Source organism: Medicago truncatula, chromosome 6, assembly GCF_003473485.1.
Source record: "Medicago truncatula cultivar Jemalong A17 chromosome 6, MtrunA17r5.0-ANR, whole genome shotgun sequence".
In the NCBI taxonomy this organism is placed as follows: Eukaryota; Viridiplantae; Streptophyta; class Magnoliopsida; order Fabales; family Fabaceae; genus Medicago; species Medicago truncatula.
The window spans coordinates 1,139,623-1,204,515 of record NC_053047.1 but is presented as its reverse complement, the minus strand read 5'-3'; the positions used below and the strand labels follow the sequence as shown (position 1 = coordinate 1,204,515).

General features: G+C 31.4%; 6 long non-coding RNA genes and 1 other non-coding gene across 7 annotated transcripts in view; 1 reads left to right on the top strand and 6 right to left on the bottom strand.

Annotated features, from left to right (window-relative positions):
- Positions 1-71, bottom strand: part of LOC11434890 (uncharacterized) — a 5,868-nt gene extending 5,797 nt beyond the window's left edge. Inside the window, exon 1 of the long non-coding RNA XR_003012915.2 lies at positions 1-71. This exon is cut by the window's left edge and continues 3,397 nt beyond it. This is a non-coding gene — a long non-coding RNA (uncharacterized lncRNA).
- Positions 72-5,408: 5,337 nt separating this feature from the next.
- LOC25495160 (uncharacterized) lies at positions 5,409-6,113 on the bottom strand. Its single transcript, XR_003013109.2, has 3 exons — positions 5,942-6,113; positions 5,728-5,825; positions 5,409-5,607 (listed from the first exon to the last, which is right to left on the bottom strand). It is a non-coding gene; the product is annotated as an uncharacterized lncRNA (long non-coding RNA).
- An 11,974-nt stretch (positions 6,114-18,087) lies between these two features.
- LOC25497043 (uncharacterized) lies at positions 18,088-20,389 on the bottom strand. Its single transcript, XR_003013071.2, has 2 exons — positions 19,912-20,389; positions 18,088-19,593 (listed from the first exon to the last, which is right to left on the bottom strand). It is a non-coding gene; the product is annotated as an uncharacterized lncRNA (long non-coding RNA).
- A 16,748-nt stretch (positions 20,390-37,137) lies between these two features.
- Positions 37,138-37,812, bottom strand: LOC25495159 (uncharacterized). Its single transcript, XR_003012965.2, has 3 exons — positions 37,765-37,812; positions 37,568-37,663; positions 37,138-37,448 (listed from the first exon to the last, which is right to left on the bottom strand). It is a non-coding gene; the product is annotated as an uncharacterized lncRNA (long non-coding RNA).
- Positions 37,813-42,060: 4,248 nt separating this feature from the next.
- On the bottom strand, positions 42,061-42,709 carry LOC112422555 (uncharacterized). Its single transcript, XR_003012964.2, has 2 exons — positions 42,573-42,709; positions 42,061-42,322 (listed from the first exon to the last, which is right to left on the bottom strand). It is a non-coding gene; the product is annotated as an uncharacterized lncRNA (long non-coding RNA).
- A 7,372-nt stretch (positions 42,710-50,081) lies between these two features.
- Positions 50,082-50,188, top strand: LOC120576275 (small nucleolar RNA R71). Its single transcript, XR_005642353.1, has one exon. It is a non-coding gene; the product is annotated as a small nucleolar RNA R71 (small nucleolar RNA).
- A 6,580-nt stretch (positions 50,189-56,768) lies between these two features.
- Positions 56,769-57,280, bottom strand: LOC25495157 (uncharacterized). The gene is made up of 2 exons (XR_003013076.2): positions 57,140-57,280; positions 56,769-57,027 (listed from the first exon to the last, which is right to left on the bottom strand). It is a non-coding gene; the product is annotated as an uncharacterized lncRNA (long non-coding RNA).
- Between the last annotated feature and the right edge of the window lie 7,613 nt (positions 57,281-64,893).

Below are 64,893 nucleotides of genomic sequence, written 5' to 3'. Positions count from 1 at the left end.
AAGGAAAAATGGTGAAGATGGGGAAATATGTTGTTGTTGCAGAAGAAGAAGAAAAGGGTTGGAGAAGAACAGAATGCTGAATCTCTAATTTTTTTATTTAATTAAACCTTTTTTTTAAATTAAATTAAATTTTAATTAAAATGATTTTTAAATATTTTAATTAAAACAATTGCCACTTGTGTGCCATCTGTACGTTTTTGCACGGCAGCAAGGGCCACATAAGTAAAAATGTGACAAAACAGCAAAAAAGTGGACCTAAGGACTATTTTTAAAAACAAAATTTTTATAGGGACGGATTTCAAAAAAAAAAAATTACCAGAGACCAAAATCCAAATTTGTTTTATTTACAGGGACTAAAATCATATTTTAGCCTTTTTTAAAATAATATTTTTGTCGGTATATTCTGTGTCTGTATCGTATCTGGTGTATGTGTCCATGCTTCATAGCACACCGCTAGTGTTTGAGTTGTTGTTTGATGGAAATATTATGTATATGAGATTGTGTTTAGGTTGACTGAGCTAAATACTCTGCCAAACAATGTAAACAAAATGGATACAATATTGTTTAAATTCGTTGGAATGATTTTAACTTAGTTTTTCTTTGAAAAGATGTTCCAAACCTAAAATATATTTTAGGGTTTATTGGTGTAGAGAAAAATATTTGATAATTATTTAACGTCTCTCTGAAGACTTATAAAGTGTACATGTTCTTTGTTGTTAGGTTTTCACTATGTTGGGTAAAACGTCTTTGGTTTAGATACGTTGCGAGTTACCTTCAAAAAAGAGTTTTTGTTGCTTACTTAAACTCATATGTTGATTAACACAGACAGATCGAGGACATTCTCTTGAAACACCATATTTTTCTAAATGCTTTGATGATTTATGTGCTATGCTTAGAATTTTATCACTTTATCCAAACAAATGAATTTGAATAATGAGAATAAATTAAAACATTTGAATTGCCTAAAACTTTAATTAATTCATCCAAACACACTCTAAGGTATTACTTGAAAAATGAAGAAGGAAAGTAAGGGAAGAATTTGAAGGAAGGGTGAGAGAAATTGCATTTTTTTTTTTGGGATTGTTTTCGAAGGAAATAAAAGGAAGGAAAAGAAAAATCATCAGGGTTGAGTTTAGTGAAATGGACTACATATTTCCACAACTTATCGAATCAATGTTCAAATTTCAGTTACATAATGTCTCGAATAAGATTACATTTGGTGGAGGAAACTAATATAAAAAAGAAAAAAGTGAAACTTTTCGGAAACAAAATGAGGTGAAAACTTGCAACTAATTTCAAAGTGGTCTTTATAAACTATCATGGTACGTATAACAATTCAATTCAATGTTATGGATTTGAGAGGATATTCTTGTTTTTTGAGTTCAACAAAAGTTGAAAATTGATTGAACCAACACTAAGAAAAAAGTGTGCATCACTTGCTAGCTAGTTCCTAACCCAAAAGCTAGTAAGAGAGGAATAGTTCAATGTTTATTTATTTTTTCTTCTTCTAATAATAATGAATGCTTACTTACCTTGGCTTTGATTAACTCGTTTGAATATTTAGTATTATCTAATCTAATATAATTCATAATCTAGTTAAACACATATTTGTCCAATTATTAACGGTGTAAAGGGCAAAACATGTCAAAATGGTCCGTGGCATCTACATTTACCGTTGGATTCTCAACTTTTTTGTTTTTCAATTATTTATTTTTGAAACGAGATAACAGAATTTAATTTTTTGACAAAATAATCTTTTTTAAGAGGTTGAAAAATGCTTATTTAGTGATAATATAAACTCAAAAGAACGTGAAAGCATAAAGTGAGTTTTTCTGCCTCTTTCAACCGATTTCCATCCATCCTTCTAATTTTAAGACAAAACTTTCTTTATCTTGCGGCTTTTTAGAATGTTTCTCCAAAATCCTCCATGCACCTTGAGAGCCAAGTAAAGCTTTAAGAAGAATAAACCATTTTTCATAATTCTCTTTTGTAAGTAGAGAAAAATGGAAATATTTCTAATCGAGAACTCACAATTTGCTTAAGACTCTCTTGATTTTAAAAAAAAAAATGGAGAACTCTCAAATCCAATTGAAATGTTCCCAATGTGTTTCCACTTTTGAGACCTCTATAGTAAATAGAGAGTGAAGTTGGAATAATACTTACAATTTATTATGCATATATATCAAAAAAAGGTTATTAATATTTTTTTTCTTTCTGAAGGAAGGTTATTAATAGTTAATATTAATAAATTGTGGTTTCACAAAAAAATGTATATTCAATTGTATGTGGTTGATTACGTTCAACTTAAACGCTTTTTATGTAAGAAATAAATAAAATGTTTTTTTTTTTTTGACAAAAAATAAATAAAATGTTCTAATGTCACATATTAGAATATATTGGACATCATTATATATCATGCCATAAACAATTTTTCATGCATTCACTAAAAAAGAAAACAATTTTTCATGCATCTAATTGCAAGAATTTAGAATATCATATATAAAGATAAGAAGAGCGAATGAAATTACTTATCACTTGAATTCATCCTATAAAGGTTGAATCGATGCTCTTGAATGATTATAGAATATGATTTTTCTTACCTTCTCTCTCAATTCTATATGGGTAGACATACAATGACATCAAATGTCTCTTTAGAGATATTACCATAAAGAGTTCTTCAAGTCATTGCTCATATGTCCCAAGAAATAATATATTTATGGAGAAAGTGGAAATGGAACCTACGCTTTCAAGTAAAGTTAGAACACTTCTACCATTCCATCATGAATGGTTATAAGGTATCAAATCATACCCTTCCATGAAAATTTGAAATGGTACCATTATAGTAGGCCAACACTTAGAAATAAAATTTCTACATTTTAGACTCACTAAATCTACTATCATAACTAATGGTATAGGGGGTTTGTATAATAGTATGAGCATAAAAGACTCAACTTAGTTATCATATCAAGTGTCCAAAAATAAAGCCCAGCCTGAAAGGAACAATATGCCCAATAACAAGTTGATGTAGTATTTTTGCCACGATCAAAAGTAAGTATTTTATATCGTCTCCTCAGGGACTAGTGCGATATCACGGACCGTTCGACACTAAATATCATTTTAAGTTAAAGGTAGATTGATGTTTGTTTTGAAACTAAGTTAACTATTTTTCGAAAGTAAAAGTTTGAGATTAATAAGGCGTGAAACTTGTTAGGATTAGAATTCTTTGATCAAGCGTCACACATAACCTGATGATCATATACGGATTCTAGTTTTTTTTTTATTTTTTATATTATCATGTATCCCTCAACAATATCGTTCGTGTCCAAATAATATTGTGAATTCAATTGTATCGTTTTATCGTTGATGTCTCAAACTATTAAACGATCCAAGAGTCGATCTTATGATTTAATCGACGATTTCTCAATCTATTAAAATGATAAGAAAGCTTTAAGTTTGGATACAAAGAGTGATTATCAAAACATCAATTCCATATCTAGAATTTATGTTTTGATAGACTATTATTCTAAACCTAGAATCAAGAATATTTTTCAATCACAATTAAATCAAACATAAACAATAAAGTGCAAGAATAGTCTCAATATCAAACCAAATGCTAGAACCATACATTTAAAGATCAAAAGATTACATGTTTAGCTAAGATCAAATACCTCTAATCCCAGCAATGGAGATTTAGCTACTCATTGTCATGGAAGCTTTGCAAGAATGAATTGAAAGAGAAGGATTCATTACAACTTTGTGATCTCTCAACAAATGACGAAGAATCCACCTTCTATTACTCTCACTCTATGAAGAACAAGCCCTATCTCTCTCTCTCTAAAGCTATTACAAGATATTCTATGAGATTCTAAGATGTTATAAATGAATGGATCAAGTGGTCTTTTATAGACTTTTTTATCTCCATCAACTCGCCTCGCGAGTAGCTTCATTCACCTTGGCGAGTTGAGGTTTCTTCACCAGTGGGTTTGTGACACGTCACCTCTGAGGAGTTTTAGCCGCCCTAACTCGCCTCGCGAGTAAATGCACTCACCATTGCGAGTTGCTCGCCTTCCATTCGCCTTTGCGAGTTGAGGGCGTGTGAAAACTGGTGCTCTCTGGAACTTGCTTGCCTTTGAGACTCGCCTTTCACTCACCATTTCGAGTTCACTCGCCTCCTGCTCACCATTGCGTGTTGAGTGCGAGTGATTTCTTGTACTCTTTGACTCTTGCTCACCTCTGACTCGCCTTTGGTCATCTTTTACTCGCTATTGCGAGTTCACTTTTGCACTTCTTCTTTGTTTTTCTTCTTTGCTTAGTGTCTTGAGTTCAATTCCTGCATAAATGGGTAAAGTAAGATAGATAAAGCGTAAAATGACTATAATCACTTATCTCTCGGTTTTTCCCTAAATAACTTGGAAAACAAGTAATAAAAGTGCTTTAAATATTCATTTAAAATACAACTTTCTAGCATTTATCACAAGTCCCAAAAACAAAAATATTTGATGTTCTCAATTCGTCATAATGCATGGTGTACCGTGGAGCTTTATCATTAGAGATATCCACAAGATCACCTTTACTCCACATTAGGAATCTAACAACATGGACGTGTTCCACTGTCTTTAGCATCGACACATAATCAGATAGACATCAAGTTATTCATAGCATCAAGGAACACATTCAAATCAGAAATGCACCCCTGTCTATCTCAAGAGTAAAGATAGCCACCAACAAAGCGCACCACTAGAGCACATTACTATAAACAAATGATTTTCCCCCATTACTATTAGCACACTTCCCGAATTTGGTATCAATGTGCTTTTGTAGGTACATCTTTTCATTTGCTAACAAAAGTGGCTTATTACCAATCACGAAGGATTCAACAATTGACGTTAAACCTTGTGTCTTTAAACATGATTCATATATGTAATATATTGTGACATATTTTAACAATTTACACCTTGCCACAATGACATGCTATATTTTGACCCCCTTAAAAGTTAAAAGTGGCATTTTTATATTTTCTTGTGCAAGATATGAGTGAAAGTCTCAAAATGCAAACATTTTTATATTTTACTGTACAAAAATATAAAATGGATATATTTTACTATTCTAGGGTTCGAAGAAAACTGCGTTTGTCGAATAATCTGTATGAAGTTATTTAATGAAACATTTTTGTATAAAATAGAAATTACGCTCAATAGATACAATTTTATTGTACGCAATTTAGAGTTGTGTCTAATAGATACTTTCTTTTTTGAAAGGATGTCTAATAGATACTTAGTTAATTTTGTTTTATCATGAATTTGAGTGGTGTTGTACCCACACAAAAATGTATTAATTGGTTTAATATGTAATTTAAATGATTGTAATTGTATCCGATAAATGTATTTATGCTTATAATTGTATGCATATTGAGTAAAAAAAAACTTTATACATATTATAATTACATTGTCATCATTTAGTAATAATGATTTTACATAACCACATTACATTTATTTGTTGCAGTTCATTTATAATTATACAAGCAGTGACATTTCATTCTCCGTATATCTTGTACCAACAAACCACTAATAACAACACTTGCATAATATAGGCAATATGCGTAGCCGTCTGTCAAATAGATTAAAGGTTAGTGGGTGAGAATTGAATTATGCAAGAAATCATAAGAGTAACAACATGTTGAAATATAATTATGGATCTAGAAGTAATTAAATTATTTGTCAACTTAACTGTTTAATAACAAAAACAAACATTCAAAATGCACATTGCCATTTGATCGTCAGCACAAATTTCTAGACAGTCTTCATCCTTTTCACATTTGTGAAAAGCTATAATATAAACCATAAAATAAATAATGTCAATTCAAAGTGATGAAATGTTTCCTTAAAAAAAAGGGATGAACGTTGTTTATAAAATTAAAAATAATGTGATAAAAACGACTAACGGAAATCTTCGGCTATAACATGAAGTAGGAAAAGATATAGGATCATAGTATAAACAAACTTGAGAACCGCATCCATGTTTATTATTCTTTGCTTGTACCTAAAAGAAATTTGATCGATCACTTTCTAATTTTTAGCATATATATATTGGCATTTAAAACCCTTTTTAAAAATTAATCATTACTCTCATATATATCAATATTATATATAAAGGGAATACATGATTTTAGACTGACTTTTTTTTTTCTACTTATGCCCTTGAATAAATTTGTCTATAAAAATCATATTGTTTAGTCATTGAAAATGATACGATTTATATTATATTTGTTATATTGTCTTTTTTTAAGGATATTTATTATATTGTTGATATCATTTAAATATATAAATTTGATATTTATAATTTAAAAGTCACAAATATTTACACATATAATTTAATTACAACCAAAATTTAATATAAAGTACTGCTTATAATCTATATGTATTAGCGAAATAAAAAGATCCAACAAATGCTAGTAATAATAATAACAATTTTCACACTCAATTGATAACATAATAATATCGATGTGTAACTTTTATCTTTTTTCTCACTCAATTGATAACATAATAATAATAATAATAATAATAATAATAATAATAATAATAATAATAATAATTAGTAATTGTCTTAATTATATCGATGTGTAACTTTTATCTTTTTTCTCACTCAATTGATAACATATATTTAGTAAATATTTCACATTAAAATATTGTCTGTCGTCCTTGTTTTGTTTTTTTATCCACATTTGTTTTCTCCCTTTTTTGGCTTATCATGATAGAAAGGGGCTAATAATAATAATAATAATAATAATAATAATTCTCTCGAAAAAATAATAATGATGATAATAATTAAGTTTGTCTTGATTATATGATGTGTAACTTTTATCCTTTTACTCATTCAATTGATCACATATCTTTAATAAATAATATTTCACATTAAAATATTGTTTGTCATCACTATTATTTTTTTTATCCACTTTTGTTTTCTCCATTTTTGGCTTTTCATGATAGAAAAGAGCTTGATCTCAAAAGAGAATAATTACGTACGGTCCTGATTCGACAATGACGTGGCTAGTAATGAAGCTTAGAATTTTGCATTTGGCACATTATATATAAATTTAAGTGTATATTTTCAATGAGATTGTTAGTTATTTTTGAATTTGCATGAGGTTGCGCCTCTTTTAAGTGGCTGGGCATGCTTGTGAAGCAATGCAACCTGAAACAAGGATTGGATTCCAAAGAAGAAAGTGATTGTGATAGAGAAAGGTGAGCAACCAAGTAAGCAACTAGGGATATCAAATGATGATGAATGGGAATGTTCCTAAGAAAGCTTGCTCTAAAGACCAAAATATATATGCATGAGGTACATATTGCCAATTCTTATGAGTTCTTGATGTGTATGCATTTAACACCCAGGAACAAAGGAAAAGGTTGTGAAAATTCATTAATGACACTTGTAATAAAACTTATGGGGACTTGTTAATTGGAGGTGGTTTCATCACTGTATCATTGGTTGAATACTCTGTCAGAGGTAAAAACAATAGGGGATTATTACACATGGTGCAATAATCAAGCAAGAAATTATAAAATCTATTCTAAGATAGATAGATTTCTTGCCAACACTAGTTTGGTTACAAAGTTTTAGTAATGTAATGGGTGAAGTGTATCCTAAAGGAGTATTTGATCACTTTCCTAAAAGTTTGGATTTGGTTTGTCCTTCTTTTACGAGGAATACCCCGTTCAGGTTTCTTAATGTATTGACTAAGCATCAAATGTTTCCAAACTTGATACACGAAAAATGGGGGATGATTTACTTCTTTTCTCAAGAGGAGATGTAGGGTATGTTACTCAATTGTTTGAAGCTTTTAATTTGTTTTCTGCTGCATCGGGACTCGAAGACACTCTAAGTATTATTTATATATTTTTTTTTAAGAACTCCAAGGTATTATTTGAAAAATGAAGAGGGTAAGTAAAGGAAGGATTTGATAAGAGGATGAGAGAAATTGCATTTTATTTTTAGTGTTTTTTAATGGGATAAAAGGAAGAAGTCTAGTGAAATACACTAAATTCTCACAACTTGTTGAATCAATGTTTAAATTTATGTTAGATAATGTCTGGAATAAGATTACTTCTGGTGGAAGAAACTTGAAAAAAAAAAAAACAAAGTGAAACTTATTGGATAAAGAATTAGGTGAAAACTTACTATTAATTTTAAATGTCATGAATCTGAGAGGATATTCTTATGTGTGTGAGTTCAACGAACATTGAAAACTGGTTGGACACATAATTTATTACCTTGGCTTTGATTGACTAGTTTAAATAGTCCATCTATATTTACCGTTGTATTCTCAACTTTTTTGTTTTTAAAATAAGATAAGAGAATATACTTTTTGGACAATTTATTTTTTAAGAGGTTGAAGAACGCTTATTTAGCAATAAGAGTAAACTCAAAAGAACGTGGAAGGCTAAAGTGAGTTTTTCCGCCTCTCTCGACCGACATATAATCCTCTAATAGAATGTTTGGTTTGACGTTTTTATCAAATTCTCGCGTCTCAGTCACTTTACCGTGACTTTTACGAAGCTGGAAATTCCAGCTTTAGTCTGGACGTACGTTTTTTTCCGATCCATCGCTATTCCAAACACAACATAAGTTAATCTAATTTAGTGAACAAAAGATAGATCCAATAGATAGAAAATAACCACATCATTAAGTGAACTATAATCCAGTCGTTTTTACCACTTGAGGAATTTGCATTTTTTACCATCTAATGTTTGTAGAATTAAACTGGATTCAAGTATACTCACAAACTTCAATCGGATAAACACGGGACAAATGTTTGTAGATTTAAAAAGGGTCAAGATGCATTTAAATTCGAAAATCAACAAAGAAATTCACCAAAACTCAGAGTTCGCAAACATGCTAAAAAACAACCATTTTTTTTTTTTTTTTTGGTAAATAGAGATAACTTTCATTAACCAAAACAGTTATTACAAACTACATGGCAACAAGAAGCCACAAAGACAAAGAAGCAAAAGTTAATCTCACACAACAATAAACAAAAGTCAAAGGTCTCACAAGCTTAACATTAGACTCTTCATCTTTTTAGATTTCAACCCGCTAATGTAGACAATCTTCTTAATTTGATTAAGGAGCTCCTGAACCGATTGATGTATGTCCTGAAATCTTCTGGCATTCCTTTCCTTCAAAATCATATATTGCGTGATACTCAAGACCATTCTACTCATTTGATGAGTACCATTGTTCCATTGCACTGCCTTTGAATATATTGCATCACATTATGCCAGTTGCAATCAATTATGTTCATATTACTCCAATGCATTGCACCTGTCTAAACAGCCTTTGAATACTCACAAGTAAAGAAAAGGTGAGAATGTGTTTCATTCTCTTTTTTACATAAAATGCACGTTTGGTTACAATAGATTCCAACTTTATTCAATCTTTCATAAGTTGGCAATCTACCATGAATAGCTAGCCAAGTAACAAACAAACATTTTGGAGGGGCAGGGTTATTACATGTCATTTTCATCCAGCTCACTTTGACAAAATCACCTCTTAAAGCATTATACATTCGCTTAATAGCGAAGTTAGCTTGTTGAAACATATCACCATTGACATTGGAAAAAGTATTTGCTCCAGCAAAAACTTTTTTTACTACCCATGAAGCTTGTGATGGTACTTCCATTAGAAGCACATTTCTCCCTTTTATGTAATATTCATGAACCCACTTCACCCATAAGACATCTTTCTTATTGGCAAGGTTCCAAAACTGCTTACTTAGGGCAGCCTGGTTCCAACAATGCAAATCTATGACATTCCAACCACCACCTGATTTTGGCAAACAAATGTGCTCCCAGGCAATAAGAGCTCTTTTTGAAATACCAGATTTACCAGTCCAAAGGAAGACTCTACAAGCAGTTTGAATAAGTTTCAAAACTTTTTTAGGAAGGGGAAAGACTTGGCTGCAATAAGTTTGCACACCAAATAACACTGACTTAATAAGTTGTAATCTTCCGGCATAAGATAACAACTTTGATGACCAGTTTTCAATCCTGCTGATAATTTTCTTTACCAAAGGTTGACATTGCATAACAGTTAATTTTTTAGAGGATAAAGGAACCCCCAAATATTTAAACGGGAGATCACCTTTGGTAAGACTAAACTTGGTAAGGATTGCCTCTTGAGTACTAATAGCTACACCACCAAAATAGATTGAGCTTTTGGATTGGTTAGCTTTGAGACCAGATGCAGAAGAAAACAAATCAAAAGCTTCAAACAATTGAGTAACAGACCCCACATCTCCTCTTGAAAATAGAAGTAAATCATCAGCAAAACATATATGCATTAGATTTAGTCTTTTGCATCTAGGATGGTATCTAAACTCAGAGTTTTTCGTAAGCTGCATCAGACACCTATTCAAATACTCCATACAGATCACAAAGAGGTAGGGAGAGATTGGATCTCCTTGTCTAAGTCCTTTCTTAGCTTGAAAAGGACTAGTCAGATCACCATTAACATTGAAAGTATAAGATGCAGTGGTGATACATGCCATCACCCAATTCACAAACTTATAAGGAAAGCCCAATTCAAGCATAAGATATTTCACGAAAGGCCATTCAAGAGAGTCATATGCCTTTTGTAAATCAATTTTCAGCATACATCTAGGGGAGACACCTTTCCTACCATAGCTCTTGACAAGTTCATGGCTTAAAATGATATTATCAAAGATCACTCTCCCTTTGATAAAAGCAGATTGACTTTCACTAACAATGCTATCTAGAACACCTTGCATTCTGTTAGTTAACACTTTAGAAATAATCTTGTATATCACATAGCAACATGCTATGGGCCTATAATTCTTAATTGATGTGGCATTTGGTATTTTAGGTATCAAAGTCACATATGTACTGTTTATAATTCTAGGCATGAATCCAGTTCTAAAGTATTCTATAAGAGCATCAGTGACACTTGCTCCAATAATATTCCAAGTACTTTTGAAAAAATGAACATTAAAGCCATCAATACCTGGGGCTTTAGAGGGATCCATAGAGGAAAGAGCATTCTTGACTTCATCAGCTGTGACCTCTGAACATAGCATAACTCGTTTCAAAACATTCAAACAACCATTATGCATGACAATTACAAACATTCAAAACCTCAAAGTACAACATCATAAAAAGTGTGTCAAAATCCACTTCTTTATCTTGTGACTTTTTACATCGTTTCTCCATAATCCTCCATGAACCTTGAGAGCCAAGTAAAGCTTTTAGAAGAACAAACCATTTTTTCATAATTCTCTTTTGTAAGAAGAGAAAAATGGAAAGTAGTGTATTGAGAGGTTTCCCTCTCTCAACTCCGAAACAACTTTGTTAGGAGAAGGAAAACATTTCTAATTGAGAATTCAAAACTTATGCGGCTAGAATATATTTTAAAATACATTACCATGACATGACACATGCATAATATGCGTGTCTTGTTTAACCTATGCAACTTGTTTCATTATCATGACATATGAATAGCCTTTTATGGTTGGTTTAGTTTTTAAGGTTTCTTGTTTATATTCGAATCATATAGTATTTAAAAGCATGTATCTTACCTATAATTTCATTTGACTCAATAATTTATTAAAATCTTTCATTTCAAAATGAATGACATGGACCTTTTCTTTATATATGGCTTGGGTGTGTTCTTATTCTTTTTGATCGAGAAGTTTTTATACTAGCTATTTCTTAAAAAATGACAAATTTGAGATTCAAACTCCGACTTGTATATCACATGTCCCTGTTGTACTATACTCACGAAACATAAATCTTATAAATTTATATGAGACTTATATAATTTAGGCTAACTTGCATTTTTGGTACCTTAACTATTTAAGTAGTATCGCTTTGGTCCCTTAATTAAATTTGATTTATTTTGGTCCCTTAATTATCTCCGTTATACATTTTGGTCATTTTCGTTAGTTTTAATTCAAAAACGTTTCGTTTTCTTCATCTTCTTCTCCTCTTTTTCATCTTCATATCATCTCCATCAACCCGTCAACAACAAGAATCCCAGAAAAGTTCCAAAAGAAAATGAAGAAAATCTAACGTTTTTGAATTAAAACTAACACGGAAAGGACCAACATGTGTAACAAAGAGAAGTTAAGGGACCAAAATAAATCGAATTTTAATTAAAGGACCAAAGCGATACTACCTAAATAGTTAAAGGACCAAAAATGTAATTAAGCCAATAATTTAAGTATTTTATTTAAATTACAATAAATACGAGCAAATATGTCGAAAAATAACACCCATCCTAGTTACTAAGTAATATTTTTTTCCCACGCATAATTGACTTATATAATTTAGGTATTTTATTTAAATTTCAATAAATAGGAGCAAATATGTCAAAAAATACACCCTGCTCCTATTTACTAAGTAATACTCTTTCTCGTCCTATTTACAAGAAATAATTGACTTTTTAAATACATTGAATAATTGATGTATTTGGTCTAGAATATAGACCGAATACATTAATTATTCAATGAATCTAAAAAGTTAAATGTCTTTTGTAAATAGAACCAGAGAGAGTATTTTTATTTATCTTTTACCACGCATTATATTCTTACAAGCACTTGTAATTCTAGCAACTAGAGAAACACTTCTTCCCCCTAGTTTCTTTATTCATAGTATACTTGCATGATAATTATGTTGTCATCATTTAATTAATGATTTTACATAATCACAATACATTTATTCATTACAGTTCCTTTATAATTCTGCATGTAGTGACATTTTATTCTCCATATATTTTGTATGCTGTCTGTCAAATAGATTAAAGGTTAATGAGAGAATTTAATTATGCAGGAAATCATAATAATAGAAACAACAGATAGAAATATAATTATGGGTTTAGAAGTAATTAAATTATTTTTTAACTTGTCATAGCTCAGTTGGTAGTACCATGCATTATTATATGCAGTGATCGGGGCTCGAATACCGGTCATCTCATTTATTCACCTTATGAGGTGAATTTTAGCCAATAAACTACCTGACCAATTTTTTATTTTATTTTTAACTTAACTGTTAATAACAAATGCAATTAGTCAAAACGCACTGTGCCATTTGAGCGTGTGCACAATCTTCATCTTTTTCACATCTGTGAAATGCTATAATATAAACCACAAAATAAATAATGTAAATAAAAATAGATGAAAGATTTTTCTAAAATAAAATATTTTTTTGAGAGGGTGATAAAAATGACTTACGTACAACATAAAGTAGGAAAAGATATAGGATCAAAGTATAAACAAACTTTAGAATTGCATCCATGTTTATTCTCCTTAGCTAGCACCAAATAGAAAATTGATTGTTCACTTTCTAGTTTTTAGCATACACACATGCATTGACATTTGAAACGCTTTTTAAAAACTAAAATATAAAGTGGATACATGATTTTGGATGGATTTTTTCATTATCTATTTTACCTTCGAACAAATTTGCCTATAAAAATATTATATTGTTTAGTCATTGAAAAATATATAATATTTGTTTAGTCACAAATATTTACGCCTATAATTTAATCACAACCAAAATTTAATAAAAAGTAATGCTTATAATCTATATGTGTGAGAGATATAAAAAGATCCGACAAACGGACACAGAGTGTCCATCTGAACGCTAGTAATAATAATAACAATGTTCACAAAATAATAATAATGATAATAATAAATGTCTATTTCGATGTGTAACTTTTATCCTTTTACTCACTCAATTTTCACATATTTTTAGTAAATATTTCACATTAAAATATTGTTTGTCATCACTGTTTTTGTTTTATCCACTTTTTTTTTTTTTTTTTGGCTCTTCATGATAGAAATGGGTTAATAATAATAATAAAAATAAATATTGTTTGCCATCATTGTTATTTTTAGAGTTGTGTTATTTGAACATCCATATATTTGATAACTTTTGTGACAATCAAAATTTTGTAAAGGAAATGAGATAGTGGCACAAAAACCAAAGTAATAGAGAGAGAAAGTAAAAAAATAATGTGAGTATAAAAAAAAAATTATCACAAAAGTTGTAAAAAATGGTTGTTCAAATATCATTTCTCTTATTTTTATATCCTCCACTTTCCTTTTCTCCCTTTTTGGCTTTTTGTGATAGGAAAGGGGCTAAATCTCGAAAGTGAATAATGACTTTTTCGCTCCAAATAGAATAATGGGGTTGCACAATAATAAAATATGTTAGTTTTGAGTCGACAACGACATAGCTAGTTTTGAAGCTTAAAATTTTGCATTTGGCACATTATATATAAATTTAAGTGTAAATTTTCAATGAGATTGTTAGTTACTTCTAAACTTACATGAGGTTGTGCCTCTTTTAATTTATATTATTTTTTATAAAATAAAAAACTATATAAAATAATGATATTCTTGTAGCAAAGAAAAACAAATTATACAAAAGAAAAATTTGATCAATGATCCCCACACGATCATAAGATAATAATATATGGTGGTGTTACAATACAACTATGGTTATTGACGGTGATTCACATTTGTTCTTCATTAGCGTAGGATGGTGTTTTGAGTAATATCTTAGAATGAGAATTGTGTATCTAATTTTGCAGTTGGGTTCTCTATATATAGATTTTCTAGAGCTAGAAGAAAGTGTAAATTTGATGGTAAAACCCTCATGGATCAAGGCCTGGTACTCGTTCGATTGATTTGTCGGCTTAGATTGGTTCTTAACAGGGGCGCTCCTGAGGGGGTGCAAACAGCTCAAACGAGCTAGGTCTCCCTTAAGGATGGGCCTCAATTTTTTTATTTTTTTTTATATCCAGTATAATATATATCCTCCAATAATTTTTTTTTTTTTATTTCATTCCCTCATGTATACGGTAGTCATTTTCACCTCTGGATGTACCGCATATATATGACACCTTGTATTTATCTTTTAAAAAATATAAATAGAACATTGCTCTTTAAAAAAAAAAATTACTTTTTGATTTTATCACTGACCTCTTTTCATTCCTAGAACCGAGCCTCCAAATTTTTAGGGACGGCCCCTGGTTCTTAATGCCCTTATTCAATACTTTGTGTCCCTTTTGTTTGTTCATGTGATCTTTGGACGCTGGTAGCGTCTTAATTACATGTTGGATAAGATGTCAAACTCATCAAGCAAAAGTTCTCTTTTCAAAATTCTATAAATCGAGCTCTCACAGCTTTGCAAGGGGTTATCACCACGCATCACGTACCAAGAAAGGGAGAAATAGTGGTCTATATGAGAGAGTTACGGCGAAGAAGAAAGAGGAATTGACTTCGACGTCAAATCTTATTTCTTGAGTAAATAGTCAATTTCTCCTCTGAAATGAAATTGTAAGTTTCATCAATTACCTCCCTGAAATGAACAAAACTTCAATTATCCCCCTGAAATGAACAACGTTAGTCAATTTACCCCCTCCGTCAAATTTTTCTGTTAGTGAACATGACGTTTTGCAAATACCCCCCTGAAGTTTTGCACTTATATGCAAAATGCCCCCAAACTTAAAAATTTATATTATTTTTTTCTTAAAAACAAACAATTAATAGTTAAATATTAAAACTAACTATTAATTTTGGAGTTTGGAAAAACTACATACATATATACATCAAAATAGAAAATAATGTGTATTTTTAAAGTGACAATAATGGTTATTTCTAATAAACAAATTATTATTTTTAGAGGTTTATAAACAAATTAATAATCAGATTTAAATTTATATTTTCTCATTCACCATCTTAGTCTTTTAACTCCTCCAACTCCTTCAACAATTTGCTCAGACCATTTAAACTACACAACCCCCAATATTAATCCACAAATCATCTCATTATTGTCACTTTAAAAAATACATATTTTTCCCCATTTTAGAGCCTATTTTGATGTATATATGCATGTAGTTTTCCCAAATTCCAAAATTAATAGTTAGTTTTAATATTTAACTATTAATTGTTTGTTTTTAAGAAAAAAATAATATAAATTTTTAAGGTTGGGGGGCATTTTTCACATAAGTGCAAAACTTTAGGGGGAGTATTTGCAAAACGTCATGTTCACTAACAGAAAAATTTGACGGAGGGGTAAATTGACTAACGTTGTGAAATTTCAGGGGGATAATTGAAGTTTTGTTAATTTCAGAAGGTTAATTAATGAAACTTACAATTTCAAAGGGGAAATTGACTATTTACTCCTTATTTCTTCTTGTTTCTTACTATAAGGTTATCTTTAAATAATCATCCCTATTGTTGGGATTAGGCATAGTTACTACTTACATCGAAGCTTATATAGATACTTGATCACGTTGGTTATATAAGCCGTTGTGGTATATATTAAGGCCCCGTTTGGATAAGCAGCTTGTATAGATGCTTATAACATTAGGGCTTATAACATTAGAGCTTACATCATAAGCTCTTATACTTGATAAGCTATTTATGTTTGGATATATACACTAAAAAGTACTTATATAAATTGAAGTGTTTCGATGTGACATTACATAAGCAATTATCGAAATTTTAAATATTTTTAATTTAACAAAAAAAATCAGAGAATCGAACCACAATTATCAAGATTTTTTTTTCATAAAATTAATCAAGATGTACAAAACAATGTTATAATATATTAATTATATATATATATATATATATATATATATATATATATATATATATATATATATATATATATATATATAGTATAATCAATATTCGTCCTTAAAAAAAAAATCAAAGTTACCTAATTGTATGCTGTGTAAACACTCTGCATAAATAAATCTGAGAAATTATGATTGTAAACTTACCATATATATAGATATTAGTGTACAGTTTTTTACCAAAAAATGACAAGTTAAGTTTGTTTATTTTATTCAGTTTCATTTTGTTACGTAACAAAAAAATAATAAAAATCTTCCTTAAAAAAAAAAAAATCTTAGTTACATGTGTTACTTTAGTAAGATAAGTATATAACAATTTTGTTACTCATGCACCACCAAAGATAACTAACATTATAATTAAAATATATGTTTTTTTTTCTTCTAAAAACAAAAAAATAAAATAAAATATATGTTTTGAAAAAGTGGATCCAGAGAGAAACGAAGGAGGTTACATAAATACATAAGCACCTTGTTAAGCCGGAGGGTAAGCTGAAAATTTAGGCTTATTAAAATATGGCATAAGCAGCTTATGAAACTATGATAAACTATTTTTACTTATTTACCCAAACACCTTTAAAAAGGCTTATGGAAGTAGATAAGCCAACATAAGCTTAAAATAAGCCAATCTAAAAGGGCCTAAAAACACTTTTAAAAAAAATATATTAAAAACCACTAAAACTATAAAACAACAGAGCTTCCACCAAACTTGACAATCAAGATAAACCCAATTAAAAAACAAAAAAAGATAAAATTGAAGAATGAATAAATAAATCAGGACTGGATGAGGGGATTTACAAAGGGGTTGAATTAAAAACAAAATTTCTTAATTATTTTTTGTTGTTCTTTATTCTAGGTTGGTTGGTTTCTGCAAAAGATCCCGAGGATGTAGAGAAGAAACAAGACTCAAAAAGAAAATTGGAATTCCAAAATAAACAAGATCAGTGGCAGCGAGGAATTTATTTCTTTTTTCTTTTTTTCCTTCCATCTCTTATGATAAATGACTGTGATGGAGGAAAGAAAAAAAAAACGGTTATGGTTTTTCACTATCTTTTTTATTCTAATCATGTGACTTAGAGGAAGCTTCCACTAGTGTTATTGTTCATGGTTTATAGGAAAGGTTTCAAGACCTAAGAAGATTATGAAACAATGTTGAAGAAGAAAGGATGAATTTGATAATTTTTGGATTTAGGTAGTGTTTCTAATGTTTTGCTACGATTTTGTTTTAGCGCTTTTCTTTGTTAAGTCTTTAGTGTTTTTTTGTAAAGTTAATTGAGTAAATCAGAAGTGACCTATATTATAGTTGGGTAAAACACGGTTAACTTTTTTTTATATTATTTGTTTTTTTTAAATGTTTCAATAAATAAAATCCAAATTGAAAAAATAAAAATTTAAAAAAACTAAAAAAAACTAACTCAACATTTCACATCGTTAAAAATATCCAATCAACATGCCATATTAGATTCTTTGCACAATCAGATGCACCCAGGGTTGAAAACCAACGAATCTTCAAATTACAAGTGGAATCTCAAACTTTTTTTTACAATGAGTAAATCAAATTTCATCAAAATGGCAGGGGGGTAAAACCTATTAACCCTACAATTTCATACAATTTAGACTCATTAAATTTGTTAACATAACTAATGGTTTAAGGGGTTTGTGTAAGACTATTAGCTTAAGTCATCTCATCAAGAGTCCAAAAACAAAGCCACCCTTGAAAGTCCCAATAATGAGGCCCAAAAAGACAAACTATTTGAGGTTCTCACCTCAGCATAATGCATGATGTAACGGGGGAGCTTTATCTCCTGCAATATACATAAGATCATCTCGACTCCACATCAAGAATCTAACAACATAGACGTGTTCCAATGTTTTTAGCATCAACACATAATTAAATAAACATCTAGTTTTCCTAGCATCAGGAAATGAACTCAAATAAAAAATGCACCACCTATCTTGTTTCAGTTTCCATAAACAAACTGAAGAATATCTAAAGCAACCTCAAGAGCAAAATTGGCCACCAATATGAGTGCACAACTAGAGCACATTACTATAAACAAATGATCGTTCCCCCATGTATGATCACCATATCTCATGAGAGTCACTCAATCGCTACACTAGCACACTTCCTGACTTTGGTATCAGAGTGCTTTTACAGGTATATCATTTCCTATAGCTGACGGTAAACCTTGTTTTCTTCAAATATGAATCATATATGTAATAAATTGTAACATATTTTAACCTTTCCGCAATGACATGCCATATTTTTATCAACGAGCCAATTTGCGAGTTCGACCCTTAAAAGTGACATTTTTAAAACTTTTTTATATTTTCTTGTGCAAGATACGAGTTGAAAGTCTCAAAATGCAATTTTTATATTTTCTTGTACAAAATATAAAAAGGATATATTTTATGGTTCTAGGGTTCGAAGAAAACTGCAAAAAAATGTTTGCTGGGGAATTTGCTACGAACGTCTTCTAGTGAAACATTTATATATGCATAAAATTGAAATTACGCTCAGTAGATGCAAATATAATATTAATCATACATAATTTAGAGTTGTGTCTAATAGATACTTTTTTTAAAGGATGTCTAATAGATGCTTTGTTACTTTTGTTTTATCATAAATTTGAGTGGTGTTGTACCCACACAAAAATGTATTATTTGGTTTAATATGTAATTTTTATGATTAGAATTGTATTCAATAGATGTATTTATGTTTATAAGTGTATGCATATTGAGTAAAAATAAACGGTATACATAGTATAATTACATGATCAATATATTGTCATCATTTAATAATAATGGTTTTACATAATCACATCACCTTTATTTATTTATTACAATTCATTTATACTTTTGCATGCAGTGACATTTCAAACCACTAATAACAACACATGCATAATATAGGCAATATGTTTAATTGCCGTCGATCTGTCAAATAGATTAAAGGATAGTGAGAGAGAATTTAATTATGCAAGAAAATATAAAAGTAACAACACGTAGAAATATAATTACGAGTCTAGTAGTAATTAAATTATTTGTTAACTTAACTATTAGAAACAAAAGCAAATATTCAACATGCACTTAGCCACTTTATCATGAGCACAAAATTCTAGACAGTCTTCATCTTTTTCACATATGTTAAATGCTATAATATAAATTACAAAATAAATAATGTTAATAAAAATGGATGAAAAATTGTTTATAAAAGAAAGAATGAAATTTGAGAGGGTGATAAAAACGACTTACGTAAATCTTTGGCTACAACACGAAGTAGGAAAAGATATATGATTATAGTATAGACAAACTTGAGAATTGCTGCAGTCATGTTTATTCTCATTTGCTTGTATCAAATAGAAAGTTGATTGATCATTTTCTAGCTTTTAGCATATATATATTGGCTTTTGACACCTTTTTTAAAAACTAATCATTACCCTTGTATCTATACTATATATGAAGGGAATACAAGATTTCAAATTGAGTTTTTCATTTTCCATTATCCCTTTAAACAAATTTGTATATCTTTCTTTGGCCTAGAAGAATGGCACTTGACTTGCCTTTTCTTGGTCGGTTCTAATCCGGCCCATTCCTAGGTACGCACGTAACAGACGTTCGTATGAACCTGAATATTTAGTTTGATCAATAGAATTGGGATTTCGGGGAACGACAACATCGACTGCAGTAGACGGTGACAACGACTCCTTAAAATTCTATATTGTTTACTCATTGAAAAAGATAAGATTTATATATTATTTTTTAAATTGTTGGTGTCATTTAAAAAGCTAAATTTTGTTTTTACAATTTAAAAGTCACAAATATTTACATCTATAATTAAATCACAGTCAAAATTTATTAAAAAGCAACGTTAATAACCTATATTTTTAGTAAATATTTCACCTTAAAATATTGTTTGTCGTCACTATTTTTGTTATCCACTTTCGTTTTCTATATTGTTTGGCTTTTCATGATAGAAAGGGGCTTTCTTAAAAAAAAATATTATTGAAAGGGTTAATAATAATAATTAAATGTGTCTTGTTATTTTTTTTTATCCACTTTCGTTTTCTCCTTTTTTGACTTTTCGTGATGAAAGAGGCTAAATCTGAACAGAGAATAATGACTTTTTTCTCTATCTCCAAACAGAATAATGGCGTTAAACAATGATAAAACAAGTTGCAGTCCTAAATTGACAATGACATGGCTAGTAATGTAATGTAGCTTAGCATTTCGCATCTGGCATATTATATATAAATTTGGCTTAATTACACTTTTGGTCCTCGTGTTTTAGCCTACTCATGAAACTGGTCATGCCCTTTTAAAATAGAACAAAACGGTCCTTCAATTACCATTTTTGTTGCATTTTTCGTCCTACCCCCCATTTTATTCTCCAAAAAACGCAGAGAAATGACAGTTTTAGACCTACCCCCTATGTTCAACCATGAAATAAACAAAGAATAAAGCATGTGGGTACAAAGAATCCACTTTATTCAACACACTAATCAAAAAAATCTTAATTTCTAAGATATATTTCAAGTTAGGGTTTTTTTTTTTGTTATTGTGATGAATAGAATAAATTCTTTGTGCCCACATGTTTTATTCCTTGTTGATTTAATGGTTGAGCATAGGGGTAGGTCTAAAATCGCCTAAAACTGCTATTTCTCTGTGTTTCTGGAGTCTAAAATTGAAGGACCATTTTGTTCTGTTTTAAAAGGGCAGGACCAGTTTCGTGAGTAGGCCAAAACACGAGGATCAAAAGTGTAATTAAGCCTATAAATTTAGGTGTAAATTTTCAGTGGTATTATTAGTTATATCTGAACTTGCTTGAGGTTGCACCTCTTTTAATTTCAAATATTTTTTATAACATAAACATTATTAAATAAAGATATTCTTGTGGCAAATAAAATGAAATTATACAAAAGATTTTTTTTTCAATGATCTTTACACAATCATAAGATAATAATCCATGGTGCTGCTACGGTACAAATATGGTTTTTTTTTTTTTTGAAGGGTCGGTACACATTTGTTCTTCACTAGCACAGGGTGGTGAAATATCATTGAACGAGAAGGGTGTACATATTTTATTGGTCGGCTCATATGAAATTTGCTGTTTGCACATAGTATTTGACTGAAACACACCAGTAAAGCACCGAAATATCCCTTCGACAATTAACTATTGTGGAAGTTAACCGGCGATAGTTAACTACCGCGGAACTTCGGCAGTTAACCGCTGCGGAATGATGATCTTTCTCAAGAATGAATGAAAACATGTGGCAGAGTAAGGAAATGATTGACTCAATTTTAATGGGGAGAATGATATGGTGTCATTTATTTGAGGACCATGAATTTTGATATTTAATGGCACTTAAGACAAAATTGTGTGTATCAATTGTTAATGTTATTACATATGATTTTATTTAATTTCGTGTTTTCATATTTTTCATTATATTTATTTTTTAAGAAATAAAAATGGAATATATTAACATCGACGGAAACTCTCTTTAGCACAAGATATACTAAAAAGGCCGCCTCAAAATACAATATGTCAGAAAAAATATATATACATATACAATGATCAGTTGGATACCCAAATATTAAAGGGAGTCCGACCACCATCTCCGATAGCCAAAAATAAAGATGGTCTTTTTTGTTTTCAGCCACCAAAATGAATAATGTTCAATCTTTTCCACTAGTTCATCATGCAGGTCTGGTCTTTTTCACTATATTCTTGTTGATTGGTGTAGCTTTACTTGCTTGGAATCAATCTGAGAAAAAATGTGGGCAGGACAAGGATATCTCTGTTGAAAAACTAGTATTTATTAAAATTGACTTTAATTTGTATGATAATCTTAAAATGTATAGTTACAATGTAAGTATGAAAATATTTTAAGAGAAAATGATATTTCGACTAGAATGCAAAGTTATTTTAACATTTTTTAACTTGTTTATTTCAAAAATATATTTTTTAGCTTGCTTTGATTACCATGCCAAAATCTAGATTGTGTTTATCCTGTAGTTCGAGCCTAAATTTTTTTCCACACTCTGAATGTGTGATAACTAGGGGTGTAACGGTTCGGTTTTCAGTAAAATAAAAAGGAACGAAACTAATGAAATTTTCATCGGTTTGGTTTGGTTCGGTTTTCACTCTTTTTTTAAAAAGGAACGAAACCAAACAAATTGGTTTGGATCAGTTCGGTTGATCGGTTTATTTGAAAATAAAATAAAATAAACTCATATTCTCACAAATTTGTATTTCATGCATAAAACATATGTCATACTAAAATATTTCATGGAGCTTTGTAATCCATATTTTGTTTTTTCATGTTATTTGAAAAACAATTACATTTTAAAGTTTCAATGCATTGAATGCACCATTTCCAATACAACATTTTAGTTTTCTTATCAAGTGCCTTGATGACACTTGTTAACATTTCCCCTAATCTATCAAGCAATGACATTAGATGATTAGTTAACGAATCTTAATTTCAGCAATACAAGCTCTCTATTCTTTTTTCATTATTTAAAATAGATTGAAAATAGCACATAAAGCCACTCTGAACTCCCAAACAAAGTCTAATAGATTGAAAATAGCATATTAGCTCTTTTATGAGTGGAGTTGAAATCCAAAAGAGTGCTTAAAGAAATGAAAAGGGAGCAGAATTTGTTTTTATATATCTGCAGTTTGGTGTTTGTTTAGGGGAAGCTATTCCTAATTTTGCTGTTTGGCTATTAGTTTTGTTTCTGTTTGTGTAGTTTGTTGCGTTGGTGGTGTGGTGTCGCTTATATACGGCATCTTCAATCTTGTTTAAAAAAAAAAAAAAAACTTGATCTTTTCATCAAGTGAAACATATACTTATACTTCAACCTATATTTTATAAATAATTTGATCTTTTCATCAAGTCAAGAGTTCACATATTGAAGACTAATAATTACTCCATCCGTCCCTAATTATAAGACCCTTTTAAGAATTTTTTTTGTCCCTTTTTATAAGACCCTTTTGCTATTTCCAACTACATTAATTATTTCTTTACATGCATGCCCCTATTTATTATACATAATTTTCTTCAATCAGCAATAAATATCATGTTGAAAACATAAACCAATTCTCTCTTAAAGGATAAAATTGTAAAAACAATAGTAATTACAAACATATTTAATATAAATATCCACTATCTTAATTCCCGTTGTTTTTTCAAAAGGGTCCTATAATTAAGGACAGAGGGAGTATTAAACATCGAATTAGGTACACTAGCACATAATCACACAAGTTTTACATCCACCAAATAGACTGCAAACGCTAAATAAGTTAAGTGTGTATTAAACCCTTGCAAATAATAAACTTTCAACCTAAAATTGATAAAACAACAATATTCATAATTATGATAATGGGTGAGTGACAAATCATATTTTATTATACAAGTTAAAATGATCCAAATGAACACAAGGATACATCTATTGGGTGAAAACATGAAAAACAACTAATGATTTATTCCTCCAATCAAAAGATGATTTTTCTTAAAAACTATTATATTTAAATCTGCTTCTTTAAAACAAACAAGTTCCTCAGTTGTTTGGGAAGCATACCAGTTCTCGATCTTTTGTTGTAAAGAATATATCATGATTACTATTTACTAACCGTTCTAATATGTTACACAATGTAAGTCCTAATGAGCTTAAGTCAGTTGGTTGAGACAATGCATAAAATATATAAGGTTCGGTGTTCAAATCTCGGCCACTACAAAAAAAAAGAGGATACGCAATGTAATACAAATGTCCAAAAATAAAGAGTTTAGTCCATAATTCACTCACACCAAACTCACCTAAAACTAAATATGAAAGGTAGTCATTTTATAATAAAATGAGATCGAATCAATGGATCAATTTAATATCAGAAATCATGTCTCCACAGATTCAAAATAAAAATTAGGATCTATGTCTATGGGTATTGCCAAGGGCATGATTGTTGTAAAAAAAAAAAAAAAAAAAAAAACATGATTGCTCAAGTCAAATGACACAAAATGTTACTTCTTAACTATAAATTGGACATCTTCTCATGACGAATTGCGATGAAGACGAGCTTGGTGATTTATAGGAAGAAAAAAAAAATACACGCCTAATAATCTTATTGTCATATTTAGCATGGTCATAACCAAATACATGAAGATGTATCATAATGGTCCCGTAACGTGGTACATACTCTATAGAACTAGAAGGAACAACATGGAATTCATCTGTAGTTAGATTCCACAGTACAAATGTATGGTGTCGCTAAAGGCAAAAAGTTCTGGTAGTAGTTCCAGACTCCAAAATATAAAAGACAAGGTCCTCCTCTTAAAATGGATTTGGCAATTCAAATTTTACTCTACTCTCAAACCTCCAACCCTAAAGTAATGGGGATGAAATTGTTCTTCAAATTTATTCTCATCATTGCATCTATCAACCAAATACTTTACACTATGTTTGGTAAAAGAGAAAAAGGAGAGAGAAGTTGAAGAGAGAGATAGAAGAGAAAGTAAGCATTTCTCTAGTTTGGTTGTGGTGAGAAATAGGGGAGAGGGAGATAAAATATGTAGGGCCCACATGTTTTTTAATCTTTGCACAACAGCGAAGAAACAAACAGGCCAAAGTTCCATCTTTTTATGATTTCCCAATTGTGCCCTTTCATTGCATCATAAAAGACCAAAAAAAAAATACACCAGAAGTCTGGAACGTTGTGCATAGCTAACATGAGAGAATGACAATAGGTTTTTGATTTGTGAAATGGGTAGTATTTTATTTTTTGACACAATCAGTTTTGGTTTTTTATCAAATGGATGATAATCAATGTGGCTAAGTTTGATAATATTTTGACGTTTGTTAGAAGTATGAAAAGCTTTACACTGAATTTTCTCGAGTCTATCAAGTATCTGGAGGATAGAATGGAATTAAAAGGGAACTTAGAAAGTATCAGAATTGAAATGCAAACTATGGAGGATAAAATGATTTGGCTCGAAAGCTTTATGCGGATTTATCTCGAGTAAAATATCTTGCCTGGTTAATTTCATTTTCAAAGTTTGAAGCATGAAAAACTCTGTTTAATATTCTGAAAATTTTGCTCTTGATGTAACCTCTGCTTTGCTAATTTCATGTCTTGTATGGTAATTATTCAGGGAGGTGCAAAAGAATTTCCAAAATGTTGCTCCTGATGAGAAGCAGAAAGAGAAGGCTGAATTGATGGAAAAAGAATCCCAAGAACCTTTAACGTAGACCAGTTGGTGATTATAGTTGTTTTTTAATTAGTCAGAATTATTGTTGTGATTGGTTGTAAGCTATTTCCAATTGCCTGATGAAGTTTGTTTTTTGCATATTTAAAAACCAAAAGTTTGAACTTTGCCTTTAAATTTGCTTGGAACTTTGGTTTTGGCTTCATTAGTTCATTTGAACAATCAAATTCTTCTCTCACTAACCAAATGAGGAAAAATCAATGAATTGATGATTCTCATGTTTCATCATTTTAATTAGAAGGAACCATTTTAGAACTGAAGTCTTCTAGCACGTATATATAGTCTACATAGGAACTAATATGCAAGTGTATGTTGAATAGAAAACCAGAAGAAGAAAATTAAGTTTTGGTTGATGCTAAAATAATGCAAAATGTAAAGATTATATTACACTAATCTGTCAAGTGTGCAAAATTTATTACTAATAACAGATTACAAAGTACATCAATGATGCTACAATCTTAATGTGGGCATACGTAATCACAAATTTTCAAGTTCTTGATTGCTTGAAGATTTTCACAAATTTCCAAGTCTTGTATTTAGAGAACAATGCATTATTTGGTGTATTGATTGGTTCTATTTATAGGTCTTTCTATGAGCCAAACTTGTGATATGAAATTGAATGTAGGATTCCTAGTAGGGTAAATAAAACAATTTCCTTTTTGGTGTAACACACGACACGACCATCAATCAGAATCAATAATTCTTTTTCGATTCATTTCAGTACTTCAAAATTAGTCTAGTGTCATAAAAATAGCACTGAAAAGATGATATGATGTGAAACATTTCGGAGTTCTGATGGAGAGTACACCTCGCGAGATCGTGCAACTCAGCTTGAAAAAAGGATATTGGAGATGGAGGAAGTAGCGGCATCAAAAGGGTTTATAACTAATATGAAAGAAGAAATGAATGAATAAAATTCTCATTAATTGGAACCAAATGAGCATTACAGTTTATATAGAGTTTCAAGATGAGTAGGATAACAATGGTACATCAACTGTATACTATCTAGATCCTAATACAGTTAGTTATAACTAACTAGCTAGATAACTTGTGGAACAAGTTATCTCTGCAATTAATTCTTATTTTCCCTTATTTCTTCATTATGCAATGATAACATTAGTCAATATGTTAATTTAGCTTGAGATTAGCTCCTTAAGGAAGGGTGAAACAGTGCAAAGTTAAAATTGTATTCGAAATCAAGGAAACAACTCAGCCTTTCATATTTATAATCTAGGCTAAAGTAACTGGTTGGATTTGATTAATTGTTGACATGAAAATGCAATACATGATTTGTAGAAGGGTTAAAGAACCATGTACACGTTTTTGTGTAATACTGATCACTCATAAATATTTTCCCTTGGATGGGGTAGAAACTAGAAAGTGATCAATATAGTAAATTTTTGCATCATTTATGTTTGAGGCCATGGGTCCAAGCGAGAGAAACAATTCAAAGCCTTGAGTAATGCAATCTGTGTTTGAAATTTGAAACCACAGTTTGCCATACATATTTAACACTCTTTTGATCCCAATTAATGAGCTTGGATCATACTCCCAAACACACGTATATGTATGTTGTTATCTTGATTTTAGGGTGTCAAGCCATTGATTGGACTTGAACCTTTCAATCCTCGATATTTCTCTATTTTTTTTGGGGAAGGGTAAATGAAGAAAAACCCTTAAAGTTCTAGGTTCGGGGGTCGATTTCGCTACGGGAAGGTGTTAGGCACCCATCGCGACTATAGTACTCTATAGGAACCGTTTTCTTGATCTTGCCTATGTTTCACTTTTTATTTATGAAAAGAATATCGTTTATTTAAGAATGGAGGGAGAGAAAGTGTTTGAGTTTGATTTTGAGGATTATTTTTGAAAAGAAGATGGGGAAGAAGCCGTAAGGCATGGAAGAAATGTTGAGTTCAAATTTTTAATGAAAAAAGTCATGGAGTTTTGACTCCAAGTTTTCTTTAAAAATTAGCCCATTTCGAAGGAGAAAATTCACTAAGCGTCGAGTTCCTAATCATACATCTAAATCGATAATTCATGCAACGTGTGTGCGAGTGTCGGTGCTTGTGTCGGTGTACATTATTAGATAGTCCATGGTCCTTTACATTTGGTCCTAATATACATTCTAAGGTCTTGCGGAAATTAAATCTAACCTATCTAAACTATTACATCATTTATCATATGAATAAAAGTAGAAAGTGGCTAAACTAGTGGAAATAGAAGTGGGAGGGTTAGATGCTCATGAGATGAATGAAACGAAAAGGGAGATGATTTAGCAAAATAAAGCATGAGATAAAAGAAATGCACAAGACAAAATAATATTGAAAAGGGAGGAAATGAAAAGGAATTAATAAAGTGTCAAAAATACGCATGAAAGTGGTTATAGAATTCTAGTACATGCATGACCCCTAATTCCTTCATTATGACAAATTTTAGAGGTCTTGTTTGGTGTCGAAATGAGGGAAAATAGGACACATTTTATGCTAGAATTTATAGCACACTTTCACAATATTTTGGCACTTCATTAACTAGTAAAAGTGCATGTTAATTGCAAAGCAAAGAGGGAAGTAAAAACACTATACACAAGCAGCAATTTGCACCCATAACCAGTGATAAATTCATCACAAAAATTGCATCTTAAGAACTCATATCACATGCCAACGTTTTCATGAGGAATATACTACTAAAATGCACAAAATTATGCCTAAGCACTCTAATTAACCAAGAAATATCACATACTCTCTTTTATCATTTTAAAACCATTGAGAAGTATCAAAAAGGCATGAAAATTCATCAAGAAATATGTGATAATTTTTGGAGATTTTTTAGAGCAAATTTAAGCATGCAGAGGTTCAAACAGCAAAGAAACATGGTGCAAATAGCAAAAAAACAGCAAAAATCGAAAATAATGGGCCCAAACCAAAATCAGAAAGCCTGGAAGCACAGGAAGCGTTGGATTAATCTAGCGATCAAGAGAGAAAGGAAAGAACCGAAAATAAACCGGTCCGGTTTAAAGCTCTATATATAGAGTTGGATCCCGGTTTATTTCATTTGTTTCTTTCTTTTCTCTTTCTTCCTTCCTCTAGAGAGAGAAGCTCTCCCCTCTCTCTAGAAAGATGAAGCCGTGCCGCCTTCCTCCTCCTTCTTCTCCGACGAAACAACAAGTTCCGGCGCGGTGGCCGGTGGTGGCACCGCCGCGCCGGAGCGATCAACCTTCTCCTTTTTCAAAACAAAACACGTTTCTAGGCTTCCTCTTAGGCACTGAGTTCGATTATGAGCTTATTTTTTCGAAAACAGTTGTGGATTCTTCTAGATCTACATTTTAAAACTCGGATTCAAACTTTTTCAAACACTTTCAAAACAACCTTCACATCACACACAGCTAGGAGATACGGAAAACGGAAGGAGAAGGACGGAATCGTTACCTTTTCGCTTCGGATTTGGTGCTATTGTTCTGTGATTCGAATTTTGTGTTGATTTGGACCGGATTTGCTTGCTGTTTTCTTTCGGTTTCTTTCTTCTTCTCTCCCGATTCGTCTCCTGTGCGTTTGTTTTGTTGCTGTGCGCTGCCTCGTGCTTGCTTCGTGCTTCACGCTTGTGCTTGCTGCGCTCTTGCTTCGGCTTCGTCTTCGTTGTTGCTTCAGCTTCGTTGTTGTTGCTGCGTTTTCGATTCTGTTTGCTTCAGCTTCGTTGTTGTTGCTGCGTTTTCGATTCTGTTTGCTTTCCCTCTTCTTCTCCAATTCGTCTCTGTGATCGTGCCTGGATTTGCCACTTTCGGTGGTGAATCTGCACTTGGATTGCAGAGCAAAGATTTGATGATGATGATTCAATGAATCTTCTGAGAATTGATGAGAAATTTCGGTTTTGGTTCTTTTTTGTTCTTGTGGATTTTCTGATTTGATCCTAACAGAAAGGAGAGAGAAAGATGAAATCTGTTTCTGGTGATGTGTATTGCAATGAATGGATCCTCGTTATAAAAATCTGACACTTATTCCCTTTTATATGCTACCATGTGTGCCTGCAAAGCCAATAAAAAAGTGACATCTGGACTGGACTAAAATTTGTGCGAAAATTTGGACCAAAATGCCCTTTGGGGCGTTTCTGCAAAAAAAATGATAATAAAAGGACTGAAATGCAATTTTTAGAAACTTTTGGACTTAAATGTAATTTTAAAAATAAAATTGGACTAAAAAACAAATTTGATAAAACGTAAAGTGAAACAAAAATTAAAATCAATCAAAGGACTAAAACGAACCAATTACTGACATGAGGTATTTTAAAATACCTCCCTGTCGGATTTTTGGTAGGAAAAGACCAAAACGCCCCTGGGGACTAAACTGACTCGAACTGACTTAGACGCGAATTTTTTGAAATTATTCTCTTAATAAAGACTCGATAACGACTCGCAAACAATATTAAAAGCAACTCAGAGACAAACACGGGGACTAAAATGGGTTCCACTGCAGGAAATGACCAAAATACCCTTTTTGTATGATTTTTGAAATAAAATGCAAGGAAAGTGACGCGACGATTTAGGGAAACTTCTTAATGCAAGAAAGACGATTTGAAATGACTTTATGCAAGAAAATCACAGACGAAATCGCAAATCGAAAATGTTTTGAGACAGAGACAGTAAAAAAATGCGGATAAAACAAATAAAGGTTCAAAGTAATACAAAAGTAAATCGTCAATTAACAGTGATAGAAAATGAATTTGAACGAGTATTTTTAGGTCCAAAATCAGGGTATAACATATGTCAATGTGCGCGCGTGCGTGCGAGCGTTTGCGTGTGTGGAAATGAAAAAGGTTTTTTGAGAATTTTTTCAATTCTAATTGTGGAACTACTTGTATGAACTTTGTATTTGTGTGTCCGTTACACAATATATGTTTGTGGTAACTTTTTCTTTAATTCAATTTTTTTACTTTTTTGATTGAAAAATGATTTTAGAATTATCTGATTTGAGCCGATAAGCTAAACCTAAACGAGCCGAATCAAGTTGCTTATATCTTCTTTAAAGAGAGCATTTTTAAAGAACTAGCCATGTGTGGGTTTGTGATTATTCTGGGCTTGATGAACAAATGATTATACTTCTTTCATAATTTTAATCGTAGTGGCTTTTTTAAAATTTTAATTACCATAAATACAATTGCATTGTTGTTAAAGACTCTTTTTAAAAATATCAAAACTTTAACAACAAACCTATTATTCAAGTACCCCTTCTTCAATCTTGTTCGTTGAATATTTTACTAATAAATCAATGGTAAAAAACCCATTTTTGCACCATACCAAAGAATATGTACTTTGGTAGGCTAGATGCCACCGTTTCTAATGCTTTGCTACGATTTTGTTTTAGCGCTTTTCTTTTTTAAGTTTTATGTTATTTTATAAAGTTAATTGAGTAAATCAGAAATGACCTATATTATAGTTGGATAAAACACGGTTAATTTTTTTTATATTATTTGGTTTTTTTAAATGTTTCAATAAATAAAATCCAAATTGAAAAATAAAAATTCAAAATAACTAAAAAAAAAACTAACTCAACATTCCACATCGTTAAAAATATCCAATCAACATGCCATATTAGATTCTTTGCACAATCAGATGCACCCAGGGTTGAAAACCAACGAATCTTCAAATTACAAGTGGAATCTCAAACTTTTTTTTACAGTGAGTAAACCAAATTTCATCAAAATGGCAGGGGGGGGGGGTTAAAACCTATTAACCCTACAATCTCGTACAATTTAGACTCGTTAAATTTGTTAACATAACTAATGGTTTAAGGGGTTTGTGTAAGAGTATTAGCTTAAGTCATCTCATCAAGACTCCAAAAACAAAGTCACCCTTGAAAGTCCCAATAATGAGGCCCAAAAAGACAAACTATTTGAGGTTCTCACCTCAGCATAATGCATGATGTAACAGGGAGCTTTATCCCCTGTAATAGACATAAGATCATCTCGACTCCACATCAAGAATCTAACAACATAGACGTGTTCCACTGTTTTTAGCATCAACACATAATTAAATAAACATCTAGTTTTCCTAGCATCAGGAAACGAACTCAAATAAAAAATGCACCACCTATCTTGTTTCAGTTTCCCTAAACAAACTGAAGAATATCTAAAGCAACCTCAAGAGTAAAGTTGGCCACCAATATCAGTGCACAACTAGAGCACATTACTATAAACAAATGATCGTTCCCCCATGTATGATCACCATATCTCATGAGAGTCACTCAATCGCTACACTAGCACACTTCCTGACTTTGGTATCGAAGTGCTTTTACAAGTACATCATTTCCTATAGTTGACGGTAAACCTTGTTTTCTTCAAATATGAATCATATATGTAATAAATTGTAACATATTTTAACAATTTACACCTTTCCGCAATGACATGCCATATTTTTATCAACGAGCCAATTTGCGAGTTCTACCCTTAAAAGTGACATTTTTAAAACTTTTTTATATTTTCTTGTGCAAGATACGAGTTGAAAGTCTCAAAATGCAATTTTTATATTTTCTTGTACAAAATATAAAAAGGATATATTTTATGGTTCTAGGGTTCGAAGAAAACTGCCAAAAAATATGTTTGATGGGGAATTTGCTACGAACGTCTTCCAGTGAAACTTATATATATGCATAAAATTGAAATTACGCTCAGTAGATGCAAATATGATATTAATCATATGATTTAGAGTTGTGTCTAATAGATGTTCTTTTTTAAAGGATGTCTAATAGATGCTTTGTTACTTTTGTTTTATCATAAATTTGAGTGGTGTTGTACCCACACAAAAATGTATTATTTGGTTTAATATGTAATTTTTATGATTAGAATTGTATTCAATAGATGTATTTATGTTTATAAGTGTATGCATATTGAGTAAAAATAAACTGTATACATAGTATAATTACATGATCAATATATTGTCATCATTTAATAATAATGGTTTTACATAACCACATCACCTTTATTTATTTATTACAATTCATTTATAATTTTGCATGCAGTGACATTTCAAACCACTAATAACAACACATGCATAATATAGGCAATATGCTTAATTTTTGTCTGTCAAATAGATTAAAGGATAGTGCGAGAGAATTTAATTATGCAAGAAAATATAAAAGTAACAACACGTAGAAATATAATTACGAGTCTAAAAGTAATTAAATTATTTGTCAACTTAACTGTTAGAAACAAAATCAAATATTCAACAAGCACTTAGCCACTTCATCATGAGCACAAAATTCTAGACGGTCTTCATCTTTTTCACATATGTTAAATGCTATAATATAAATTACAAAATAAATAATGTTAATAAAAATGGATGAAAAATTGTTTATAAAATAAAGAATAAAATTTGAGAAGGTGATAAAAACGACTTACGTAAATCTTTGGCTACAACATGAAGTAGGAAAAGATATATGATTATAGTATAGACAAACTTGAGAATTGCAGTCATGCTTATTCTCATTTGCTTGTATCAAATAGAAAGTTGATTGATCACTTTCTAGCTTTTAGCATATATATTGGCTTTTGACACCTTTTTTAAAAACTAATCATTACCCTTGTATCTATATATGAAGGGAATACAAGATTTTGAATTGAGTTTTTCATTTCCCATTATCCCTTTAAACAAATTTGTATATCTTTCTTTGGCCTAGAAGAATGGCACTTGACTTGCCTTTTCTTGGTCGGTTCGAATCCGGCCCATTTCTAGGTACGCACGTAACAGACGTTCGTATGAACCTGAATTTTTAGTTTGATATATCAATAAAACTGGGGTTCCAGGGTACGGCAACATCGGCTGCAGTAGGTGGTGACAACGACTCCTTAAAATTCTATATTGTTTACTCATTGAAAAAGATAAGATTTATATATTATTTTTTAAATTGTTGGTGTCATTTAAAAAGTTAAAGGCAAAATTACAATTTTAGTCCCTTAGCTTAATTTCAGTTAACAGTTTGGTCCTTTATCTTTTTTTCATTTCAATTTGGTCCTTTTTGTCCATTTTCATATGAAATTTTAAGTTTAAAATTCATGATTTTATTTTCTTATGGTCTTTTCAGTCTTCAAATCTATGATCCTCGTCTATGTTTAAACATCATTTATGTTTGAGGCCATGGGTCCAAGCGAGGGAAACAATTCAAAGCCTTGAGTAATGCAATCTGTGTTTGAAATTTGAAACCACACTTTGCCATACATATTTAACACTCTTTTGATCCCAATTAATGAGCTTGGATCATACTCCCATACACACGTATATGTATGTCAATGTGCGCGCGTGCGTGCGAGCGTTTGCGTGTGTGGAAATGAAAAAGGTTTTTTGAGAATTTTTTCAATTCTAATTGTGGAATTACTTGTCTGAACTTTGTATTTGTGTGTCCTTTACACAATATATGTTTGTGATAACTTTTTCTTTAATTCAATTTTTTTACTTTTTTTGATTGAAAAATGATTTTAGAATTATCTGATTTGAGCCAATAAGCTAAACCTAAACGAGCCGAATCAAGTTGCTTATATCTTCTTTAATGAGAGCATTTTTAGGATCCTGTAAAAAAATTGAAATGGAAGCATACCTCATATAGGATTATTAGAGATATAAGATTAGTGGTATATATTACTATAAATAGCGTGTACCCACCCCATTAGTGGACACTTTCACTCATTTGTAATATTCAATTTCCATCAATATAAAGAGATTTGCTATATTTCTCTCATTCCTTCCATGGATGTCATGTTTGATAACAAGGATCTCTTAAGGCTAAAGATGAAATCGAGAGAGCCTTGAATAAAGCAGCTTTTAAAGTAATGCAAGTCATGATGATCGTACAGTGTGTCTTGAAATCCGTAGAAAGCGCAATTGTAGAAAGCACTTTTGTTTCCTGAAGTGAAAAATGCAATAGCTTAATCTTCGTTTAACCCAATGCGTGGTGATGCAGCGTTCTGTTTTTATAAAAAAAAAATGCGAGTAACCATTTTTATCATACTTTTAATATTTTATAAATTATGATTTTCTTATGCCCACTTCTTTTCACATTATATCCTTATAAGTTAGCAAAAATAATAAATCATGGAATATAATATCATAATAAGAGCTTAAAAAAAGCTATAAGTGTATTTGGATTGATACTAAGTTAATTTATTTTCAATACCTAAAATTTAATGTTGACTGCAATGAAATAGTTCGAATACACATCGAAGGTTGCACTATTTGATGTCCCCAATTGTTTCCCATCACTTCCAATGGTATGTGCTGTATGTATCATTCCTAACAACAATGGGTTTGTCCGTTGGATCCCGTAAGAATGTAATGAACGCATTGAATGTGAAAAAAAATTACACGAAGCAGGTTGAATTATGTTGGCTTTTTGTCAAACTTTTTTTAAGTGTTTAAACTGTTCAAAGTCTGAATTAGAGTGTGCTATGTTCAGAGACTGAATTCAGAGTTTGGTTGTGCAGTAGATTAAACACAAAAACGCGTGCACGCGTGCACGGTGGAGCCAGGTTTTAAACATTGGGGGTACAAAGTCTTAATAGGTACTTCCTCCTTTCCTTTTTAAGTGTCTCTTTTATAGAAAATTTTTGTTTCTATTTAACTATCACTGAGTTCAATGCAATATTAAATGTTTTATCAATATTATTCTTAGTTAATTATATAGATAGAGAAAAATAATTGAAACAAGATATTAAATGAATATGGTTATTTTTGGAAAAGGATAATTTATTATATCAAAAGTAATAACATTTATTGAGTTTATCGGTCTCTGTAAAATGTCAAAAAGTGACAATTAAAAAGGAACGAAGGTAGTACTCTCTCCGTTTCAAAATAAGTGTTGCTTTAGCCAATTGCACACATATTAAGGAATGGAATAAAGTAGTCAAATGTCATATCAATTTTACCAAATTATCCTAATCAACTATTTGTTTGTTTTTCTTTAAAGAAAAAATAATATTTTGGAAGTAGTGTAATATAGTATTAATTGAAGGGTACAATTGAAAAGAAAAAGTTATTATTGGTTCCTCCTAATAATTGAGAGAGAGAGAGAGAGAGAGAGAGAGAGAGGCAAGACACAACAATTATACCGATTCTTCCCACAAATCTAGATTAGTCGAGTCCACTTCCAAAGGATTAGTTTTGTGCAATAGTTTAGTCATATTTGAAGTCAAAGATGGTTGGTTTCAAATAATAGCTTGTGTTGTTTATTTTTGTTTTAGCTGCCAGAATTTTGTTTTTTTATACCTATATGAACAACTTGCAACTACTAGCTCTCTAGAAGAAAATCAATCATATGCAACTATTAATTACATTAAAATGTGGGAAAATAAACAAAAAACAAACTATTATAACAACACATTCACCATAAAGGTTGGGCATTTCCAATATCTCTTTTTAGGTTGTCATGTGAATTGGAGATGAACATCCTCATAATTTTTTTGCAACCACATATAGGCAACTGATTTGATGATGATTGACAAATGGAATGAGAAGACATTGTTGAAGGAATGAAGAAGAGAGAAAGAACATAGAGACGAAGAAGTTAGAAAGAATGAGTTTTAAATTTCAAAAATTGATGATTATGTTTTCTAATTTTGTCCCTATGTAAATATGCGTTTTTGATTTAGTCCCTCTACTAAGTCCAGTTGTCATCTCATCAAGTTCCATGTTATGTATGTGTCGTTAGCCAGCTATGTTTTTTTTTCTTTCATAGAAACGGATGGCAGAGACCAATTTCAAAAGATTAAGTGAATACAAGGGTTGTTTCGCAACATAAAAGATACGAAGACTAAAATAAAAAACGTGTTAACTTACATGAACCTTTAAGCCAAAAAGAAAAAGAAAAATAACATGGAGTAATTTGGTCTTCTTTTTTTTTTTTTTTTGAAAGAATGGAGTAATTTGGTCTTATAAATTGATAGATACTATTAGAATTTCTGTCTAAGCTAAAAATATAGAATATCGGTTTAAGCTAAAAATATATTAAAAAAAATGGGAGACATAATAACATGTTAAATTGATAATTTCATAAGTGTATATTTTTTTGTCAATAACTTCATAAATGTATCTAAAACTAAGTGAATAGTGTTATAGACACATTTGATAAATTTAGATAAAGAGAATGTTCTTTTTAAGAACCCGTAAATAGCCTAAGAATCAATTAATTAGAGTGATCAATCTCATCGTCTATTAACAATACATCAACTTAAGTCAAACAAATTTTCGTATGAACCAATCAAATACATGAATTGTTGACATCCGGATGATCCAAATTTAAAAGTTAGAAAGGAACATGCTATTAAGCCCCATGTCTTCATGATGAGAATTGTATCTAAAACATCGCAACAGAAAAGAATTGTATTGAAAAGATACATGTATGCTTATAATTGTATGCATATAATTACATGATAACCATGTTGTCTTTATTTCATAATAATTTTACATAATCACATCTTAATTTGTTGCAATTCATTTATGCAGTGACATTTTATCCTCCATGTGTCTTGTAAAAGCAAACAAAGATTACAACCCTATCAAAGAAATTTAACTGTTAGAGAGAAAAACTGAAATGTGCAATAAATCATAAAACTAACAACATGTTGAAATAAAATTAAAAATTTAAAAGTATTTCATTATTTGTCAGCTTAACTGTTAAAACAGAAACACATATGTGCAATGCACTTCGGAAGTTCAGGTGGGACACATGAGATGTGACAATCTCTGTCTCTATTACATTCGTGAATTACTGTAATGTAAATCATAAAATAGTTAATGTCAATATAAATGATGAAATCTTGTGTATAAATAAAGAAAATTTGATAAGATGAGAAAATGGTGCACGTAGACCTTCGGCTACAATATGAAGTAGGAAAAGATATAACATCGTAATATAAACAAACATAATTGCAGCCATGTTTCTTCTCTTTCGAATGGAACAGATAGAATATTGTTTACTACTTTATAGTTTCTATCATTTATATATTGGGAAATGAAACCTTTTATAAACAATAATTTTATTTTATTTTTGACAAATCCTTTATAAAAAAAAAAGTAATCATTATGTTTCATATAATAATAATGAAAATGTTCACCAATAGATAAATAAGGATTAATAGTGTTTTACCCCTACAATATAGGTCATTTTCGGTTTTGTTCCTTTAAAATAAATTTTTTTGGTTTTCGTCCTTGTAAAAAATATCCCCTTAATTGACTATTCAAAAGCCAATTTTGTGGGAAAAAAATTTCTGAAAATGGTCTATTAGGGGTGTATCTTGAAACAAAAAAAAATTATAAGGATGAAAATAAAAAAATAAAAATTTACAGGGGACAAATCAAAAAATGATATATATTACAAAGGTAAAACCCTATAAATAATGATAATACTAACATTAATAATAACTATTTGATGTCTCTTGAATATCAATGTGTGGTGTTTGTCTTTTTGCTCACTCAATTGATCAGTATCTTTAGTAACGATCTTATTTTAAAATATTGTTTGTCATCGTTGTCATCATCATCCTTGTTGTCGGCCCAATTTTTAGCTTTTTATAGTAGAAACAGAGTGATTGAATACCGTAGATCTGTTTTACCGAGAAGGTCTACGGTTCGAGGACAAAAAGCCTTATAGCAGATATGAGCCAACTCAAAGGAGGGCACCCCCGAATGCATAAGAGAGGGGTTGGAAAAGCACCTCGAGGAGAAGCTTCATTTGGAAGTTCCGCTCATCTTGCTTCATATTTGTTAATTCATTAATGTTTACATGACTTCAGGAAAATAAAGCAGCTACAAAAGCTATGCCTGTCAATCAAGTAGGTGATTTTGGATTAGCTCTAAGGATTTCGGGTCATTTTATCAGGGTCGTTTTTAGAGTTTTACGGGCTTTAGGTATAATATAAAAAAAGGTACTTGCATAATACATCATAATTCTTTTTAGCTCATTGTTGTGGTTTTTTAGCTCTTCATTTCGTTTTTCTATTTTACTTTTCACTACCAAATAAATGTTTTTTAGACAACATCTAAAAATAAATTAAATACTCTATACACCAAAACAAAATAAAATATCGTAGAAGTAGAGAAAAATAGTACATGTGAAGTAGATTGAAATTTTAACGGCCCATTTTCAACTAAAATAGAATTTGCTTTATTATGAAAATTATCCCAATTTCTTGGATAATAAATATCGTCGATATTTTTAATATTAGTGAAGCACATTATCAAGAAAAAAGGGCCCCAAAAAAATATCACCAATTTCTTCGATAATAAATTTTCGAGCATATTATTAAGAACAACCAATTTTTTTTATAGGAGGGTGTATATAGAAATTTTTGTGCTGCATGGGATATATATAGCAAATCTCTCTAAAAGGGTCAAAAACATTAACAGAATTCAGCCCATTCCTATATCACGTTAAAGATTGGGCCTTTTCAGAGAAATTTTCTATACACACCCCCCCAATATCCAAATATTTCTATATACACCCTCCAGCTTAAATTTTTTTTGGGCCCCCTACCGGCAAGGGCTCTAGGCCGTCGCACTCTTGGCCTATGCCCTAGGGCCGGCCCTGCATTTTACTCGTCGCCCCTGTACCCGAAACAGATGTGCTGCGCTACCCAGCACGTAAACTTGTCTCCTCTACTCCTCTTTTGGTTATGCCATTACCAATCGCGGATCGTAAAAGAGAATAATTATTATTTTTTGGGCAAAGAGAATGATGTATTTTTTTTTTAGGTTAATTAAGTTTTTAGTCCCTATAAATATTCACAGTTTTATTTTTAGTCCCTACAAAATAAAATCACCCTTTTTAGTCCCTGTGACATTTTCTTTAAGCATTTTAGGGACTAAAAATGCTGATGGAAAAATTTTATAGGGACTAAAAATGCTTATGAAAAATTTTATAAGGACTAAAAATGTTGATGGAAAATTTTATAAGGACTAAAAAGTGTGATTTTATTTTGTAGGGACTAAAAGCAAAATTCTAAATATTTATAGGGACTAAAAACTTAATTAACCCTTTTTTTTTTTTAAATAAGGCAAAGGAAATAGATATACACTTAACCATCATAGCATAAGACGTGTCATGTTTGAGAATTACAAGATATTTGAAGTTTTTTTTTTTTTTTTTATGGTGGCCGGGGTTTGAAGCTCAGACCTTGCATATACTATACATTGTCCCTACCAACATAGCTAAGCTCACAAGGGCACAAGATATTTAAAGTTAAATAGACATATTTTGTCTCCAAAATATATGAATTTTATTTTGACCATATTCAAGAGAATATTGATAGATAAACCAAAAAGCATGGTGAATATTGATGGGTTGAATCGGCAAGTGGACCAAATCATAACAAGTAATTAAGTTGTAAGTTATCGTCTCCATAGAGGTTGAAAGTAAATACAAGAAGATATTTAAACATGGTTGCAGGGTTTTAATTGTCACATGTTCAATGCGAGATTAGGTTTTGGAAAAGATAATTTTTTGAAACAACGTAATTAAATATGATAAAAGTTGGTTTTTTTTGCTTATAATTTGGGACAAAGAAAATGAGTTTTTTTTTTTCTTATAATTTGGAACGGAGGGAGTATGTCTGAGTCAGACGAAATTAGGATTGTCAATCATGTTGTACTCCATCTAAGACGTGATATAGAAACAAACATATACAAATTAAATCAGACTTTAGATCATAAACTGAATAAAAAACTTTATTGATTGAATCCAACAACTAAGAAAGGGTTCACCATGGAACCCTAGTCAAAGAGGTCATTGAAAAATAATTGGATGTTCAAACTCAAGTCTGAAGAGAACAAGTTGAACCCCGGGTACAAAGCACGAATTGTCGCTAAGGGGCGCCATCAAAATAAAGGCAATGATTTTGAAGAAATATTCTCATCGGTGGTGTAAATGACATCCATTAGATAGATCCTTGGTCTTCAAAACTAGACTTACAGATAGAACAACTTGATGTTAAAACATCATTCTTGCATGAAGACCTAGAAGAAGAAATCTATATGGAGCAACCTGAAGGTTTTGTAGAACCAAGCAATGAATACCATGTGTGTTGCTTGAAGAAAATTTTATATGGCTTAAAGCAAGCTCCAAGATAATGATAAAATAAGAACAATCTCTTCATGACCCAACATAATTTAACAAAGACGTAGACCACTATGAGATTTTGAAGAACTATAAAAATGGAGAATCCATCATACATTTTGGGTTTGGACTTTGGATGCGATACCTTTTTTGAAGTAATGTAGTTTTAATGTGAATTTTATTGTTTGAATAATTAATTTGTAGACATCACTTGTAAATTTCCTGATGTGTCTAATAGATTTAATGAAATATTCTATCAAAACTCAATTTAGATAATTTCAAATACCATTTAAAAACTAAGAACGTAAAATGATTTTTTTTCCTTTTAAGTAGTTTGATGGCTAGAAATTCACTTTCTTAAAATAAATGAGTGGGGTTAACCCTGACCTCTGCATATATAATGCAATGTATATGCCTTCTTTACTCTATATATATAATATGAATATCAAATTAGTTCTTATGATTCTTTCAAATTATGCAAATTTGTTCCTATGTTTAAGAAATTTACACATTGGCTCCTATTTATTTTCGTTCCATATAAATTTTAATTTTTTTACAAATTGGTCAGTATATTTCATATTTTGAAATTGGCCCCTCCAACTTTTGAAATTTTAAATTTGACCCAAAATTTTGGCTGAATTATACATCTACTTCTTAAAGTCATCTCCAGATTTCACATAGGTCCCTTATGTTTTTTTTTAGTTCATCGAAGTGAAGGTTTTTTTTTTTTTGAAAGATCATCGAAGTGAAGTTATTGCTGTGAATTAACGTAATTTGATATTTTCTGCATATCCAAAGTTTGGATAAAACTCCGTATGAAAACTTTGTTTTTATTAAAGAATTTTATGTGAAAGCATTCTAGTAAAAAAAATTGCATAAAATATTATCTTACACAATTTAATTAAAACTGCATCTATTCTACTTAATTACCTTTGTTTTTCTCATGAATATGAGTGGCATTGTAGCCACACAACAATGTATTAGGTTAATGTAATTTGTATGCCTAAAATTCTATCTAATAGACTCATGTATGCTTATAAATGCATAAATGAATATAATTATGTGATAATCATGTTATCTTTATTTAATAATTATTTCATATGATTACATCTTTATTTATTACAATTCATTTGAAATTCTGCATGCAGTGACGTTTTTACTCTCCTCCCTATATCTTGTTATAAGTTTATAGCAAACTATATTACATTTATAAATTGTCAAAGCAGAAACACATATTCGCAACACACTTTGGAATGCCAGGTGTGACACACATGTGATCACATTCTCCGTCTGTCTGGCAGCGAAAAATTTCTTTTTCTATAATGTAAACCATAAAATAATTAGGATCAATAAAAGAGATGAAAGATTGTCGCCCATGACCTTAACTCATTTGATAAGGGATAATGCATAATATGTGCAGGGGTTGGGGTTCGAACCCCAGACACCCCATTTATTCATCATCTTTAAGGTGAATTTCTCTAGTCACTAGACTACTTGACAAAAAAAAAAAAGATGAAAGATTGTGTATAAAATAAAGAATAAAATTTGAGAGGATAAAAAAATGTACCTAAAACTTCTTGGGCTGCAACCTGAAGCAGAAAAAGACATATGATCATAACATAAGCAAACTTGAGAATTGTAGTCATGTTTCTTCTCCTTTAGATGTAACAAAAAGAAAATTGTTTGATTATTTTCTAGTTTTTAGCACTTATATATTGGCAAATACCTTTTTACAAGATAATCAGTAGACACCATAAATAATAATAAAATAATTAAATGTCTCTTGATTGTATCCATGTGTCGCGTTTGTCTTTTTTGGAAATCAATTTATTGCATTTCTTATAAAGATTTTACTATAGAATATTGTTTATCTTCACTATTTTTTTTTGAGTCTTACTAACCGGTGCCCTCGGGGCACTGGTTAAGCATACAAAAAAAGAAAATTCTTACCATAAAAAAAAGTTTTGTTGACTTATTTATAAATTAATTAAACAATTTTCAATGCAATAATTAACATATAATTTCCCTTTTTATTATCCTTAACCGGTGCCCCCGGAGCACTGGTTAGCATTTCTCTTTTTTTTTTACCCACTTTATTTTCCCTCTTTTTGGCTTTTCATGATAGAAACATTCTAAATTTCGAAAGAGAATAATTTCTTTTGGCAAAGGGAATGTTGTTTTATTTAATGGAAAAGAATATATATATTTCTATACATGAATAGTTCAAGTCAAAGAAACAATATGTGTTCAAAATACATGAATTAAGATACAATAAATCTTAGGCTAAACTAAATTTCTATACCTTTAAGTTATACATATTAGAAATTTTGGTTCCATAAGTTTGTTGTTGTTTGGTCATCGAGGGGAGCTTTGGGGACCACCCACATCGAGGTTAGAGCAACCACATAAGTAAGAGAGACGCCACACTCTTACCCAAAACCTTAAGGTAATGGGTTTATGAGTCCTCTTACTTATAAGGTGTTCAACCTTTACTATTTTACCCGATGTGGGATATATAACTCACAGTTGCAAACCAACAATTGGGTGACACAGTCAGAAGCGTAGGCGGCTAGCGAGCGCTAAACCTAGATTAAAAAGAAACAAGTTTGCAAGCGACAAATTTGTGAAAATAGTGTTTCGGAATACACCAAAAATTGAGAAAACTCTCTAAAATAATATTGAATGAATAAAAATTGTATCTTAGACTACAACTATTAAGCTTAAATAAGGAAATAACAAAACCCTAATGGGCCAAAAACAACAAACTAAGATAAAAATAGAAAATTACTAAAATTTAGCTAAAATAAAAATAGTATGGAAACCCTCCTACATCATTGTGTCATTTTGGTTGGTTTAAGTTTCGAATGTTTTAGTTCTTTTTTACTCATTTTTTTTTACTAGGGCAAGTGATGGGATAAAACCGCAAGTGCACGGTCTTACCGAAGTAGTAAAAATAGAGTATCGTTTCGACAGGGAGTTATGAATTCAATTAACTTTAGATAATGATTAGGCTAAAGTTTTATAAGGTAGAATGTTTTGGGTTTTTAATTGAAAGTAAATAATAAAAGAAAAGATAAAAGCCTTGGGATCGTTGGTTTCATCTAAATAACAAGTCCTTCTCAAACCAAAACTATAAGCTTATAATGTTATGTTAGACCTAATTTCTCAAGATAGTTTCTCTTATGTTCCTCTAGCAACCAAGCCTATTTCGCTGACTTGATTACTATTAGATTTTGGTTCCTCTAACAGCCAAGCCTATTTCGCTGACTTGATTGTTATTAGTTCCCTTGAAGATCGAAACTATATGTCTCAAAGATTGCAAAGCCTATTTCGCTGACTTTACAATCCTTGTCTAAATTCACTTGTTCGAATATCAAAGCTCCACTTTCGTTTTATGAATTGATATTTGGAATAATGGATAAACAATTATCAAACCCTCCACTTTCGTTTCCACAATTTGATAATGGTTGATCCATGTTAAAGCGGTGAATTTAGATAAGAAATTAGGGTTACATAAGATTAAGGCTTAGAGCTTGGCTTGATTAGGATTATCTCATTTAGACTCATCCAACAATCCCAAGACAAGAGAAGTCTACTCACTAATGTTCATCGTAGACAAGGGGAAGAAGAGAGAAAGCATAAAAGTAAATAACAATAAAGTAAAATGAACTTTTATTAGAAAGACAATTGTCACATATTGCATTCCAAGAAAAGATGAATATTTGTGATGGCTAGCTACTCTATTTATAGTTTACATTCGACTTAAAATCTAAGCAATCACTAGAATGTTCCACAAGTAAACTAAAACAGAGTAGCTTAAAATCTAAGCAAAAGCAGCAAAAGTAGTTCTGGAGTGTGGCACGGCCGTGCCAAGCCTAGCACGGGCCGTGCCAAGCTTCTGACTTTGGGGGAGATATATTTTGTCTCCAAATCTTCGTATTTTCGTACCGAATCAACTCCAAATCCCTTTCTTTTGCTCCAAGACTCAATCCATCAAATACTCGTTCCTAAAATATAACAATATGCAATTGTAGTAAAATAGTTCAAGAAAGGAAATAATATTAATATAAAATAAACTTAAATCTAAATAAAACTAAACTAAATAGTTTATTAAAATAGATAATAAATGACTCATCAAACTCCCCCACACTTGAATCTTTGCTTGTCCTCAAGCAAAAGGCATAAACATGGTAGCACAAACAATTTTATCAAATGACAATTCGATTAAAGCACATGTCTCCTCAAGGGCTTAAATCCCAAATGTACACTAATCACAAACTCAAGCATTTCTTGTAATTTTTATTCAACCCAACGATCAAGTTTTAAGTGAGTGTGTGTGTGAAGTCCAACCCTTTTCTTGCTCCTGTATAAGATAGGCATTATGAGGAAACATGGTCTAATCCTAGCACTAAACCAACCAAGAAAGATTCCTTTTATAATTCATATAAGAAAGATGGGAGTATTTGAGAATTTTTGTTCTTTGCCATTTGCACATTTAAGTTCTTTATTTAAGGAACAACATCTTCACATAGGAAGTCGGAGGGCCTACCCCCTTCCCCAATCTAGATTCAATGGTGCCCCTTAAAACATCATCTTCACGTAGGAAGTCGGAGGGCCTACCCCCTTCCCCAATCTAGATTCAATGATGCTTTTTTAAAGTTTTTCTCAAGATAACGATCATCTTCACGTAGGAAGTCGGAGGGCCTACCTCCTTCCCCAATCTAGATTCAATGATGAGATCTTGGAATTAATTTGGCTTTTTGGCTTTTTATGAACTCCTTTATACTAACTTATACTACTGGCACTTTGAGAATCTTTAAAGGTTAATGCACCACTAAGATTAAAACGCGTTTCCTTAAAATACCTATTCATACATTTACTCAAGGGAAGCAACTTTGTGTTTTTCTCATTGGAGAATTTTATTCACTTTAAAACAAGATGTGAGTATATCAAGAAGACTTAAAACACAAGAGTTTGCTTTCATGTACAATAATCAACCAAATAAGAGGAGACAATGAAAATTTTGTGTCATGATATTTTCAATAAAAATTAGCTACTTAACCATGCCTTTTACAATAAAACTATACAAAAGAATAAAGTTCAAGGGAGTTTGGAAACACTACGACTAAAGACACTTTATTAGGCTCCCCCCACACTTAGGAGAAACATTGTCTTCAATGATTTAAAAGAAGAAGAAGAGAAAGAAGAAGATGGTGAAGAAAGAAGAGAAGTAGAGAAGAGTAGAGGAAGAGGAGAGCTCACAATTTTATTGAAGTCCATAAGGTAGACCTTGGAGGTGAAGGTGTTGCATCATGTATCGGAACATTTGATTGTTTTATTCATTTATTTGAGTGCCCCTTAGGACATCGTTTCTTAGCCCGATCATTTCAACACCTTGTCTTTGTTGCTCGGTGCATGTTCTTTGAACTTCGGTTTGCATCCATGCCCACCGTTCATCATTATAGTTTCCACCGGCTACTTGTTAATTGTGCAAGTTTGCACCTACCTCCTCTTCATCACCACCATCATCACCATCATTGTGTACCTGTGGGTTAGTGCCAACATAAAAGTTTTCTACCACCTTCGGATTAGTAATATCTGAATTAGGTAGAATAATCAAGAAATTAGCATTATTGACTCGCCACTCATATTGGGAATTGTGAGAAGGGCCATGGATTCTAAAAAAAAGAAAACATGGTAGTGAGGGTTTCTAAATATAGATAGTAGTTTCCCTCAATCCTATTTATCCCTTTATTTACCTCAAATTTTCTAACAAATGAAAGTGATGATTCCACCTACCACTATATTATCTTTATATCCAGTTTCTTTCTAGCAATTGAAACAAGATAATAAATCAAATAATAGCAAATGTTAACATGGTGGTTATAAAGTATAGCCTATAAACAACTCAATAGTCCTCATCATTTCTATCTTTTTTCTAACCCATATGGTGCAAGCAATAACCGTGTGAAGGTACCTAAGCACAGGGTTGTGAATTTATTCAACAGCCTAATCACATGTTCATCTATTTCTAGTCTATCTTGAGCATTAACATCAGGGTACCTGCAAGGAGAGATAGTTCTAGAGATTAGAGAATTATACCTATTTCTTTGCTCGGAATCCTTGAATTGGATCCCATGATTGCGGTCTGTTGATTGCTTCTTGCTTGCACCTCTTCCGGAGGCTTCAATATCCTCACCTTTCGTTTTTGATGCCATTGACCTTAGCTTGGTTTGGGTGTGGGTGGAGGTTAGGTTTGGACAAGGTTTATGTGGGAAGGGGTGGTTTAGTGATGGGGTTTGGTTTTAGTGAGGTTTATGAGTTGAATGGTGGAGATTAGTGAAGAATTTTTTTGGAATGGTGAATGGGGATAGATATGGAGGTTTGAAGATTGATGTTATTTGATATGGATACGGGAAGAAAAAAATAAAAAATAAAAAAATATATTTTTTTTTTGCTGATGGGTTGGCACGGCCGTGCCACCACAGGCACGGGCCGTGCTAACTTTCTGGAAAAAGAGGGAAGAATTTTTTTTTTTTTTTTTTGGGTGGGTTTCTGGTCAATGGCTTCAAATCTTTTTCACTTTTTCGCATCATATTTGGACAAATACCTACAAAATAAAAGCAATAAAACTCATGGGTTGCCTCCCACGAAGCGCTCTTTTAGAGTCATTAGCTTGACGATTAGAAGGTTTCTCTACCCAATACAAAATCTTTCCCAAAGGGATAGTGGCATCAACCTGAGATTCTCTCCCAAATCACACATAGCTTTTTCAATGGTTTCACTCTCAATCACACAAGGGGTGGAAAAACTCTCAATCACTATGAAGTTAGGCTTAGCAAGCCTTTGTGGGACATGGATTTTGAGTTTATAAAGTGGTGAAACTATTGGCTTATCACTCTCTCCTATGACTTTCTCACCTTGTTGCTTTTCACTCTCTATCTCACCCTCAATTGTCTTAGTTTTCATAATGGTGTCCTCTAACTGCTTACCGTCCCTAAGTTGAATAGCATTTATAAGGCCTTTGGGGTTGGCTTCAGTTTGACTTGGAAAGACTTCGGGGGTTTGAGAGGAAGTAGCTACTTTTTGGGCTACTTGAGAGATTTGAGTTTCTAGCATTCTAGTGTGAGTAGCAATGGAGTCCACTTTAGATGTAAGTGATGACAGTCAGTCATTCACTATTTTTAGAGTTTTTTTTTCATGATATGTTGAGTTCACAAGCAAGTCTAAACAGCAAAGAAAGCAAGAAAAATAGAAGATTTTGAAGAAAGCAAAATCGTGTCACGATTGTTAAAAACGTGTCACGATTTGGAGCATAGGATGAGGTTCATTCGACATTGGTTAAAATGCGTCACGATGGCTATTTCGTGACACGATTTTAGGAACCCTAATTTGAAAGTATTTATTTTTTGGTAGTGTGAATTAAACAAAAGGAAAATAGACCACATGAAGTAGTATGGGGGCGCTGGAATCAAAAGAAGATTGGGCTTTAAACCAAGCATTGATGTGCTAAATGGATCAATGAGAAGGATTAAGGAGTTGACCCGTAAATAACATGCTTGTGTAGAAAGAAGGTAACTAGGTTACATGACCTATATAAAGAAAGCTAGCATGCATCACGTGAGGAGACCAGGAATCACGATTCACGTTTTGGCACACAGGAGCCGATTCATGATTGGGAAAGAAAAGAGAGGCACGCATCACGAGACGGCTAGGAGGCACATAGTTATAGAAAAACAACATCAACAGTAGCACGAGGAAGAGAAATTGAGGAGTAAAGCCGGCAACGACGGAACTCTATCGGTTTATTGTTTTTACTATGTTGTTTATTCCTTTTACTATGTCTAGCTAATTTTCTTAGAGAGTAGGTCTGAGATGATTCTGTGTAACCCTAATGTTGCTGTGAAACTCTATTCATTGTGAATGACAATCTAGTTTTTATTCAATTCAATTGTTCTTAATGCTTTTTATATTCTGATCAAATATAAACATGATTTAGTGAGAAGGAATAACTACTGACCATAGCTTTCTACTTAGACATAATTGAATTGTTCTAATAATCATGGTTAGTCTAGGAATGGATAATCCTTTATTAGTGATATTAGGTTAACGTTCTTAAAACCTTCAAAGATTATTAGACCACCTAAGGAATTAGGGGCTGTAGTTTGAGAAGAGGGTCTTAACTCAAGGGATTGATTAGGACTATTTTGTTAACTATCGTGAAACTAGAAAATCATTCATAAGAATAGGTCCAGTATACCAATTAGGAGAACATAAATGATTCGAAAGACATGCTCTCATCTCTCTTGTTCTTTTCCAAAACTATCTTTATATTCTGTTTATTTAATTTTATGCAAACCAAAACTACTGCCTCAGGCACTAAAAGAAATTTACACATCCTAGATATTAACGTTATTGCTAAATTGAGATTAACACAGTCCTCATGGGAACGATATTTTTACTACTTCGATAGTATTTAGTACACTTGCTAAAATATCTATCAGTAAGCTTGACAAAAGAGTCATTCAAAGATCCAGTTTGATTTTTAAGTTCTTGAAATTGCTTGGATTGCTCCATAGCATGTTTTTCTAGTAAAATTTCCAAGCTGGATTTCTGAGGGACTCTTTCGTTGTTTGCATAAACGGGTGGTGTTGTTTGTTGTCCAAAGGTATAAAATTTTTGCTCGGGACTTTTAGCAACACTACCTAGATGGCATTCAACATCAATATGGTCAAGTATTCCACAAAATTCACAAGGTGGTGAAACAAGAGCAGGTGTGACGACACTTACAGATAATTTATCAAATTTTTGAAGAAGTGTGTCCACCTTAGCAAATAGATGATCAAGGGTAGAAACCTGGCACATACCTTCCTCTTTTTTAGAGGGTGGAGGAGTACCTTCAGTGATAACTCTCTCACTTGTCCACTGATAGTGGTTGTATGCCATGTTCTCGATCAAATCATAGGCTCCTGTGTAAGTTTTATTCATCAAAGCTCCACCTGCAGCTGCATCAACATTCATTTTTGTGGAAAACAAAAGACCATTATAAAAAGTGTGGATAATAAGCCAATTCTCAAAACCATGATGGGGGAAAAGCCTAAGCATTTCTTTGAAACGCTCCCACGCATTGTAAAGAGATTCACCATCTTTTTGAGTGAATTGTGTGATTTGACTCCTTAATTGAGCAGTTTTACTATGGGGAAAGAATTGGGAAAGGAATGCCTTCCTCATTTGGTCCCATGAAATTATAGAACCAATTTTCAATGAATTAAACCAAGCACTAGCTCTATCCCTCAAAGAGAAAGGAAAGAGGTGCAGCCTTACGGCCTCTTGGTTTGCCTTCAAAGTTCCACTGAGTCTTAAAAAAATTGAAACATGAAAATTCGGATCCTCAGTGGGTGATCCGAAAAATTGATTTTGCTGCACCAGGTAAATAAGTGCAGGCTTTATTTCAAATTTAATATCCTCAACCGTTGGGTACACAATAGCATCGTACGGCTCATTTGAAGATGTGATTGCATACTCTTTGAGAGCACGTTTCTCAGCCATATCGTTATTACTGTGTATTTCTTTGAGCCATCCCTGAAATCAAAGCGGTTAAAGATAGAAAATAAAAAATAAAAAAAATAAAAATAAAATAAAATAAAATAAGGAGAAATGGAGGGAGAGAGATTTTATATATAAATATATATATATTTTTATTTTATTTTTATTTTTATTTTTTTTTATAGAGAGAGAGAGAGAGAGAGAGAGAGAGAGAGAGATAAGTATATAAAATATTTTATAAATATATATATATATATATATATATATATATATATATATATATATATATCTAAAATAAAAAAATAAAAAGATAAGAAAAGGAAATAAAATATATTATAAATATATATATATAAAAAAATAAAAAGGTAAGAAATGGAAATAAAATATTATATATATATATATATATATATATATATATATATATATATTTAGACTAACCACTATTAAAAAGTTAATCAAATTACAATAACTCCCCGGCAGCGGCGCCAAAAACTTGATAGGATAAAACCGCAAGTGCACGGTCTTATCGAAGTTGTAAAAATAGAGTATCGTTCCGACAGGGAGTTATGAATTCAATTAACTTTAGATAATGATTAGACTAAAGTTTTATAAGGTAGAATGTTTTGGGTTTTTAATTGAAAGTAAATAATAAAAGAAAAGATAAAAGCATTGGGATCGTTGGTTTCATCTAAATAACAAGTCCTTCTCAAACCAAAACTATAAGCTTATAATGTTATGTTAGACCTAATTTCTCAAGATAGTTTCTCTTATGTTCCTCTAGCAACCAAGCCTATTTCGCTGACTTGATTACTATTAGATTTTGGTTCCTCTAACAACCAAGCCTATTTCGCTGACTTGATTGTTATTAGTTCCCTTGAAGATCGAAACTATATGTCTCAAAGATTGCAAAGCCTATTTCGCTGACTTTACAATCCTTGTCTAAATTCACTTGTTCGAATATCAAAGCTCCACTTTCGTTTTATGAATTGATATTTGGAATAATGGATAAACAATTATCAAACCCTCCACTTTCGTTTCCACAATTTGATAATGGTTGATCCATGTTAAAGCGGTGAATTTAGATAAGAAATTAGGGTTACATAAGATTAAGGCTTAGAGCTTGGCTTGATTAGGATTATCTCATTTAGACTCATCCAACAATCCCAAGACAAGAGAAGTCTACTCACTAATATTCATCGTAGACAAGGGGAAGAAGAGAGAAAGCATAAAAGTAAATAACAATAAAGTAAAATGAACTTTTATTAGAAAGACAATTGTCACATATTGCATTCCAAGAAAAGATGAATATTTGTGATGGATAGCTACTCTATTTATAGTTTACATTCGACTTAAAATCTAAGCAATCACTAGAATGTTCCACAAGTAAACTAAAACAGAGTAGCTTAAAATCTAAGCAAAAGCAGCAAAAGTAGTTCTGGAGTGTGGCACGGCCGTGCCAAGCCTAGCACGGGCCGTGCCAAGCTTCTGACTTTGGGGGAGATATATTTTGTCTCCAAATCTTCGTATTTTCGTACCGAATCAACTCCAAATCCCTTTCTTTTGCTCCAAGACTCAATCCATCAAATATTCGTTCCTAAAATATAACAATATGCAATTGTAGTAAAATAGTTCAAGAAAGGAAATAATATTAATATAAAATAAACTTAAATCTAAATAAAACTAAACTAAATAGCATATTAAAATAGATAATAAATGTCTCATCAGCAAGACCAAAAGACATAAAAAAGAATAGTGTCCAAATAAGTAGGTACCCTGCTCTAATCTATTGCCAATTTCTCATATATATTATTAAAAAAGGGAAACATTACATAAAAACTAGGGGCCATAAAACCTGACCCAGACAATCCAAGTGTATCCACCCTAACGGGTAATACATAAAAAAGATCAACAAAGTGGATCCTGCCTGCCCTAATCAATCATAACAAATGAACACCATTAACGATAGACGTTTGTGAGTACTAAGCGGGTCTATAATTTTGGAGAATGAATCGATCGTTAACACGAAGTCGAATCACGTATCATCAACGTCACGCAACAACGGCAGCAAGCATTAATGACTCTTTTGAGTTCACAAAGTCCCATGTCAATCAAGGATGACTAGAATACGACCACAAATAGATTCTTGAGAGTGGGGAGTGGATTCGACCGCCAACACGGTAATTAGCGAATCCACACGCAACAACGGTTTAATACTATGATCACTAGCAACTTAACAACCTTTTCTGACCCAACCACAATACCACAACCACTTCCAAACCCACCAGAACCACTCCATGCGGTGGTGAAAAAGGTCTTAAACTGAGGCGAAATAGAGGATAACAAACATACCCTTTCGGGTTTCAGCCAAACCAACACAGATCATCACGGTGATGAATAACCCCCAACACAGATCATGTGTGTGTTCTTCCGGGATGGAGAATTACAAGATAGTTCAAGTTAAATAAACAATATATATGTCTTCAAAATACACAAGTTAAGATACCATAAATCTTAACCGACATTATAACCCAATTAAATAAGAGGCTGAGAGTTTCAAAAAGATCAAAATAAAAGTCATTCTTTATGGATTTAATAAATGTCCAAGAAAAGAGTTTTACAATATCGTTGATTGTTCCTCCATTAATTTCTTGCTGAAAAAAAAAAAACAAATAATTTATCAATCTCTAGACCAAATGCAAGATAATCAAATGAATTTGATGCATTCACGCATTTGTCTACCACTTGATACCAAATTGAGAAATTTCTTTGTATGTACCATGATATTTTTTATAAAACACCACAAACCGAGCAACCCAACTACTTTCGTCCAAATCTTCCCAAAAAACAAACAATATAAAACAAGATGTTGTGCGCTCCCATTAAATACACATTCGTTTACACAAAAATATTCCAATTGATTAAAACCTAGTTTGAGTAGATTACCCCTTGTTTCTAATCAATCAATGTGAAGCCTCTACTCTAGTAAAGAGATTGATTGATACACCAATCTGTTCCATGAAACATTGCTTATCGGAGGATTATCAATGTTGATGGTATGCTTCTTTGACAGAGTATCCTTCATCAGGATTTTGAATCCAAATCCAAGCAATTTTTAACATTTTAATGCAAAGAGATGTTAGCCAAAAAATCTATACATTCTCCCATTAATTTCTCCTTCCAAAGGAAAATATTTTTATGCATCCTCCAGTCCATGTCGCCTAAACCTCCACTCACATTCAACATATCTTCCACAAACACCTGGTCTGAATAGCGCTATGGTTGAATCTTTGAGGACGAGCAAGCTATGATGGAAAGAACAAGCTTTTACTGGACACTTGTATTATATCATATGTAAATAAGTAGAAATATTTGTAGTGCTTAGTATTTAATTGAACTAGAAATAATTGTACATTAGTGTTATTTCATAATATATTTTTTACTTATTTTATAGCATTTGAATGAAATAATTTTTATATTTTCCAATATCGGCTGAAGGAAAAACTCAAGGTTTTAGTTTTCTATAATGGATGGGGGCATACTTGTATTCTTATATATTGAAATTGTAATAAGATCTTCGGAAATGTTTATCAAATGGTTATCAAATTGAGACATTGTATTGTTTCTAGTCTGGAAGATTTGAATTATTGATAGATTCGCTTTCAATAAAAGTTGCAGCTTATAAGAAAAAAAGAATCTTATAGCTATTGCTCTGTCCCAATAATTAAAAAGGACTTATAATAAGCCATATGGCATTCATTAAAAGAAAATAATTACATTTTTCTCAATAATCAAGTGAATTTCCTATGGTTTTTCCTGCAAGAAGCTATAAGTACCTCAGGATTTTTCTAAGGCGTTTGCTGCGGAATTACCTGCGGTATGATCACAGGAAGCGCATACACGAGCATGTAAACTCATGCAATTCTTCCCAAAGATTTCCTCGGGATATTTTTCAATTTTCCTGAGGAAATTTCCGCAGGAAACAATTATCCACGAAGGATATACCTGGGAATCAAATCCTTGGTAAAATCCGCAGGAAACGGATTTTTTGCGGAATTTTCACACAAATCCGCAGGTAATTCCGTAGGGAAGTCGAGAATTTTAGTACTGTGAGAGAGCTTTAAATAGTACTTTTACTACAAAGCGCTATCTAAGATAGGTTTTACATAGCACTTTTAGAAAATAAGTGTTATTAAACTGCCTCGTTATTTTTTAAAATCTGTACAAATATTCACTGGTATATTTTTATATTAAAATCTAAATATATTTTACAACGAAAATAAATATTTTTTAGAAGTAATAACCGAGACTTATATTTCCAATCAGACTTTAATATATCATAAAAAATGTTAAGTTATATTTAGTATAAAAGTTACAAATGTATAACCGGCCACTAAGAATATACAAATCATTGCTTATTGAAGTTACATATTAGTTAATTTTTTCCCTTCAAATTTTGCACTATTATTTTAAAGGAAGTATGTTTGTTTTGTTGGAGCAAAGGTTTATTTAAATCAATATGTAACAACAAATCATCCTCAATTTCTAAGGTAACAACAGATAATCCTCAAATTTCTAATACAAAATGACATTAGTCTCTACTCAACAACAGATCTGATATATATGCTCAAGTATTTATGCGCAACATGTATATCTTGAACTCTTAAGAACATAATTCGATTTACATTTGCTAAAGTAATATCTATAAAAGAAAAAATTATTTTCTAAAGTACTACCCGCACTAATTCACAATTTCCTCTCAACTATTTATGCAGCTATTATCGACTTGTCGTAATAGACCCACCAACAGGACACACAAAAACTTCATCCTTTGAGAGTGTGTTGTTGAAACGTGGCATGTATTTATGCTAATCTGTTGAGCAATCAATAGTGTTATAATATTCGTCAGTCTATTGAAAAAGAAGCTTACCTAAGTCATATTATCTTTTAAAAACATGCGCAAGATTCATCTCTATGAGCAGCTTGTCTATATCCTTTAGCTTCATATTCCTACACGATCAATCAAGCTTTTAGTTAGTCCTTCTACCGGGACTCAAATAATACCAATTGAGGATGACAACATTCAGTTTAATTTTTTAGGAATTAAAATTCATTATATTTATAGGAACAAAAAATTTATTTAACCCATAATTATATATATGTAGTTGAAAATAAGTGTTCTAGCAAGATATTGGACAAGATGTCTTGACATGCTAGTACGACATCGTATCGTGTCTTGTTTAATTTTCTTTGAAGATTTATTTTAACCATGAGATCTCTGAATGATGATATGATTCACGTAGTGTGTTTTCTAGAATCAACAAAGAGAGGTTTAAGATTTGTCGTGTTTCCTAAGAATGATGTCAAAACATCTAAGGAAACTGTATATATGCTTCCAGAATATTGTGTTCAAGAGCATATTAGATCAGTTATGTGTTTATCCCAAGTTGTTCATGTTATTCTCAAATTGTATAAAGGATGACCCTAAACCTAAGAAGAGACCACTGAAACCGCAATACTGAAAGTGTCAATTAGGGTTTTGGTTTGCCCATGGTTGTTTGTGATGTGCCACTCTTGTTGTATCACCTTCATGGTAGAGTTGGACTGATAGTTGAGTTGTAATTGTGAATCACTCGTAAGCTTTTAAGCAAAGGTGGATTCTGTTTCTTGGAGTGTGTCTTCGTTTTGATTTTTATTTTGTTGAAATCACTAGTGAGTGATTGAGAGGAGGTGGGGGGGGGGGGGGGTGTCTCATATTTAGGTGTGTTTTAGATAGAAATATCACGGGTAGTGATTAGGTGCGAAAGCTGTAAACCGGAGGTAGTTTATGTAGGACTTCAAACTAATATTTTATAGTCGATTTCCTTCATAGCTTGAATGCCCCCAGATGTAGGTGACGTTGCACCTAACTAATTAGCAAATAACTTGTGCCATTTAATTTCTGCAATTTACTTTAACTTGTTATTTGTTAATTGTGTTGCTAAGTTGTTAATTACATTGTGCTCGACATTCCGTATGTTTTGACATCATGTTCGACATATTTTACTACCTGCCAGAATTTCAATTATCTTTGTTTTTATCATGAATATAAGTGGCATTGTAGCCACACAAAAATGTATTAGGTTAATGTAATTTGTATGCCTAGAATTGTATCTAGTAGACTCATGTATTTTTTTATTTTTTTGAGACTCATGTATGCTTATAAATGCATGAATGAATATAATTATGTGATAATCATGATGTTATCCTTATTTAATTCACATGATTACATTTTTATTTATTACAATTCATCTGCAGTTCTTCATGCCAGTGACGTTTTTACTCTCCTCCCTATATCTTGTTATAAGTTTATAGGAAACCAAATTACATTTATAAATTCAAATTGCAGAAACACATAGTCGCAACGCACTTTGAAATACCATGTGTCGCACATATCTGATCACAATCTCCGTCATTCTGGCATCGATAAATATATTTTACTGCAATGTAAACCATCAAATATAATTAGGGTCAATAAAAGAGACGAAAGTTTGTGTGTAAAATAATAAAGAAAATAATGAATAAAATTTGAGAGGATGAAAAAAAATATACGATAATCATCTGAGGCTGCATCGTGAAGCAGAAAAAGACATATGATCATAATAATATAAGCAACCTTGAGAATTGCAGTCATGTTTCTTCTCCTTTGGATGTAACAAATAGAAAATTGTATGATCATTTCTTAGTTTTTAGCACTTATATATTGGCAAATACCCCTTTTACATGATAATCAATAGACACCATAAATAATAATAAAATAATTAAATGTCTCTTAATTGTACCCATGTGTCGCATTTGTCTTTTTCGGAAATCAATATATCGCATTTCTTATGAAAAATTCACTATAGAATATATTGTTTATCTTCACTATTTTTTTTTTACCCACTTTATTTTCCCCCTTTATGACTTTTCATGATGGAAACATGCTAAATTTCAAAGGAGAATAATTTTTTTCCGGGGAAAGGGAATGTTGTTTTATTTAATGGAAACGATAGTTCTAAGTCAAAGAAACAATATGTCTTCAAAATACATGAATTAAGATACTATAAATCTTAACCGGCATTATATCCCAACTAAATAAGGGGTAGAGAGTTCCAACTTCCAAGTAATTCTTCTTAGATTTAATCAATGCCTAAAATAAGAGGTTTACCATATCGATTATTGTTCCTTCATTAATTTCATGCAGTTAAAAAACAAATTGTTTATGAATTGCTAGACCAAATGCAAGATAGTAAAATGGATTTCTTGCATGTTTCAAGCTATTATTTGATAAAACACCACAAACCCAAACCACCCAACTACTTTTGTCTAAACCTTCCAAAAAAAAAAAAAAAAACAATAAAAAATAAAATGTTGTGCGATCCCATTAAATACACATTCGTTGACACAAACAATACTCCAATTGATTAAAATCACGTTTGAGTAGATTACTTTTTGTTGCTAATCAATCATTGTGAAGCCTCTACTCAAGTAAAGAGATTGTTTGATACACCAATTTGTTCGATGAAACATTGCTTTACGGAGGATTATCAATCTTGTGCTTCTTTGATAGAGTATCCTTCACCTGGATTTTGATTCTAAATCCAAGCAATTTTTAACATTTTTATGCAAAGAGATGTAGCCAAAAATCTCTACATTCTCCCACTAAATTATCCTCCCAAAGGAAAATATTTTTATGCAGCCTCCAGTCCAAGTCATCTGAACCTCCACTCATTCAACTTATCTTTCACAAACACCTGTTTATTAATTGATAGATATACTAAAAAGATTGGTTAAGTTTATCCATAAATGTTTCTCCAACCACCCACAAATCAAACCAAAATAAAGTATCTATACCATTTCCAACCACTTTTGACAAGCGATTAGAAAACCAAATACCAGGAACATTACCACCACCATCTTTACTCAACGTTAGTTTTCCCACCAAGATGAATCTAGATTACACCTTGTGAAAAACCCCATTTCACTCCATATTTACTTGATTAAAATTTAAACCATTAACTCTATTCACATCGCTCATTCACCAACACCACTTCTCCAACAAAATCAATATTCACCTTTGGGACCCAATTAAGAAGGCAAGCATCAACTAAAACCAAAATTTTCACTAGGGCAAGTGCTCATGATATAACTGATCCAATGAACAATGGTAAATTCTTTAGTACCTAATTAGTTTGATTCAGTATCGGTACCCCGTAAACAAAATTTGTTTAATATTATTTTAAAACAAGTTAATAAGAAATATGACATGATCTGAGTGGTAATACCCAACCAAACTTCATGGGTAGCATTGTGTTCATCATAAAAAATTAATATATATAGGATCACCAAATACAGGAACAATGTTGATTCTTTACTTAAACAATCCTAGATATAAATCATTTCGACACACTCACACAGCTTAGAAAAGATAAAATAAAAAATAAATCAATAACGTGATATTTTAAAATAATTAAATGATATATAGCTGTTTGTGTAACTAAATAATTTTTATTTAGACTTATGACAAGTATTTCTTAGAAACAGGAATCAAAGTTTGATTTATTTTTCGGAGGAGTGAAAAAGCATCATCACAATTCTAAAATATCAAATTTGTTTTTTTAAGGAAGGGAAATCTCAAATTTGTTTAAAAGTTATTTTCATCGTATGTTTTTTATTTGTTACTTCAAAAAAAAAGTTTTTCATTGAATTAAAACAACTCACGCGACAAACATAATTGTGAACTTTAGATTTTTTTTTTTTAAGTTTTCTAATGGTTAGAATTTACAATAAATAAGGTTTTTCGGAGTTTGAATCCACACCTATATATTAAAAAGGATTGTTCATATCGAACTGAGGTATAATGAACAAATAATTGTAAACTTCTACTTCTCAATATTGATATTTTGGATAGTTTTTACATATCGATCGATGGTGGGACACCTTGATATGTAGTCCACAATAGAGCTACCCCTTTTCTAATCCAAACATATATAGTGTAAAATCAAGAAAAGAAGGTTTACACATTCAATGTTGTGAATTTGAGCAAATAATCGCACCAATAAAACTTAGATATATGGAGTAAAAGAAGTAGTAATCAATGAGCAAAGTAGCTTCAAGCAACAACAACAAATAGACATAGATCTCTGTGTGAAGTAACACCACAGTCTTATTTAAACCAACAAAGATATGACAGATGAGAAAGGAAACAACACACCAATATTGTTTACCTAATTCGGTCCATAATGATTTACTATCTGGAGAGAGCAGATCTCCAATCCACTATGATAAGAATGATACAAATAGGTTACAAGAAATCAACTTAAAAGCTCAAAAATAACAAACCCTAATTTCTATCCATTTTTCAAGTCACCCACACTCACAATGAATATTAAGAGAAAACACAAAAGGAAACTTTTTTTTCTCCTTCCCCTAATGAGATCTCACCATCCATGTTGTTAACAAATGTTTCCCAACCAAAGAAAAAAAACTCTCACCAAAGACTCTCAACCATAAAGTTCTCTCCTTTAATTTCCAAAGTTTCTATCCCTTGCAACTCTCTCATAAAAAAGTGAAGAATAAAGTCTTAAATAATGTCCCGAATCCCAGAAATCGTGCCATGATTGGCACCCATCGTGCCACGATTTACGGTTAGTACGCCAATAGAGTACTGCAATCTATATGTTAATCGTGTCACGATCTCATGCTCACGTGCCACGATTTCTCCATAACTTCGACATACAATTTTGAGTCAAATATAAACATTTTGATTTTTTTTCCTTTTTTACAAATATACGTTTTGAGTTTGTTAAGGCTAGCTACATACTCCCTCCGTCCCAAATTGTACGTGACTTTAGAAAAAATATTTGTCCCAAATTATACGTCGCTTTACAATTCCAATGAAACATTAATGTTATTTTTCCTATTATATCCTTAACTATTTATTACTCTCTCTTTTTTCAATTCCTTCATTTATTTTTCTCATAATATCTCTTTCCCACACAATATTAATTACATTTCTTAATATGTGTGAAATGTCCAAAATGTCATACAATTTGGAACGGAAAGAGTAATAAAAATGATATTTAATAAACAGATGCAACAAAGATTCAAGAGATAACGGAAAATAAACTAGATCAACTAAAACATCAAGGTAGTTGAATTAAAACATTTAAGATCAAATCTTAAGTTGAGATACAACTTTACATTAATTAAAAATCCCAAGCTCTCGTATAAAAGTTTAGTCAACCATTGGCTTGCATAAGAGCTCCAATAAGAGAGGAGGAAATTAAGGAATATTTAAAGGATGATTAATTTTTTTAATATGAATTTCAATGTTTGAATAATTATTTGTAGACATCACTTGCAAATTTACTCATGTGTACAATAAATATAGAGAAATTTCAAATGAATAGATTTTATGAAGTATTTTGTCAAAACTAAATTTTACATAATTTCAAATAATATTTTAAAACTATGCAAACACAAGAGCAAGTATTAGTTGCAATGGCATTATGTGTTTGTGGAAGAGCATAAATAACAAGCTTTGGGAGGCCTCAGATACCTCTCCCTCTTCTATTGTTGCTCGAGCTAAAGACACACTTAATGATGAGTGGATTTGCATGCAACGCACAAAGGTATTAGTTCATAACATAAATTCTGCGCATACTTGGTTGAAATCACCAATAGGTAAGATCAAGTGTAATGTAGATCCAGCTGCCTTCAACAATAATTCTAGCATGGGGCACGGTATGTGTTTTAGTGACTCGACGGGATCATTTTTACTCGGCAAATGAGACTTCTCTCATTCATCTGCCACGGTACTAAAAGCGGAATCTTTAGGCTTGTTTGCTATTTCACAAAGGGCATATATAGCGCTTTTTTGTGCTTTAGATAGCGCTTCAGAAGCACTATGTAATCCCACGCTGCTAAAGCTCTAAATAGAGCTTAAAAATATGTCAAAGCACTATCTAATGGTGCTTTTATCACTACTTTTGAAACTCTCGTATTTCCTGCGGATGTTTGAGCGGAAAATAATCCGCAGGAATACCTGAGGATTTTGCAGTCATATGAAGCTTCCTGCGAAACAGTACGCCGCTGACAAATCCGCAGGTAACTTTTATTTAGTTGAGGATTTTCCTGCGGAACTATTGTTTGAACACTGAAACATGAACAAATGTATATATCCTCAATTCAACAAATGGAAATCAAATCAAAAGCCGCATACTAGAAGAAGCAAAGTTGCATACATCCAAATGACATTAGTCTCTACTCAACAACAGATCTGATATGCTCAAGTATTTATGCGCAACATGTATATCTTGAACTCTTAAGAACATAATTCGATTTACATTTGCTAAAGTACTATCTATAAAAGAAAAAATTATTTGCTAAAGTACTAGCTACCTGCACTAATTCATAATATCCTATCATCTATTTATGCAGCTATTATCAACTTGTCGTAATAGACCCACCAGGTCCGGTCCTTGACATGTGCAAGATGAGCTACGGTGCCGGGCCTCGCAATTTTAGGAGCTTTAAAAAAAAAAAAATATAGCACTCAAAAGTGTTAGGTATACAAAATAAAATATAAAAAATCAATAGATATCTTGGAATAGTTTAGTAGTAAAATAGAATGCACTTGAGTCATCGGTCTTGAGGTTCAATTTCGAGCATTTGTGTGAATTTGAACCAAATATAAAAGTCTCAATTACATACACAACTACTAGGCCATTACAATTTAAAATGCATTTCAGAGTTATCTATGAATGTAGAAAACTACTATATATCTTAAATTTTTTGTCATCTATTTCCATTAACAAGCACGTCTTTAGTAAAAATAATTGCTAATTTTAATTTCGGTGGCTAATAACCATTATACGAATGTTATTTTCAATTTAAATAGAAGATTAATCTTTTAAAAAAATTGTGTATTTTTTTTTATTAAAGACCTATTTTTACTACGAGAGTCGAGCCTCCAGTTTTATAGGAACGGCCTTGAAGCCCACTATCTAACAGGACAAAAAAACTTCATCCTTTGAGAGTGTGTTGTTGAAACGTGGCATATATTTATGCTAACCTCTTCTTGAGCAATCAATAGTGTTATATTCATCAGTCTATTGAAAAAGAAGCTCACCTAAGTCATTTTATCTTTTAAAAACATGCTCAAGATTCATCTCTATGAGTAGCTTGTTTATAGCCCTTAGCTTCATATTCCTACACGATCAATCAAGCTTTTAGTTAGTCCTACCTTCTACCGGGACTCAAATGATACCAATTGACAAAGTTTTCAACTACATGTATATAATTATGCGTAAAATAAGTTTTTCGTCCCTATAAATATATCATATTTTAATTTTAATCCCTAAAAAATTAAATGAGATGTTTTCATCCTTGCAAAATTTTGTTTTACTTTTGGTTCCTAATCGATATAATTTTGACATGTTTTTGACATTTTTTAAACATAATATGAATATATAAAAGTTGAACATAATAAACAGACATAACATGGATATAATTTGAACATAAAAGAGTTATAATCTTGACATTCATAATATGGATGAAAACATTCAATTTTTGATTAGAGGGGGGAGAATTGTTGGGGTCATAGGCTTCCTAGCTTGTGGTTTTTATATTCAAATTGTGTTCGAAACATTTGAAAAGCTTGGCTTACAATGTGAAAACAATAGTCATATACGGTGCAACAAAACATGAAAAATGAGATCCAAACATTTAATTCACTTGGTTTCAATTCCACCTATAAATGTGAGCTTCAACAAAGCAATGAAGCACAACAACACAACAATCCTCACATAGTTAAGAGGGAAAATAGAGAGCTCGTCTAGTGTTATGTGAGAAAAATATAAGGAACCAATTTGTGAGAAATATATCTATACAAATTGAGATACATAGTTAGGTTTACGTAAGGGTGAAAGTTTGTATTCTCATTATTATTATTATAGTAGATTTAAGAGACTTATGAGTCCCATGATTTTTCCTTATTTACATTCAGAAGGTTTTCTACACTAAAATTTTGTTGTCATTTTGCATTTCCGTTTGATGTCTATTTGTAGTTCATATAGGATGGAAATTATGCGAGCATTTTCCAACAATTAATGGACCTGAAATTATTAAGTGGCTAATCATTTAAAAGTGATTGAACGAATTAAGAAATTATCTTGTTCTAGGTTTATTTATAGAGAATGTAAGAACAAAAAATTGGTTTTTTGGTAAATTGGTAGACTAATCAACTTTCATTTCTTCAAAGTGGTAACAGTTTGTTTTATACTGAGTTTCAAGTACTCGTTATATTTCAAATTGTTCCATATAAATTTTAATTTCTTTTACAAATTGGTCTTATATAAATAATAAAATTGGTCCTCATATTTTGAAATTGGTCTTTCAAACTTTTGAAATTTTAAATTTAACCCAAAATATAGGCTAAATTATACTTCTACTCCTTAAACTTATCTTTAGATTTCACATAGGCCCCTTAAGTTTTCTTTTAGTTCATCGAAGTGAAGGTGGATTTAAAAATCTCATTTTGTTTATCCTCTGTCCATCTCACATTCGCTTCGATTTCAATAAATAGAGAAGCAAGGGGATGAAGATGAATTGAGTTTTTTTGTTATAGCTTTGATTGAAGATTAGTCAGCAACAATAAGCCATGATAGAGAGAGTTCAAGAAAGAGTTTTTTTTTTTTGACAAGGTCAAGAAAGAGTTGAGATTTGTTACAACAAAAAAATAAAATAAGATTATCATATTGCTTTTCACAAATCATTGCTTTAAATCGAGGCTCATTTTTTTTGTTAGTGAAGCTCGAGTTCTGAAAGGGGAGGGGGGATGCAATTTTTTGGTTTTTTTTATTATAAGTCAGGAGAAAGGACATACATCAAGAGGAAACAACGACATCCCATTTAAGTTGGCACTCCGCGAAACCTCCATCCTTTGCCGCCAAACTCAAAAATATTATTAAAAAAGAGAAAAGTATATACAAGAGGGGGACTAGACCAAAACCCTCAGAAGTCAAAAGAAAAAAGAAAAAGTAGAAAACAAAGAAAATGATAAGCATACTAACAGATAAGGAAATATGTAGTTAGGAAGACCACACAAAATCCAAGTGCAGCACCGACGGTAACATATGCAAATCTATCGGTGCAACATCTACTTTCGCAAATCTATTATACACATGAAAAATTACTTTATAATCACCACACATTTAATATCACGTGCATGTAATTATCTAACCAAGTTGTGCCTTCTTTAGACACTACAAGAAAAATGGGTTTTAGCATCAACAGAAAAGTAGGCAAAAAATAGACGCTAT